This window comes from Lathyrus oleraceus, chromosome 6 (assembly GCF_024323335.1).
Source record: "Lathyrus oleraceus cultivar Zhongwan6 chromosome 6, CAAS_Psat_ZW6_1.0, whole genome shotgun sequence".
Classification (NCBI taxonomy): domain Eukaryota; kingdom Viridiplantae; phylum Streptophyta; class Magnoliopsida; order Fabales; family Fabaceae; genus Lathyrus; species Lathyrus oleraceus.
Window position 1 is genome coordinate 227635858 of NC_066584.1, and position 72089 is coordinate 227707946.

At 37.4% G+C, this 72089-nt stretch overlaps 1 non-coding gene across 1 annotated transcript; it reads left to right on the forward strand.

Moving 5' to 3' along the window:
* The first annotated feature begins 70784 nt into the window (after positions 1-70784).
* On the forward strand, positions 70785-70862 carry LOC127099485 (small nucleolar RNA snoR28). Its single transcript, XR_007793981.1, has one exon. It is a non-coding gene; the product is annotated as a small nucleolar RNA snoR28 (small nucleolar RNA).
* Positions 70863-72089: the final 1227 nt, after the last annotated feature.

Below are 72089 nucleotides of genomic sequence, written 5' to 3' on the forward strand. Positions count from 1 at the left end.
ATATTTTTCTCTTTCATATTCTGAATTAAATTTATTTTTTGGATCATTATTAATATTTTTCATGAATTAATTGATTTTTCATTTGTTTTTAATTGTTTAAAAATATTTTGAAGTGTTCAAAAATTATGAAATTTTTTATCCAAGGTCCTTTGACCTTGTTTGACCTATGATAAATCACATGGCCATTTATTTGGTGTTTTGATGTGATTTTAGGATTTTGACAAAACATATTTGAATTTAATGCATTATTTTAATATTTTTAATTGAATAAATGCCATTTTTATTGTGTTTTGACCATTTGGATTGACTTATTTGAGTTTCTCATTTGTTGTTGAGCCTTTGTCAAGGTTGATTTGACTTTGTCAAGTTAATATTACTGGATTTAGGGGATTGGTGGAATGTACATTCCATCTCCCAAAATGAATGAATAATATTAATTTGGTAAAACTCCTTCTTTGACCAATTTGTGATCTCATTCATCCCTTTCCCTCTTCATCTAATTCCCCTTCTTCATCCATTCATTTCAATTGGCCAATGACATGTCAAAGTCCTAATGCTAGTTGATTAAAAGATTAACATGAGTATGGATGAGATTAGGCCACACCTTTTGTATATTTTTGTGTGTGGTATGTTTAATGAGCATAGATCTTAATACTATGTCTCCAACATGCATTAACACCAAAAGTTTATTTCCCGACCTCAAATAGTTGTGACTTCTACATAAGTCCAATTACGATTGCTTAACATAGCGCTAAATTTGTGACACAAAAGGCATAAGCATTCTAGTTAGTGAGATTGTAAGTCTCCCCTCTTCCATGGTATTGTGTGGAAACTTGGCCTTCTTTCCTTCCTTTGGAAGATGTTTTGGTTCAAGGATCCATGCTTGTGGCAAGTGGGTTGAGTGTTCTCCAAAGAATGTCTTGAAATCAAAAAGCAAAACAAAACTAACTATTAACTTACTAACCATTAACTTTTACTTTCAAGCTTTTACTTTTAATGCAATTTACTTTTATTGTTCTATTATCATATGTCATTGTACATATCATTGTAATTGTTTATGTTTATGCAATTTTCACTTTGTCCACTAGGACCATATTGTGCGATATACTTTGTTGCTTTGTTTGTTTGATTGGTCTTTGACCATTAATGCACATAGTAATAACAAAAACCCTAAAAGAATTTGAGTGGACTGTTGGTTTGATCTTGCCCAATTGGACTTAGAATTTAGGCAATATTCCTTTGCTAATGGACTTGGCCAATGCCAATTTGTTGAAGAACCAAGATCTTGCAAGTTGAATTCATTTGATACACCATTCCAGATCTCTCCAGATTCATCTGTAACATTGATCATTGTTAAGCTGTTATGTTAAACCTGTGACTTGTGGAATTCATCTGCTACATAGGCTATTTTGAAGAAGATCATGAAGTGGAATAAGCTTGGATGAGGCCATCTTTATTTGATGCCTTTGCTCTTCAAGATTGATATAATTGTGCATTTTTGTGTTGTTTGAGCTAAAAGTCCAAGGGAATTCTGGGTTTCTATTGACATACTTGTCTATTGGATTGCTCCCATTTGGTCAGATCTTTTCAACTTTAAACTTTTAAATTTTTGTGTATAGGGTAGTCTCTTCATCTTCTCCTCATTTATTTAATTTCAAAATCTCTCCCTCCATTTTTCAAAACCTTCTTTGTGTGAACTATTTTGTTCTAAACTTTGACCACTTTTACAAAAAGGTAGAAACTTTGGCCTTATGCCATTGCATTTTCAAACTTATTTTCTTAAATTAAACTTGTAAATGAACTTAATTATACTTGACTTAATCCTTCAAAAAGCCAAAAAGAACTAACCCATTCAAACCATTTTAGGCCTTTGTGCCTTTCAAGCTTAATTTTGTTAAAACCAACATACTCACTTTAAAATTTCTAGCACAAACTACGAGGTTTTGATCCCTCATTTTTTTTGGTACATAGGCATAAGACCGAAGGTTTTGTCAAACACAAAAATATAATTAATGAATTCTTTTCTCATCCCCCCATTCTATTTGTTTGTAAACATCACTTTGTAGAAAATACATATGCACACAAAAAGGGCTCCCTAGGAGTACCTAGGACACTTTGGATGCTAACACTTTCCCTCTGTGTAACCAACCCCCTTACATGTGATCTCTGATTTTTCTTAGTTTTTATTTGAAAACTTCTTACTAATTGGGTTTTGTTTGTACGTTTTCCCTTTTCCCTTGGAAAAAATAAAAGCGCGGTGGCGACTCTTGTTAATTGATCTTTAGCTTGTCAATAGCTTAATGATCATGAATTTCCCGCTACATCTATAATCCATTCACATTCGCACTTTTCTATCCTTCTTGGGTATTGGCGCGATGTTTGCAATCCATTAGGGGTAGTTTGCTACTGCCAAAAAACCCTGTGTCAAGCTGCTTTTGAACCTCCTCCTTGGTTTTCATCGCCATGTCGGGCCGAGTTCTCCTCAATTTTTGTTTCACTAGAGGGAAATCCTCCTTGAGGGGTAGCCTATGTTCTACAATATCTGTGTCGAGTCCGAGCATGTCTTGGTATGACCAACCAAATACATCCATATATTCTTATAAGAGCTTGATTAGCTTCTCCTTTACATCATCTTCTAGGTCGGCGCCTATTCTAACTTCTTTCACATCCTTCTCTGCTCCAAGGTTGATAACTTCTATTGATTCCTGGTGTGGTTGTATGACCTTTAACTCTTGTCGCAGTAGTCGGGATAACTCCTCGGGGAGTTCACAGTCTTCTTCACAGTCTTCGTTAGCGTGATAGATAGGATTGTCAAAGTCATATGGGACCATAACAATATCATTATCGATGGAAATCTACATGATTCATGCTTTTATTTTTATGAGGGTGGAGAAAAATGAATGAAAACTTAAAATAGAATAAGAAAACATTGTCATTTTTTTATAAAATGAAAAGTAAAAACAATGAAAGACAAGGAACATAATTAGAATGCAAAATGATGATTTCGTTAATTAATATTGATTTGAAAATTTAAGGGGGGGGGGGGCTACAAGTGGTTCCCCGTGCCTTGGGTAGAGCATGGTTATTTTTTCAAAGCAATACAAACAAAGGGAAATGACTCTTAAATCATTGTAACTTCAGGCATCTCTGTTAATGTCCAATTTGCAAGCTCTTGGCCTTCCAACTTCTGATAAATAAGTCATACTTTATCAACAACAATGTCTTCTTCTTCCTCCATCATACCGATATGTCCATCCACAAGGTGTCTAACACTAATAAAGATGTCTGGTAATGGGAGCATATGTCCCTTTGCAACATTTTTCGTTGGTTTCTTCAAAGTTGATTGTTAGGAATGGTATCCTAAACCAACACGATCCTTTTTCACTGGTAATTCCAACACTCTATCCCAACCTTCGAGGTGTTCGACTTCAATCACTATCCTCGCATCCTTCCATGAGACCATAGGGAACTAATTATTTTTGGCTTCTTTTACAAGGGGAATCATCACTACACTTACTACCTTAAAAACTTGAAAGCGAGTTTTATGAATATTTACTCCAACCTCAACATAGTGAAATGACGTTAGATGACTCACCATTATGTCCTCTTCACATTCCACTAATACCAGCTTGTTGTTGATCAAAAACTTGAGCCTTTGGTGGAGAGTCGAAGTGACTGCTCCAACTGAATGAATCAAAGGTCGTCCTAGAAGACAAATGTAAGTAAGGTAGATATCCATCACATAAAAGGTGAAAAAAATTGTGTATGGTCCAATTTTAATTAGGAGGTCTACTTCTCCAATGATTTTCCTTCTAGAGCCATCGAAACACCTCACTATTAACTCACCGGGCTTCATCATCAATCCCTTAATGGTCCGTTTTGATAATGAATTATTTGGTAGAACATTCAAAGATGAACTTGTATCCACCAACACCCTTGACAAGATTGTGTCTATACACTCAATGGAGATGTGCAGAACTTTGTTATGATTTCTTCCTTCGCTTGGGAGTTCATTATCATTAAAACTGAAACTAATACTAGAGGCAATGTTGTTCATGACTCCTTCAAATTGGTAGATTGAGATCTCTTGAGGAACATGGGTTATTCTAAAAAACTCTATCAGTGCATCTCTATGAGCTTCTGAGCACATCAACAAGGACAACATCAAGATCTTTGACGGTGTTTGGTTGAGTTGTTCAACCACTTTGTAGTCACTCTTCTTGATGATGCGCGGGAATTCTTCCACTTCACTAACCGGAGTTTATTTTTTATTAGAATCTTTCCCTTGTTGATTGCCTTCAATCTATTTACCCTTGTCTTAGCTTGAGGTTACAACATTGTCATTTGTAGGAGGCACTGGCACAAATATTCTGTCGCTTCTAGTTACTCCCCATGTTCCAATTATGTTGATAGTTGGCTCTTTGGATTCCAAAGATTCATCCTCTATCTTATGTCCATGGATGTAAACTGCAGAGTCATAAATCCATGGTATTGCCTTCTTATTTTCATACGGAAAATGGTTAGGTATAATGATGGTCAGAGGGATGACTAGGTAAACAGTTATTGTCATCGGGGTCAAATCATAAGGTATTTCTAATGGATGTACTTAATCATAGGGGATTTCCAATTTTGCAACATCTTCAATAGTAGACAAATGCTATGACACTATAACCCATTGGTTCATTAGTTCTTGTACACCATCTCTCAAGACTTTCCAAGTTTGCGGATTAATCAGACAACACTCACAAGAAGCGTCATAACAGGGAGGTAACTTATTCATCAATAACTGTTTCTTAACATCAAACAGAGGAGTTTTCAAATCGTCCACCATGGAAAGCAACTTCTTTCCTTCTTCTTCTTCTTCTATAATGTTCATTGTGGGTTTGTTATGTGGAAGCATAAGATTGTTGTTCACATTCATACCATTTGGAGCGAATGTAATAGCCTTTGACTCAATTAGTTCTTGCACTTTGTACTTTAGTGCCTTGCAGTTTTCCACTGAATGTCCGGGTTCCCCAGAATGGAATTCACACCGAGCATTAGCGTCATAATCGGGAGGGAGGACTGTTGGAGGAGGTCCTAGCTCTCTCAATTACACTAAAGATCCATGTGACAAATATGGAAGTAAACGACTGTATGGAATTGGAACAGGGTCAAACCTTCTCTCTGGCCTTCTCTGCCTTTGTTGATTTTGTGGGTAGTATTGTTGTTGTTATTATTGGGGAACATATTTTTGTTGATGTGGGGTTGGTTGTTGACCATCCCGTTGATCAGTAGGAATAGCATAGGGTTGTTGATTTTGAACAGGTGGTACTGCGACCACTTGTTGATATGGTGCACGGTATGTTGGAGCCCTTCCCTCAAAAAGGAATCTTCATTGGTTTCTCCATCTCTTTTCTTCCCATAAGCCACATTAGGTTTCTTCACTACACCAGAGGTACTGGTAGCACTCTGAATCTTTCCCATTTTAATTATGTTTTCAATTCTCTCACCGGCAAGAACTAAGTCTGAAAAGCTAGAGGATGTACTCCCTACCATCCTATCTAAATATGGTCCTTGAAGGTTTCCCATGAACATATCTACAATCTCTCGCTCCAACAGAGGAGGTTGAACTCTTGAAGCCAACTCCCTCCGACATTGGGCATACTCTTTGAAGGTTTCATCAAATTTATGAGTGAGGTTTTGGAGTTGGATGCGATTTGGAGCCATGTTTGTATTTTATTAGTAGTGCTTTAGTAAAGCCTCAGCCATGTCTCTCCAAGAACGGATGTGGGTACCTTCTAACTACCACTCAAGTGAGGCTCCACTTAAACTATCTTAAAAGAAACGCATGAGTAATCTCTCATCATCTGAATAAGCAGTCATCTTTCGGCAGTAGGACCAAATATGAGTTCTTAGATCGCTTGCCCCTTTGTACTTCTCAAAGTCAGAGACTTTAATTTTGCCGGTATCCTCACTCTAGGGACTAAGCACATTTCTGCATCATCCATCCCTGTAGCATTAGAATCCTTCACCGCCTTTAGTTTTTCTTCAATGGCACGGACATTGTTCTCCATCTCAGCAATTGGTGGGTCAAAGGTATCATACACTGAAGAAGCTATAAGACTGAAGAATGTATCATGTTGGTCATCTATCTTAATAATAGGAGGATTGGCAACTGGTGGAGGGACATTGTCAGGTGTTATCTCAGGGATTTGAATAGCAGGATTGCCTTGTGGTGGTACAGGATTCTCTACAGTAGTACTAGTAGTAACAGCAGTAGCATTGGCCCTTTGTTGCATCTCTTCTTGAATTCTAGACATGACCTCTTGTCCTCTGGCTACAGACTAAATTGTCTCCATTAGTTGCCCCATTTGTGCTTGTACTTGGAACACTTCCTCTCTTTGAGCAGCCTGATTCTGTTCGAGTTGATCCATGAGTGCTCATTGGTTATTGCGGGTGTAGTATGAGTGTCAAGAAGTTAACTTTGTTGTAGCGAGTTCTATTTCAAAAAGGCCAATGGTTAGTTTTTTGGTTTTGCTTTGAAAATGCAGAGTGATGCATGAAATGCGTTTTTTTATTCTTTATTAATGCAAAGCTCTTAGTTGTCATGTTTATTTATTACGAGGAACATTTAAGCATTATATAATTGTAATTAGAAAGTAAAAGCACACACAAGGTGGATCATGAAATCCTCATTCATTCATTTTTTTTGGAACCAACAAGTACAACAGAATTGAAAATACAAACTTCTTGAATTGGAAATAACTGCAAATTACAAATTGACCCTAAAAGAGGCCCTTTGAGTCCTACGGAGTGCTTCAATATCGGTGGTGAGCTATGCCATAGTCTTCTTACAGAATTTCACGAAGTTAAAGACTTCATGAGGGGTATTTTCCGGGCACATGATCAAATCTGCCTCCTTTAGTTTCTTAGGAAAGTCTTGAAAAGGAAAGTTTGTCAACACAACCATATTTGTGTATTTGTTTTTCCATTCGGTGTGGGGAGTTTGTAGATTCTTTATAATGCCATCCATCTGAGCCATTTCAGATTCTTCCCCAAGGTATCTCTCTTCCCAATACTTGCGGTTGTTTTGAAACTTTAGGTAAACTTGACCATAGATCCCATTCTTCAGGTTCTTGATTTGTTCACAAGCTCTTCCAAGTTGGAATTGCTCATGCATGAAGCCTCGGTAGATCTTATCTTTCTCCAATTGATCATGGGTCAAATGATATTTACATTCCTTCACATTCTTCCCTAGTTCTAGGATTTGTACCTCATAGTATTCTCTAGCTGCCTTCTTCATTGCATTGGACAATTGGACAGTCTTCTCTAGATCTTTGATAGTGTGCAAAGCTTGATCCAATTTGTTGTTTAATAAGTTAAGCTCAGAGTTAACTCCTAACAGAGCACCATCAACCCGCTCTTTCTTTCCTTTCTGATCCTTCATCCTATTATTGTTGCTCTCAAACATCTCCTTGATTTGCTTAACCTCGTCTTCCAAGTCTTTGTTTCTTTGCTTGGTACGGTTGAGCTGAACTAGTAGCTGAGTGTTTTCCAATTCGAGCTCTTTGGTTTTATCGACAATCTTATCAACATCTTCTTGTAAGATGGGCTCAGGTTCTGGTATTGGAGGAAATGATTAGGACACAAATAAGAAAGGCATTTTGACAATTTGAGCTCGCTCATTTACCCATAGGATGTATGGTTCCTTGGTTATGACATTTTTCTTTCCCCGCTCTTGATCAATTTTGACTATCTTTGTCCAAGCTCTTCTCACTCTCCTTACAACTAGATTAAGTGGGTTAATATCATTAATGATGAATGGCACAATTTCTTTGTCTTCGGGAGGATTAACCATTGCATGCCCGAGTTGCCTTTTAAGTAACACAAAATTGTAATTGATGCAACCACATGTACCTATCAAAGGTACGTTAGGGAACCCTCCATATATGAGTATGATGTCTTTAGTTTCCCATTCTCTTTTATACTAGTAGACAGAACTGGAAGAGAGAGAGAGAGAGAGAGAGAGAGAGAGAGAGAGAGAGAGAGAGGAAAACCTCTGCGGCCAAGTGAGATTCCTAAAGACAAAGGGTCCTTTTTGAAGCATGTGAGTCATCATCCTTACGTGTAAGAGCAGAGCCCAACAAAGGAAAGTTTCACCTTTCTTCTCATGCCTAGTGTGAAAAGTATGGTAGAAATATGCTAACAGAAAAGGAATTGGATTGCCAGCCAAGAAAATCTCTACCGTCAAATGGTCTACGAATTTTTCAGTGTTTGGAAATAAGATAATTCCATGAACCAAAAGTGCCAAGACTGCATTACCAAACTCTCTCTTTTCCTATTTAACAAACCTTCAAGCATGGTCTTCTAAGTATTTCCTTGTGAAACCTTCGACAACACCCTTAGGTGTGCAATTGGCCACCAACTCATTCGCATTAAGTCCCAATATTGAGGGTAGTTTGGGCATTGTGAGGTCTTCTTGCATATTGGGGAAAGGATTATAGTTTTTTATAGGTCGATTCAAAATCCTCTCAAACTCTTCCAAGGTTTGAGCTACTTGAAAATCGGAGAAAGTAACGTATCACATAGGGATGTCGTAGTATTGAGCCAAGGTGGTAAATGCACCAAAGTCAACCTTCTCTGTCAAGAGGTCCAGAATGTTCCTATAGGTTGCACTGAACTTTTTGTTCTTGGTATACGTAACCCTAGAACTCAGGGTTTTTAGACTGTCAACTTGAGGTTCCTTGCATCAGAAGGAGAATGTGATTTTCCTATGAGAAGGATTCATGATTACTTTGGAAAATGTCTTATATTCTTGCAATGAACACAAGATACTAAGAGATTTATTTTTGTGTTTATGATTATGATGTATGAATGCATGTATGCATGGATGAATGGGTGAACAGGTTAACGGATGAACGAACAAACGATACTCAAGCATGGGTTCATAATCTAAGATATCTCAGATGAGGAATGGAGTGTAATACTGATTGCTTTCAAACCAAGGTTCTCACTATGTATCATCTAGGGATCTTTAGAAACAGATACCCCAAAGTCATGGATTCATCTGACTGTTTTCCACTTACGGCAAAAGCACTCCAGTTGACAACTCCATCAAATGAATCTATTCTGGATTAGGTCTGCGTACCGATCCTTACGAGAAAAGCTTCTCGGGGACCCATACTACATGCCCATTGACACTTGGTTCTAGACAAGGTTCTCAAAGTCATGGATTTCCTTGATTGTTTGCCACTTATGTCAATTTACTTGCCAGGTGTCAACTCCATCAAGGAAATTTATTCTGAGTGAGGTCTTCGTATCGATCCTCATGAGAAAAGCTTCTCGGGGACCCATACTACGGGACCATCATTCCTAGTTGGCTAAAGGTTTTAATTTTCTAAAAAGGTTCTTATAGTCAAGGGTTATAATGAAGATATTTACGCTTATGCCAAAAGCTTGACGGTCATTCACTACCCTCAAAAGAATCTACTCTAAGCGAGGTTCTCGTATCGACACTTACGAGAAAAGCTTCTCGGTGGCCCATACTACTCAACCTCTCCTATCTCAAGCTTACTCTCTAGGCTCGGGTAGAGATTCATTCCCACAATGTTTTCTTGCAATCAATAGCATCCATTTTTTTGTGTTACCTCATCCTCATAGAGTCATGTAACAGACAAGATAATATTAACAGAAATAAAGAAAGCAATTATATAACAAGACAAAATAAGATGAACCCCCACGCACGCAAAAAGACAACATAAACTAGGCTTGACTCGCTTAGGGAAACCGGGTCCTTAATAGAGTCACCAGTTGTCGCTATGTGAAAACTTACTTGATTGATGTCTACATGACACAGAGTCGCCACCAGATTTTATTTATTCTTATATGAGAGGAAAGAGGAAAGAGTCGATAAAACTCTTCTAAAAGAAAAATGACATAGGAAAATGATTGGTCTCATAACCAAATATGGGTTCGGAAGTCGATTATGCAAGGGGAACGTATTAACATCCCTCATAGCCATGGTACTCCATGGGAACCATTTATTTTATCTACGTGCACGGCTATTTATCTTAAAGTTTTCTTATTTATCGGGAAAAAAGGGGAAAGGATGAGATTGGTTTTTTATTATTGTGCTTGCCAGGGATTGGTGCCCTTGTGCCTACGTATCATCATCGGGGGATGAAGAATCAGAGCGCCGTAGTTCGGAGTAGAAAATGTTTGTGTGTTGGTTCATTTTACCTTGAAAGGGGTTTTTTGAAGTGATGCCCTAAGGCGCAAAAATAAGTTTGATGAGTTGATGTTTGTTTTATGGGTTTTGAAAAGAGATGTTTTTATTAGAATTGCACTAAAGACTATGGGAGGAGGTGAATATTTCAGACAAACAAGCCAAGCGTCTTGTGTCCAAAATACTAAGAGTAAGGGTAGGAGAACTCCATTCTTACTCATTCTCCGCCACTTAGGGCTCGTGGCACACAATTCTTATCATATTTTTATTGTATTTTGAATTTGCTTAAGAAAATTCCACTTGACGTTGGACCAAGGGTTTATTGCTTATTGATTTTGAAATGGGGATATACATGAATATTTACAAGGAAACAAATGCAAGAAATAAAGGATCACATTGTAAGGTAGCCCAAGAGAAATCCTTGTGTGTGCAAAGTGACCTATGCTAACAAGTGGATAATGGACTTAAGACCATGTCTCCCTAGGATAGTGCAATGAATGTCATTCTTACAATAAAAGATTGCAAGTTACAGATGAAAATCCAAGTTAGAGCAATGGGTCAAGAATTAGGGGCAAGGTCCAAATGCAAGGATCCTAAGGAATCCTCTAAGTCCAACAGTGGATCACAGATGAATGAATTTTTGTCTTTTGATTTTATCATGTTTTTGTTCTTTTTTTATTACGTAATGACAATAAGTAAATGACAATGAAATAAAGATGCATGAGATATATATACAATGATGATGAATATGAGCATAAAGTGCTTGGAAATAAATGAAAACAAAGTAAATTGGCAAGAAAATAAATTACAAGATAGTAAATTATGTCAACAAGTCAATGGTTAGTAATGAAAGTTAGTGGTTAGATATCAAATTGCCCAAGGTAACTACCTAGGTATTATGTATCCACAAGTCAAAGGACTCAAAATATGGCGCATCGAGGGATAACATATCGTTGATGCAAAGTATTAAAGATGATTCATGATCATCTATCAATAGATTTGGATCAAAGAAGGTTATAACAACCTCAAGTCCATATATCAATGATTTGAAGAGTGGAAGATTGTATCATCCAAATAATTACAAGTTAAAATTAAAATAAGGTACAAGTTGAATATCCAAATCCAAGTGTTAGTGGTTAATGATCAATGGATATAATGTAACACAAAGAGAATCAGAAAGTAAAAACTCAAGCAATTGAAGGTCTCATCTACACATAAGGAAGAAAAGAAATTAAAATGGAAAAGGGTGTTAATTAAAATAAGAAAGAAAATATAAAAGAAAAGGTGATAAAAAAGAATAAAGGGGGCTCCTGGATTCGAACCCTCCACCTTGGGGCTATAGGCCAAGCGCCTTGCCACTAAGCCAAGTGTGCATGGCTGGTACTTACAAACGCGCATGAATATATATATATATATATATATATATATATATATATATATATATATATATATATATATATATATATAAGATACACAAATTGTAAATAAATAAATAGACCAACCACAAACCAAGGATCTGACTACTTAAAATAAGTATGCATATTGGAAGGTCCTGATCATGGGGAAAATCACACACACGTGTTGACCAATACACATCCAAATCCAGAAAGCCACCTCAACTTAATCATCCAATATGAACACACCAAGCAATTTTTTAAAATTAAAATTGAATAGGAAACGCGGGAAGTAACAGACTCAGGTTCGTCTTCAACCTTGGAATACATGAAAATCTGTATTCTGCAACTCAAGATTTTAAATGGAATCAAGCATGGATTCCACTTCCCCCTTAGTCATTGTTTCTTCATCCATACTCATCATCCATTGATTGGCTCTGAGTATGGGGAAATTCAGACAAATACGAATGAAAGAAAAACCTAAAATAAAAATTAAATAGTGTATGTGCAGTGATTGAAACTCAAATCATGGGGTTAAGCTTCAGTGGATCATGAGGAACAAAGTGGTAACTTGTGTTAAATGAAATGGTGGTGTTTACTGCCTTGTCGGAAAAAGATTCAAGTGGTGGTTCCGACTTATTTGAGGAGCTCATGTGAAGGTGTCTCATCCATTTCTATGGATCCAGTTAGCTTCATGAAGGTTCAGGGAAGGTGATGGAGTGTTTTTGTTGTGTTGAAAATGGCTCAAAGGTTCCAACCGAATGCTCTATTTTTTAGGGAAGTGAAGTGTCATTTTTGCAGTGTTTCAATGGCTGTAAAGCTTGGTTATTTGGAGGGAGAAGGATGCTCTATATATAAGGAAGTTGAGGGACTGATTAGGGTGAGTCTTTAGGGTTGAAATCTCTGAGTTGGTTAGAACCCGAAAATGTGTCAAAATTGAAACTTGTTGGCTAAGGGTGAGTGATTTGTCATCTGTGATTCCCCTTCCACCATTATGTTCTACAAACATGATGCTTTTAGTGAGAAAATTGAGGTCCTTACACCTGTTTAAGCTCATTTGGCTTGTATCTAATTTTAAGCTTTTTGAGCTTTTTGGGATTTCGGTTTTCTTGCACCTATACCAGTTTGTTTCCTTCACTTGGGCCTGCATTTGGTGCCCTTAGTTGTTATTGCAGAGGCTTGGTTCAAATGGAAAAGTGTAGGTGCTTAATTGGCTGCATTATATGGTAAAACACTAGATGGTTACTAATGTCTTGACTGATGTCATGACATGTAGATGTGACTACATTGTAGTTACTGCAGGACTAGCTAACACAGGTTTTATTGAATGTCAAACTGGATGTCGTGACATTCATACCTGTCAACAGATACTAAGGACAGCAGGAGTTCTGTTAGAACTTAGTATTTATTTCCAGTCTGGTTATCAAGGAAAGACCAGACCTGGCATAAGGCCTACTGACTGAAAGTCAAACTGGATGGTATGACTTTCATCATTGACAGCAGCTGCGGAAGATTAGACAGAGTGGTGTTCTGCTATACTTCAGCATGTAACTTAGTTTGTTCTTCAAAAAGAATAACAGAACTAACTTAAGGCCAATTGTGTAAATGTTAAGTTGGACACTTTGACATTTATTAATGTAAGCTTTCACTGTAGTATGGTCATTTTGATCATGTACAGGTCATCAAAATTGTACAGTCTGTTTTCTGGAAAAACAGACTCAGCATATGAACCTTGATGTCAAGCTGAATGTCGTGACATTCATGCCTGACAGCATATGCTACATTGTAGGTTGTTCAGTTTTCTGTTTCAGCTTTTTCTCAGGCTATTCTTCAGGAAGTCAACAGCTTAGAGAAAAACCAGGAAATCAACAACCAATCTACATTCAATGAACCTAACAAATAGCCTATTTGTTAGTAACCTAAATGTTGAATTTATGGAAACTTGTGTGACCTTAAATTCAGGAGAATACAGGTGCAAAAGCCCAGGATACTGCAATATAAAAGGAAGGCGTTCCTTCATTCAGTTTCAGGGATTTTGAGGCGTGAAGATTAAGTGTGTCCATCATACTTCACTGCTGTATTTTTGTGAGTCTTGTATTAGACGTATCTTGTAAGCCAAGTCATTATCAAGTAGATGATAGCTTTGGCATAGGGTGTTCATTGAGTTGTAAGTGTTGTGTCACTCAAAGCTTTTAAGCGTGAGTGCTGTGTATCTTGATTAAAGCTGTGAAGCACAATCAAGAGTTGTTTGAAGTGTGACTTCAACTTGTCTTTAATATTGTTTAAAGATAGTAATCACTGAGGTGATTGAGGGGGAGTGAGTAGGAACTCTGATCTTAGGTTAAGATTGAAATTGCATTGGGTAGGGATTAAGTGATAAGTTGTAAACGGGTGAGTTTAGCTTTGAATTGATACTACTAATAGTGGATTTCCTCCCTGGCTTGGTAGCCCCCAGACGTAGGGCATGTTGGACTGAACTGGGTGAACAATTACTTGTGTTATTTACTGCACTTACTGTTAAGTTCTGCATAATCCCTGTCAGTGCAGAATTGGATGTCATAACAACCAGTGTGACATCCAAAGTCTGATAAATAGAATTTCAATTGGCATCAGAGCAGGCACCCTGCCTGTGAATTTCTGGGTGAGATCTAGGGAAGTTACTTTCTAGTACCATGGACAAGGAGTTAGGACACTCAAACAGACCACCCATGTTGGATGGCTCTAATTATGATGACTGGAAGCCTCGTATGATAGCCTTCTTAAGGTCTCTAGACAGCAAAGTCTGGAGAGCTGTCAACAAAGGATGGGAACATCCAATGAGGACAGGTGAAGATGGAGTCAGTGTGCAGATTCCTGAAGAAGAGTGGGACAAGGAGGAAGAGGCATTAGCTCTTGGAAATTCCAAGGCCTTGAATGCATTGTTCAATGGAATCAGCAAGAACATCTTCAGGCTGGTACACCACTGTGAACTAGCTAAGGAAGTTTGGGATACCCTCAAGGTAACTCATGAAGGTACTTCCAAGGTGAAGATGTCCAAACTTCAGATGCTGACCACCAAGTTTGAAAATCTGAGGATGAAAGAGGATGAGACTATTCATGAATTTCACATGAATATTCTTGAAATTGCAAACACCTCTGGTGGACTAGGTGAGAAAATGGCTGAAGAGAAACTTGTAAGAAAGATTCTCAGGTCCTTGCCTAAGAGATTTGCTATGAAGGTCACAGCCATAGAGGAGGCGCAGGACATCTGCAACATGAAGGTGGATGAACTCATTGGTTCCCTCCAAACCTTTGAAATGGGCTTGGGTGAGTATGCAGATAAGAAGAACAAAAGTATAGCTTTTGTATCTAATACTGAAGAGGAGTCAGAAGCAGGATATACTGGAGGTGATGAAAGTATATCAGAAGCCTTAGCCATGCTTGGGAGACAGTTCAACAAGTTCGTGAAGAAGATTGATCAAAGAGGTAGACCCAATGTCAAGAACATCCCGTCTGACATTAAGAAAAGATCAACTTCTGATGAGAAGTTCAATCACGGCAAGGGAATCCAGTGTCATGGCTGTGAAGGGTATGGACACGTCAGAGCTGAATGCCCTACTTACCTCAAATTGCAAAGTAAGGGGTTAGCTATCACATGGTCTGAAGGAGACTATGAAAGTGAGTCTGAAGGAGAATCTGCCAAACATGTCACTGCACTAACCAGTGTTTGTGCCTCTGAAGATGACTCAAGTGCAGATGAACTGACCTTTGATGAACTTGCTGCAGCCTATAAGAAGCTGTGTTCCACCAGTGCAGAAGTGCGTGCACAAGGAGAAAAGCAAAAGAAACTCATCAAGGAACTGGAAGATGAGAGACAGACGCAACTGTCTGTCATAGAGGGTCTAAATGATGAGATAACCCTGCTGACTTCCAAGCTGAATCAGATGACTAAATCCATCAGAATGATGAATAAGGGAACTGACACCTTAGAAGAGATTCTAAAGGTGGGACAGCAGTCTGGAACCAAATCTGGCCTTGGATTTGGGAAAAGATCCTCAACTGAACACAAACGCCCAAAGGCTAAAGTTCAGAAGTTCAAGCGGAAGTCAAAGCCAATGTCTCAACATTGGGGAACTAGGATGAATGATCATCAGAAGAGGAAATACCAGGAGTGGAGGTGTCACCACTGTGGTAGGCTTGGTCATATAAAAGCCTTCTTCTACTGGATTCAGGGTTTCCCTAACCAAGCCTCACAGGTCAGGCCTAAGCATAAAACACATAAGCGATATGTTCCCATTAAGAAGCAACAATGGTATGTTAGGATAGCACACACTGCTCTAAGGGCTTTTACCAGAGAGGACTGGTACTTTGACAGTGGATGCTCAAGACATATGACTGGTATGGAAAATCTACTGGTAGATATTCAACCTCACACTACCAGCTATGTGACCTTTGGTGATGGTGCTAAAGGAAAAATAAAAGGTGTGGGCAAACTGGACTGTTCTGGAGTGCCAAAACTGAATAATGTGCTGTTAGTAAGAGGACTAACTGCAAACCTCATCAGCATAAGCCAGCTGTGTGATCAAGGGTTTCATGTTCAGTTTACTAAGGAGCTATGCATTGTGACAAATGGTGACAATCAGGAAGTTATGAGAGGAACCAGGTCCAAAGATAACTGCTACCTGTGGGAACCTGAAGTCTCTAACTTTTCCACAACATGCTCCTCAGCCAAGGAAGAACAGGATGTGAAGTTGTGGCATAGACGCCTTGGACATCTCCACTTACGGGGAATGAAGAAGATTATATCCAAGGAAGCAGTCAGAGGAATTCCAAAGCTTCTGATTGATGAAGGAAGAGTCTGTGGAGAATGCCAGGTGGGCAAGCAAACCAAGACGTCACATCCGAAGCTGGGACATCCCACAACCTCCAGAGTTCTGGAACTGTTGCACATGGACCTAATGGGACCTATGCAGGTTGAAAGTCTTGGTGGGAAGAAATATGCATACGTGGTGGTGGATGACCATTCCAGATACACGTGGATAAGCTTCATCAGAGAGAAGTCAGATACATTTGATGTCTTCAAAGACCTGTGCATAAGACTTCAAAGGGAAAAGGACTGTTGTGTGGTCCGGATTAGAAGTGATCATGGTACGGAGTTCAAGAATTCCATGTTTGATGAGTTTTGCTCGTCTGAAGGAATAAGTCATGAGTTCTCCTCTCCTATAACTCCTCAGCAGAATGGAATAGTTGAAAGAAAAAATAGAACTATTCAAGAATCTGCCAGAGCAATGATTCATGCAAAGAAGCTCCCCATGCACTTCTGGGCTGAAGCAATGAATACCGTGTGCTATGTTCACAACAGAGTCACCTTGAGAAAAGGAACCTCCTCCACTCTATATGAAATATGGAAAGGCAGAAAACCCACTGTGAAGTACTTTCATATCTTTGGAAGTAAATGCTACATCCTCACAGATCGTGAACAGAGAAGGAAGCTAGATCCCAAAAGTGATGAAGGTATATTCCTGGGATACTCCACTAACAGCAGAGCCTACAGAGTGTTTAACTACAGGACCAATGTCCTGATGGAATCCATAAATGTTATTGTGGATGATAAAGAGGAAGGAACCGATGACATGGAGGATGTTGAAACATTCCTTGACAGTTCAACTGACAGTCCAGTCAAGTCTGAAGAAGTACAGGAACCTCCTCCTGAATGTGAAGTAGATGTAACCACCAAAGTGCCATCTATCAGAATTCAGAAAGACCACCCTAAGGATCTTATCATAGGGGATCCCACCAGTGGTGTAACTACCAGGTCAAGAGGAATAAACTCAAATTCCTGCTTTGTATCCAAGGTTGAACCAAAGAATGTGAAAGAAGCCCTGACTGATGAATACTGGATCACTGCCATGCAAGAGGAACTTGAGCAGTTCAAAAGGAATGAAGTATGGGAACTAGTTCCAAGACCTGAAGGGACCAACATCATTGGTACCAAGTGGATCTACAAAAACAAATCTGATGAGAAAGGAGTAATTACTAGAAATAAAGCAAGACTAGTAGCTCAAGGATACACTCAAGTTGAAGGGGTAGATTTTGATGAGACATTTGCTCCTGTGGCTAGGCTTGAGTCCATCAGATTGCTGTTGGGGGTAGCATGCATCCTGAAGTTTAAGCTATTCCAAATGGATGTGAAGAGTGCATTCTTGAATGGCTACCTGAATGAAGAAGTCTATGTGGAACAACCTAAAGGGTTCTGTGATCCTAACCAACCTGAGCATGTATACAAGTTGAGGAAAGCCTTGTATGGGTTGAAGCAAGCTCCTAGAGCATGGTATGAAAGGTTAACCGAATTTCTGACCTCAAATGGATACAGAAAGGGTGGCATAGATAAAACCTTGTTTGTGAAGGATGAAGAAGGCAAAATCATGATAGCTCAAATCTATGTTGATGATATAGTCTTTGGTGGAATGTCAGAACAAATGGTTCAAAAATTTGTTCACCAGATGCAGTCTGAGTTTGAAATGAGTCTAGTGGGAGAACTGACCTATTTCCTTGGAATGCAAGTAAACCAAATGGAGGACTCTATGTTTCTCTCCAAAAGCAAGTATGCCAAGAACATAGTTAAGAAGTTTGGTATGGATAATGCCAGGCACAAGAGGACTCCTGCTCCCACTCATCTGAAGTTGACCAAAGATGATGGAGGGCCTAGTGTTGATCAATGCTTGTATAGAAGCATGATAGGTAGTCTGCTGTACCTAACTGCAAGTAGACCTGACATTTCTTATGCAGTTGGAGTGTGTGCCAGATATCAGGCAGAGCCTAAGGTGAGCCACTTGAATCAAGTCAAACGGATTCTCAAGTACATCAATGGGACCTGTGACTATGGGATGCTGTATTCACATGGGTCTGAGCCTGTCCTATCTGGATACTATGATGCTGACTGGGCTGGGAGTGCTGATGACAGAAAAAGCACATCAGGTGGATGCTTCTTCTTAGGAGACAACCTCATATCTTGGTTCAGCAAGAAGTAGAATTGTGTTTCTCTGTCCACTGCAGAAGCTGAATACATAGCTGCTGGAAGCAGCTGTTCCCAACTGGTTTGGATGAAACAGATGCTCACTGAGTATAATGTCACTCAAAATGTCATGACATTGTTCTGTGATAATCTCAGTGCCATCAATATCTCCAAGAATCCCATCCAACACAGCAGGACCAAGCATATTGACATTAGGCATCACTTCATCAGAGATCTGGTGGAAGACAAGGTGATCACTTTGGAACATGTAGCCACGAATCTTCAACTGGCTGACATATTTACAAAGGCTCTGGATGCTACTCAGTTTGAAAACTTAAGGAGCAAACTGGGAATATGTCTCTCTGAGACCTTATAGCAACCATTGATGCTTGGGATAAATTGTTTAATATCTCTGCCTATTAAACAATTTGTACTAGGCTATGATTGGTCACCAGATCATAGCTATGCTACCTGCAACAAGGGTGGATACAAGAGGGTAAGGAGACACCCTACTGTGAGAAGGCCAATGTACCTGCAGGAGTTCAAGGATGTTGTTCATGCAGGAGTGGTTCTGGATGTCAAAAACAACATCATGGCATCTGATATGGTGGTACCTACTGTAAAGCAAAAGTGGGTGATTACTTGATCAAAGCTGTGAAGCAAGATCAAGTGGTTGGTAACTTGGTTGAAACTGTGAAGTAAAACCAAGTCTGTAACTCTGTCGTTATTCTCTGGTTATGTTGTTGGCTTTGGCAACATTTTTGACAAAAAGGGGGAGTAACCCCTGAACAAACAGAGTGGGTGTGTCTCTACAACAGACACTTATGGGTCTCTACAACAGACTCTCAGGACGACAGATTCCTCCCCTGTGTGTGCTGCTGTGTGAAGTTTTTTTTAACTTTTGTATGTGTGTGAGTGTGCTGCCACTCTGAGTGTATTAGCTAGTAATATTTCCTGCTAGGTGTGTGATTCCGCTGCCATGAACTCTGTTATGGGGATCAAAGTGTTTTAGCCAAAAATTTGCCAAAGGGGGAGTTTGTAGGTGCTTAATTGGCTGCATTATATGGTAAAACACTAGATGGTTACTAATGTCTTGACTGATGTCATGACATGTAGATGTGACTACATTGTAGTTACTGCAGGACTAGCTAACACAGGTTTTATTGAATGTCAAACTGGATGCTGTGACATTCATACCTGTCAACAGATACTAAGGATAGCAGGAGTTCTGTTAGAACTTAGTATTTATTTCCAGTCTGGTTATCAAGGAAAGACCAGACCTGGCATAAGGCCTACTGACTGAAAGTCAAACTGGATGGTATGACTTTCATCATTGACAGCAGCTGCGGAAGATTAGACAGAGTGGTGTTCTGCTATACTTCAGCATGTAACTTAGTTTGTTCTTCAAAAAGAATAACATAACTAACTTAAGGCCAATTGTGTAAATGTTAAGTTGGACACTTTGACATTTATTAATGTAAGCTTTCACTGTAGTATGGTCATTTTGATCATGTACAGGTCAGCAAAATTGTACAGTCTGTTTTCTGGAAAAACAGACTCAGCATATGAACCTTGATGTCAAGCTGAATGTCGTGACATTCATGCCTGACAGCATATGCTACATTGTAGGTTGTTCAGTTTTCTGTTTCAGCTTTTTCTCAGGCTATTCTTCAGGAAGTCAACAGCTTAGAGAAAAACCAGGAAATCAACAACCAATCTACATTCAATGAACCTAACAAATAGCCTATTTGTTAGTAACCTAAATGTTGAATTTATGGAAACTTGTGTGACCTTAAATTCAGGAGAATACAGGTGCAAAAGCCCAGGATACTGCAATATAAAAGGAAGGCGTTCCTTCATTCAGTTTCAGGGATTTTGAGGCGTGAAGATTAAGTGTGTCCATCATACTTCACTGCTGTATTTTTGTGAGTCTTGTATTAGACGTATCTTGTAAGCCAAGTCATTATCAAGTAGATGATAGCTTTGGCATAGGGTGTTCATTGAGTTGTAAGTGTTGTGTCACTCAAAGCTTTTAAGCGTGAGTGCTGTGTATCTTGATTAAAGCTGTGAAGCACAATCAAGAGTTGTTTGAAGTGTGACTTCAACTTGTCTTTAATATTGTTTAAAGATAGTAATCACTGAGGTGATTGAGGGGGAGTGAGTAGGAACTCTGATCTTAGGTTAAGATTGAAATTGCATTGGGTAGGGATTAAGTGATAAGTTGTAAACGGGTGAGTTTAGCTTTGAATTGATACTACTAATAGTGGATTTCCTCCCTGGCTTGGTAGCCCCCAGACGTAGGGCATGTTGGACTGAACTGGGTGAACAATTACTTGTGTTATTTACTGCACTTACTGTTAAGTTCTGCATAATCCCTGTCAGTGCAGAATTGGATGTCATAACAACCAGTGTGACATCCAAAGTCTGATAACTAGAATTTCAAAAAGAAAAACACATGAATTGGTTACTTGGTGTATGACATAGGTCAATTTGGTTGGTTTGGCCATGAAACATGCAGCATGGCAAGGCATGATTTTTGAACTTGGGCCAATTAAAATTGGCTTATGCATTTTAACCCAAAATTAGGCCAAACTATCTTTGTCATGTCCTTAAAAAAATGCAAAAATAATTAGGTCAAAAGATTAGGCAACCTGGCTTTGTTATTTGTGCAAAAAAATGCAAAATTAGGCCAAACCATCTTTGTCATTGGTGCAAAAAAGAGGTCATGACATGCTTTTAGGCCTGACTAGGCAACCTGGCTTAACTTGGCCAATCCCAATTTTGAGGTCCTTATGTGTTGAATTAGGTTTTGGGTCTTGAAACAAAGTTGGAGAGAAGTTCATTTGTGACATTTGGCTCCAAGTAGATCCTCAAAAGGATAAAAAAATTGAAAAGTTTATGGGGTTTGGACCAAATGGTAGGCCAAACTTGGCTAAACCAACATGCCCTAAGTTTCATTTTTTATGTTTCTTGAATTCCAAGGCATCATGATGATTGTTTAAAGACTAAATGAGAAAGTCTTGATAGAAAACACGCCTTGATGCTTTGTAAGATGAACATGTGTCATGCTTATGGATGAACCCATGTGATTTTAAGTAGATTATTCAAAACCAAGACTTCACTTGTATTGCAATGTATGAAAGAAATGGGTGGATATTTAATGAATGAAGATTGAAATTTGTGAAAATTAGGGTTTTGAAAAGATGTACTGACTTTGGTCAAGGTTGACCAAAAAGTCAATTGTTGACCAAAGTCAAACTTTGGCCAAAATTGTTCTCTTGTATTACTTGGATGAATAATGAATGGGATGAACTTGAGTTAAATAGACTAATGGATGATGAAGTGATTAAGTGAAATCTCCATGAAGTAGGGTTTCAAATAAAAAGGCAAAGCATAGAAGCAAAGGGGCACAACTAGGGTTTCTTTGACCAAAAGGTTCCTCAAGGGTCAAAGTCATACAAACTAGGGTTTGGGTGTGCAGGAGGTGTCTTGATGTAGTTGCACAAGGTTGATGTATAACCAATGGTTGGATATTAGGGTTCCCTTGAGGGCAAGGCCAAAACACAAACTTAAATGATGAGTTGTACAAGCCACAAAGGATCAAGGGATTGGGTTTGAGGCCTATAGATGACCAGATGAACAAGCAAAGCTTATAATCAAGTATCACCATCCAATTAGGGTTTTAGAGGTGAATGGGATGACTTGTGTAGTATCACAATGTTAAAGAGTGCTTGAAGATGTGAATTAGGGTTTGGGGTGGATTGGACACACCCTAACATGATCAATAGATCTTAGTGGTTCTCATATATGAACATCATGCCTTGAGTCTATGTAGCATTCTCTCTTGTTATGAATGTAAATGTAAATGACGTGATGAGATGATGAATGTATGTCTATGCATTAGGGTCATGAAAGTTGTATAAAAGGTAGGGTGAAATTGAGGTATGACAACGCCTTAGAGTGTGAAGCTTGGTATGTTAAAGCTTATCAGTGGTGTTTTGAAAGGGATTAGAGAAAGTCAGAGGAATGATTTGGAATTGGTATACCATTTGGCTTTAATCAATCAAGGTCGAGGTGGTGAGTTTAAGATTGATGATAATGGTGTTATAAAATTCCATGACAAAATTTGTGTCCTGATGTGCCTGTACTCGAGAAGACTGTTCTTGAAGAAGGATACCAAAGTGGTTTGAGTATTCATTTGTACACCACAAATATGTATCAGGATTTGTGAAATATGTTTTAGTGGCATGGGATGAATAAAGAGATTGTAAAGTTTGTGTATGTGTGTCTAACTTTCCAGAAGTCAAAGATTGAGTATCAAAAGTCGTTGGGTTTGATGCAATTGTTGTCTATTCTTGAGTGGAAATGGGATAGAATTTTGATGGATTTTGTGTCTGGATTACTGAGGACTGTGAAGAAATGTGATATTATCTGGGTAATTATGGATAGGTTGACGAAGTCTGCTCATTTTATTTTGATGAGACTGGATTATCCGTTGGAGAGGTTAGAGAAGTTGTATATCGAGAAGATTGTCAGTTTGCACGGTATTTTGTCCAGTATTGTATTTGATAGAGATCTGAGGTTTACATCAAGGTTCTAGGAGAGTTTGCAAATGGCTCTGGGTACGAAGGTGCATCTGAGTTCTGTTTATCATCCGCATACAGATGATCAAACTGAGAGGACTATTCAGTCGCTAGAGGACTTGTTGAGGGCTTGTGTACTTAAAAAAGGAGGTGCTTGGGATAGCTTTTTAACATTGATTGAGTTTACATACAACAATAGTTTCCATTCGAGTATTGGTATGGCACCGTTTGACACATTGTATGGTAGAAGGTGTAGGACCCCTTTGTGTTGGTATGAGTCAGGAGAGGCTGTTGTGATTGGATCTGAGACTGTCCAATAAACCACAGAGAAGATCAAAGGGATTCAGGAGAAGATGAAAGCTTCTCAGATTCACCAAAAGAGTTATCATGATAAACGAAGGAAAACACTTGAGTTCCAAGAGGGAGATCATGTGTTTCTAAAGGTTACTATAGTAACTGGTGTTGGTTGAGCTTTAAAGTCTCAAAAGCTCGTCCTTATCATATTTTGCAAAGAATAGGATAAGTGGCCTATCAGATGGCTTTGCCACCGTCGATTGCTAATCTTCATGGTGTGTTTCATGTGTCTCAGTTGAGGAGGTATATTCTGGATTTGTCTCATGTGATCCAAGTGGATGATATGCAGGTCAGAGATAACTTGATTGTTGAGGCATCACCCATGCATACAGAGGATCAAGAAGTGAAGCAGATGCGTGATAAAGAGATTACCTTGGTGAAGGTAGCTTGGGGAGGACCAGCTGATGGAAACGTAACTCGGGAGCTTGAGAGCCAGATCAGGGATTCGTATCTGAATTTGCTCACTTGAGGTAATTTTTTAGGGCAAAAATTATTTAAGTATGGGAGAGTTGTAACACCCTATTTTTCTATAAATTACTTAAATTAATTAATTATAATTTTATGTGTGTATCTAATTATTATGTGTGTGATAATTGAGATGTTTTGGGGCAAGAAGGGTAGGTGACTCTTAGGTAGAGAGTATGGAGAGTAATTAGAGGCTCATGGATTTATTTAGAATTATTTAATTGATTAAAATAATGTCTTAGTGTTATTATTTAAATGAAATAATAAAATAAAAGGAAATAATGAGCTTGGGGAGGAAAGTGTGAATTGTGGAGAATTAAAATAAATAATGTAACTTAGTCATAAGTTGGGCCTTAATGGAATATTAGAAAGATAGAAATTAGGTTTTTGATTTATGAGAAGAGAAGTGAGGTGCAACTTTTGGAATTGAAGAAAAAGAGACAAGATAAGAGAAAAGCAAGGAAAACCTAAGGAGGGCTCTAGGGAAGAGAAGTCATAGTCAAAAGCTTGAATTTTTCTGGAATTACAAGGTAAGGGTGGGAATTTGTTTCAATAATAAGGATATGAATGGAAGGGTAGAGTAATGTTTAATTCTTTTTGGATTGATGATGAATGTTGATATTTGTTGAATGAAATTTATGTTTTAAAGTGTTCATGTATGTTCATCATGATGATGTTTGAAGTTTTTAGAAATTGATATAGTATATAGATCCATAATTATATGAATATAAGTAGTGATTGATATAGATATATTTATGACTAAATTTAAAGTCATAAAATAATTTTGGTGATGATTTCATGGATGTTTTAGGGGTAAGAGAAGATGAAAATCGTGTTGGAAATTTTAGAAAAAAACAGCAACTTTTTAGTAACGCGTTGGTGCACGATTTTGATCATAACTTTAAACTCATAAATCATTTTGGGACGGGATTTGAATAGTTTGGTAGTTGAAACAGAGGATTGTAACTTTGTTTCAGAGGTAAAATATTTTTGGTGATGATTTCATGGACGTTTTTGGGGTTGGAGAAGATGAAAATCATGCTGGAAATTTCAGAAAAACAACAACTTTTTAGTAAAACATTCGTGCACGATTTTTATCATAATTTTCAACTCGTAAATCATTTTGGGATGGGGTTCAAAGAATTGGGTAGCTCAAACAGAGAGATATAACTTTGTTTCTAGGATAAAATATTTTTAATGATTTTAACAGAGGTTTGTAGTAGGTGGGAAAGAAGTGTATGATGTGAGAATATAAATGAGGTTTGTATTGATAAATTATTTGATGTGTTATGAATGATTATGACTATGTGTTTGATTATGTTGGTGGTAGTCCATAAGGGTGGATTACGTTACACGTGGTTGGAATTGCACGATCGATTGTGGATCACTAAATATTATTATAATTGTTATGTTAATTGTATTTATTACCGTACCATACATCCATTTTTTATATGTTAAAGGAGATAAGTCATAGGTATGAAGGGGGACGAAAGACTTATCTGGAACTCAGAAGGGGGAGTTTGGGATTCTTAAGGGGGAATCGGGTTCATAAGAAGAACCAAATGTTGAATTGGTATCATATACATATGAGTCATTGTCATTGTCATTGTCATGAGCCGTATAGCATGAATGAATTATATGCTTGAAATATGACTATGTGTGATGATGGTGTTGTTGTATGTGATGTTGATGATAATTTGGGCGTGAGAATGTGATATGTTATTATGCCTGATTTTGTAGATATTGTACTCTATTTTACATTCTATGTTGTTACTATTAAAATGAATTCTCACCCATTTTGTTTGAATGTTGCCTTTACATGGGCATCATGCAGATACTCAAGAGTAGAGACGCTAATGTGAGTGGAAGTTAGCACTTTGAGCTATTTATTTTAGTTTATTCGTATTAACTTTGGTTATGCTTTGATATGTAACACTGGGGAGCAAATTATTTATTTTATGTTGAAATTTCCTGAGAGATAATGCATGCTCTCATTTTTTTTTGTGTTTTGGAGTGATAGCACTTGGAGAAGACTCACGAGTCGGTGCTTTTAATTTTGTTATGAAAACTCTTATGAGATTTTAAATTGGTATTTTTTTTATTATGATTTCATTGCGAAGATATTCAGATGAGTTGAATGTCGTGTAAACATCCTAAGTGCAAATGTATGCAGTAAAATATTATATTGTATCCCGTTTTACGGAGTAGGATATGATTAATGTGAGTGACACCATAAGTGATTGTATTATTCGTTAATTAAATTCTTTGATAATTACACACGGGTTTTTAGGGTGTTACAAGGATGCGATGACAGGTGTATTAGAATGTTTTACCTTAATTGATAAGTGTTGTGGAACAAGTGTTGTTTTATGATGAGTGACATCATAAACGTGGGCATTATGATCAATACTTGAATTATTCTATAATTTGATTGTTTCGGGGTTTAAGGTGTTGCAAGACCTATGTAATCCCACTTTAAGATCGTAAAAAGAATTTTGAGGTATCTTAATGGAATCTTGTAGCACGGTCTTTGGTTTCCTAAACGTAGTGCATGTAGCTTAGTAGGTTTTTTTATTCTTATTTTGGTGGGTGCAAGTCAGATAGAAAAAGCACTAGTGGCATTTGTCACTTGTTTGGAAACCGTTTAGTTTCTTGGCACAATAAAAAGCAGCATAGTGTTACTCTTTTTACCGCCAAGGCTAAATACATAGTTGTTGGTAGTTATTATGCACAAGTCTTATGACTAAAGCTACACTTGCTAGATTACGATTTAAAACTTGGTTACATTCCGATCAAGTGTGATAACACTAATGTGATTAGACTCACTAATAATCTTGTACTTCACTCACAAACTAAACATATAGAAATTCAGCACCATTTTCTTAAAGATCATGTTGAAAAAGGGGATGTTGTTTTTGAATACATTGATACGAAAAAACAGCTTGTTGACATTTTAACAAAACCATTATCATCAGAACTTTTCACAAGATTTGTAAGGAATTGGGAATCATGGATTCCTCATGTCTTAAATAGATCATAATTTCTATTTAGTTTCGTTTGTTATTTGTATTTTTTTTATTAACAATCTCTTATAACAAATCATAGTTCTACCAACTTCATTGGTATGTCTCTATAACTCGTGTATCTGGTTATATCATTGTGTGTATGTTTGTTCTGCATATGTTTATTTGTTTTCTTATTACATTCTTTATTTGACTCATTCATCCTTAGAATGCTTATGATTATTCATTTTTGCATTTAAAGTCTTTTTAAATGTATGTTGATAATTATGTGCATTTGAGCATTCATATTCTTATTCATGCATTATTTAACCTTCCATTCATGATAATTTTTTGATCACTTAATTTAGTGTTGATATGATGTTGATGTGTTGTTGCATGTCTATTTATGTGTTTGTTGCATATAACATGTTTATCTTCGTGTTCTATATGTGATTTATGATGTTGTATATTCTTAGCATTTTAGTCATGTGTTCATCTGGAATTAATTCTCTTTGCTATTGGTTTTTAGTTGTTTTTGACTCCTAACCATCTATCTCTTTTTTATCTTGTCAAAGGGGGAAAATTTTAATGTGAATCTATAATTTTTTATGTGTTTTATTCTGTTGTGTGTGTGTGCAGTGTTTCAGGGGGAGGATAAGCGTTTATTTGCTTTGGCTCAAAGTCGACTCAATTTCAAATGAAAGCTTGTCAAGCGTTAAAAGGGGGATAAAGAAGTTGGATATCTCTAATACATTCAGGGGGGAGAACCCCAATACTTTTTTTGTTGATTATCTCTTAAGATTTCGTTTTGTTCGTTTATTATTGTCTATTGAGTCTCCTTTACAATTGCACATCTTTGAATCAAGATTTGAATCCATTCATTTTAGCATGCATAATTCAATTGATTTTATTTGAGTATAATCATTGTGTTTTAATTCAATTGCTTTTGTTAATGGAATAAGAACCATTTTTGAAGTTGGTTCATGTTATATGGGAAGTGAAATCTCAAACTATTTTGAAAAACTTGAAAAATTGAGATTTATTGTGTATGACTCGAGTCATTCACAATCTATGACTCAAATCAAATCAAACAGTGGAGAACAGAAAAACTCGGGTGTCTTTGACTCGAATCATAATTTACACACAATTAGAATCATACAATACTATGACTCGAATCACAGGTTGCACAAGATTCAAATCACATATCTTCTATTAGCCACTACCTCATTTGATTCGAATCACACTTTCTACATTACTCGAATCGCAAGATTTTGCACCTTTTCTTGTTTGGCTCTGACCAATTTGATTCGAAACAAGCCTTCGTGACTCTAATCACAAGAAATGGGCCACTTTTCTTTATGTTGATCTTGTTCCACTCTACTTGCTCGTTTGACTTAAATCATCAAATGTTCTTAACTCAAATATAACAACTATTTTTCACCTATTTTTATGCATAATCTCCAGCATATATAAATTCCTTTTGTCACCTCTTTTTCAAAAAAAAAAATCACAATTCAAAGTGACTTTGTGAAATCAACAACCTCCAAACTTTGAAAAACTCAAAATCTCTTGCAAACAAAATTTATTTCATCTTCAACCTCTAGTTTAAATTTAGATCTTGATCATGGAGGTTTGTAATTATTGAGGGAAACATGTCTTGAAACTAAAATTTCTTTAAAGTTTGGTAAAGAATTTCAGGAAACTTGCAAAATCTTGGTTGTTGTGACTAGTTGTGACAAATTCTAGTGAAAAGGTTGATTTTTTCTCTCAAGGTTGAGCTTGGTAGTGTTATGTCGAAGCCTACGGGCAATGTAGGAGTTCTTCTCAATCTTCAAATTGTTCATAGCTCAAGAAATTAGTGGGATCATGGGTGATTGGCACACACGAACACTTGGAGTAGATTGGTGAAGCTGGAAGATTCAAGAAGCGAGAATTGAGTAAAGATTTTGCAGAGAGTTCAACATTAAGTTGTATACAGGTCAAGATCCAGATAGGAAATTTATTTTTCTCTGCATTATTATGGATTATAGATTGTATGAAATCATTTAGTATTTTTCAAAACATATTGGAAGATCTACTTTTAATGAGGAACTATTGGAAAGTGGAGTAGGCTTCGCGAGGATGATAGAGTCGAACCATAGTACATCCTGGTGTACTCTCTCTCTCTCTCTCTCTCTCCCTCTCTCTCTCTCTCTCTCTCTCTCTCTCTCTCTCTCTCTCTCTCTCTCTCTCTCTCTCTCTCTCTATATATATATATATATATATATATATATATATATATATATATATATATATATATATATATATATATATATAATATATATATATATATATATATATATATATATATATATATATATATATATATATATAACACGCACGCGCATTTTAATTTTCATAGGTTATTGCATGTTTATGTAATCGTTATTTAGTGTAGGTTATCGTTAATTTCTGTTGGTAGTGACTTATTACATAAGTTTGGGTTTTGTTATTATTGGAATCTATTTGTGTTTTAGTGCTTATTAAAATATGCAGACTAGTGGTGTTAGAATCATGTAGCATTTGTTGGTTTGTAAAGAACATATCTCGTGTAATTTACGAATTGTCAATTCTTGTAGTTTGTAATTATTTGGACATAATCTCTAAACAATATGAGATATTTGTGAATTGTATATTTGCATTTGTGATTGATTCCCAATTGAAGCATAAGATCTCTATTTTACTCTTTAAGACTTCCACATTGAAAAACTTTGATATTTTATTTTGAAAATCAGTCAAATTTTGTAAATGGGTCTACTCACCCCCCCCCCCTTCTAGACTATTTCCCTACTCCATATTCCTACCTAACATTATCCATAAACCACAGATTTGAAACCACTATGACAACCTGTAAAAACAAAAGGTTCTCATAAGAAGATCAAACTAACACCAAGTGATAATTCAACGACGTGGTCTCCTTCGTATTTTGAACAGGTTGACAAAAAAGGTCCAGATTTTCCAACTTCAAAATCTCAAAATAAAAGTGCTTTCAAAGGTGCTCGAATTAGCAAACCACTGCCTTTACCAAAAATCTAATTCATCAACGAGATGCCAACTTTTATGCACAAATACATCGAATGGGTCGTCAATATTGAGGGTGACGGTAGCTGCGATTTTTGAGTGGTTTCTACTTTGCTCGCTAAAGGAGATGAGGATCATCCATTTGTATGCATTCAGCTTATCAAATATTTGAATGCCCATAAAGAATCAAACACGTGGCTATACGGGAAAAAAGAAAATTTTGATGCAATTCATGAATCTCTTGTTCCTTGCATTAGCGGACCAGCACCGAAGGAAAAATGGATGTGCTTCCCTGAAATGGGTCATCTTATGGAAAGTGCTTATGAAAGAGTGTGTAATGATCTAACAAAATACGACTTCTCGGAAACATTTCTCCATTGTGCATTATCCCACTTCAAAATCTAATTTATTGTTTATGTATATTGGATGGATTTCAAAAATGCGACACTTTGTTCAAGTTTATTTGAAATTGGGATACCCTATGCCACTGATATGACCTGAGTGGACAAATCATTCAACAAGGGAAGTTGAAACTTGGCTGGATCATTTTTTGGATAGAGTGCAAGAATTCACCAAGTTGAGCGAGATTGAAAGAGAAACAAATAAACATAAGTCAAGGGTGAAACCAGCCATACATATAGATTTAGACGGTGACACATGTTTCAGAGATGCATTTTCGGATAAACCCTATTTCGTTGTGTAAAATTTGTGAAATAATGGTGCTTCCAAAAATGTATTTCCGAAGAAACCCCTGATCATTTTTAAAAAAATATTTGGGGTGAATCTTAAAATGCATTTCTGAAACCACCCAACACAAAATCAGTTTTAGAAACATAACCTATTTTTGAATGAAAAATGGATAAATATTTTTGAAACTGAAACATATACTGAAGTTTTTTAAAACGTATATATTTGACATCATTAAAGTTAAGATAAGATTACATACAAAACATATCTAACCACATAAATACATTGTTGAATAAAAACTAAAATGAATTGAAACATGTGTCACCGTCTAGAACTTGTATAAATATCTCTCATCTCATATTTTTTCCAAAATCACATTACATCATAATGAACATAAATTTGCATGTCGCATATGTCTACTTCAATGGCGTGAAGCCATAATTAAATTTAAGTTCAATGAGTATATCCCTTTTGTAGTTCTGAAATTCATACTGCATAATCTCCTACAATACTCATACAATCGAAAAATTGTGAAGCTCGAGTATCGTTCACTCTCAATTGACAACGAAAGGAAGTTTCAATTCAGCAACATTGTGCTGAAGACATGTGAAAATTTCAGGGTTATGTGAATACATTTAACTCTTACACAACAAAATGTCTGATCGAGTTGGATGTGACGATTGAGAGATCGATCAAAGATATTATAAAGATGTTGAAACATCCATTTGAATGTTGAAATGAAATGTTCTATTTATTAATGATTATTTATGTAATGTTTCATTTTTTATGTTATAAATGTTAATTTATCTTCGTTTCAGCATATGTTTCATTTTAGCATTTATCTCTGGTTCTGTAGATTCCGAAAATGCACCTCCGTAAAGTATACAGGGATGCATATCTGAATTAAATTCAAACATATAATTGGGATGTAACTCAAAAACAAATGGTTTGTGTAAGTTTGAAGTGCGTTGGAGATGCATCTTCAGATTCTATGAGTAGTTTCACTTTACATTTGAATGTAATTCTACTAAAGTTGTAATTCTATTAAAATGTAATATTTAAAAAGGCATTGATTTATTAAAAAAATATAGATTTTATAACTATTTATTATAGATTTGATGAGTATTCATCAATTAAAATATGGGATAGATGAATTGAATAATTTTTATGATTAATGGATGGATTTGTTTAAAATTCGTTTGTAAAAATTTAGTTTATTTTGTTGTTACAATAAAGGTTATGTAAGAGCTTCGGGGCTATTAGAATCAGAATAGGTGTATTTATATATTATCCATACAAAAAGTATTTACAACAGTAGAAGTTGAACTCATAATGAGTCATTTTCTTACTAACTTAGTCGAAACTAAATTTTTTATTGATTGTTAAGAGTTAACGGAGGGTTTTGATGTATTTATTAACATTCATATTCATTCACTTTGCCAGGAATAATATTATGATATAATCTAAGTTATAGCCCAAGTCTAAATTAGTAAGGGTTAGGTTTTGCTATGTTAGTTACTTAGTATACAAATAACATAATTGTATATTTACACATAATTGTAATTTAGTTTAATAGATTTTCAATAATAATCATTTATCAATTACTTTTCATTCTCTCTCGCATTTGTAGCGGTAAATTCATGATCATTAAGCTATGAATAAGCTAGAGATCAAATAACAAGAGTTGCCACCGTGCTTTTATTGTTTCAAAGAGAAAAGGGAAAAAGTACGAACAAAACCCAAAGAGTAAGAAGTTTTCAAATCAAAACTAATAAAATGTCAGAGATTACAGGTAAGGGGGTTGGTTACACAAAGGGAAGGTGTTAGCACCCAAAGTGTCCTAGGTACTCCTAGGGAGCCCTTTTTGTGTGCATATGTATTTGGTATAAAGTGATGTTTACAAACAAACAGAAAGGGGGGATAAAAAAAGAATTCATTAATTATATTTTTGTGTTTGACAAGACCTTCGGACTTTTGACTACGTACCAACATAAAATGAGGGATCAAAACCTCGTGGTTCTTGATACAAATTTCAAAGTGGATGCATTGCTTTTAATCAAAAATTAAGTTTGAAAGGGCACAAAGGCCTAAAAATGTTTTGAATGAGTTAGTTCTTTTTTGGATTTTTGAAAGTTTAAGTCTAGTAAAGTTAAGTTTATTTACAAGTTTAATTTAAGAAAAGAAGTTTGAAAATATGATGGCATGAGGTCAAAGTTTCTATCTTTTTTGCAAAAGTGGCCAAAGTTTAGAACAAAATAAGTTCAATCAAAGAAGATTTTTGAAAAGGGAGGGAGAGATTTTGAAATTAAAGAAGTGGGGAGAAGATGAAGAGACTAACCTATGTACAAAATTAAAAGTTAAGAGTTGAAAAGATCTGACCAAATGGGTAGCAATCCAATAGACAAGAATGTCAATAGAAACCCAGAATTCCCTTGGACTTTTAGAACCAAGCAACACACAAATGCATAATTATATTATCTTGAAGAGCAAGGCATCAAATAAAGATGGCCACATCCAAGCTTATTCACTCCATGATCTTCCTCAAAGTAGCCCATAAAACAGATGAATTCCACAAGTCACAAGTTCAAAACAACAACTTCACAATGATCATGTTGTAGATGAACTTAGAGAGATCTTTAATGATGTATCAGATGAAGTTTCAAATTGCAAGCACTTGGTTTCTCAATAAGTTGGCACTGGCCAAGTCCTTTAGCATAGGAATGTTGCCTAAGTTCTAAGTCCATTTGTCCAAGATCAAGCCAACAGTCCACACAAAAGTTTTTTAGGGTTTTTTATTGTTATTATGTACATTAATGGTCAAAGACCACACCAATAAACAATTTATACACAAACAAAATATATCACACAATATGGTCCAAGTGGACAAAGTAAAAATTGCATTAACATAAACAATTAGAATGATATGAACAATGGCAAATGTATAAAAGCTAGAATTAAATGACATTAAAGTAAAGGGCTTGAAATTAAAAGTTAGTAGTTAATAGGTTAGAAGTTAGTATTGTTTTGTTTTTGCTTTTCATTCTTAGACATTCTTTGGAGAACACTTAACCCACTTATCACAAGCATGAATCCTTGAGCCAAGGCATCTTCCAAATGAAGGAAAAAAGGCCAAGTTTCCACACAATACCATGAAAGAGGGGAGACTTACAATCTCACTAACTAGAATGATATGCCTTTTATGTCACAAATTTAACGCTATGTTAAGCAATCGTAATTGGACTTATGTAGAAGTCACAACTATTTGAGGCCGATTAATAGAATTTTGGTGTTAATGCATGTTAGAGACATAGTATAATGGACTATGCTCATGAAACATACCACACACAAAAAGAATATGCAAAAGGGGTGGTAATCTCATCCATACTTATGTTAATTTTTCAATCAACCAGCCTTAGGATCTTGAGACATCATAGGCCAAATGAAATGAATGAATGAAGAAGGGGAATGAGATGAAGTGGGAGGGGAATGGATCAAAACACAAATTGGTAAAAGGAGGACTTTTACCAAATTAATATCATTTATTCATTTTGGAAGATGGAATGTACATTCCATCAATCCCCTAAATCCAATGATATTAACTAAACAAAGTCAAATCAACCTTGACCAAGGCCTAACAACAAGAGTCAAACACATACAAGTCATCACAATTGGTCAACAAAATAATTTGGCATTTATTCAAATTAAAAATACTAAAATAAGGCATTTAAACTAAATATGGTTTGTCCAATTCCTAAACCCTCATCAAAACACCAAAGAAATGGCCATGAGATTTATCATAGGTCAAACAATGTCAAAGGACCTTGGATAAAAAAATTCATAATTTTTGGACATTTAAAAGTATTTTTAACCAATTAAAAACAAATAAAAAATCAATGAAATCATAAAAAAATATTAATAATGATCCAAAAATATTTGAAAATAAAAGGAATATGAAAAATTTGAAAAATATGAAAAATCAATGAAATCAGAATATGAAAGACGAAATTATTTGAAAATTTTTGGTGAAACTCTCATATTTTTTGGATCAATATTAAAATTAATATGAATTAATGAAAATAAAAGAAATTAAAGAAAATCAGAAAATAACCAAAAAATGTGAGCCACTTGATCTCCCTCATTAATTGAGGTGGCAGATCAAGTGGCCACCAGCGTGCGTTCCATCGTGGTCTTGAGTCAATGTGCCACAGGAAAGGTAATTACAATGCACTCTCGTGATTAAAACAATTCAAAGGAGATCAATGGCTCAGAACCAAGCCAGCACATCACAGGCGTCCAAAGGTCGGTCGTCTTCTCCGACGACCTTGGTCGGTCTGGTTCACTCATCACCATCAAAAAAATGAAAAATGAGGACATGATCTGAAAGAAAAAATGGGCGTAGAGCACGAATCTGACCTCAATTCATCCTAACTCCAAGTATATTGAGAGATACATGGAGTTAAAATTTGAGGTACATGAACTGAGTTGCTTCGATTTGGCCTCAAAGCAACTCAATCTTATTTCCTACATTGGTAGGACTTCATACACCCAAAGAATCAAGAGAATTAAGCAAGATTTAGAGAGAACCGAAGAAATGAACATTTTTGAAAAATACCTTCAATGTAGGTCTGGATTCAACTGTTCTTGCCTTGGCTCGTGCTTGATCTCACTCCAAATGCTTGTAGAAGTAGAATGGAATGCACAAAAGGTCTTGGATCCCTGGAGTTTTAAATCTCAAAATAGTGAGAATTCAAACTCAATTTCAAGTGAAATTCTCATGATTATGCTTTGGAATGAGAGGGTTAGAGGTTTGGGATCAAAGCTGGCGCGAATGTGTGTGGAATTCTGAGCAGAAGGGGCTCTATTTATACCTGAGTCAATTGATATTTACACACTTGTAGTGAACTTCCAAAATTAGCAATATGTGATGCATGAGTGCATGGGCGTGTACAGGCCCATGAAATCACTCTATCTGATCCATAATTTAGTGTAAGCAAGGCTAAAGTCATGTTGGAATGCTAGGCAATTGTGCATGGATGTTTGAAGTTCAATCTTTGCCAAATGATGATACCATGTTCATGCCATGGGCAGCCCTAGTAATTGTTGTCCAAAATGGATGAACTTGGACTTTTTGAAAAGGTTAGATCAAGAGGAACAACTTTTATGTTCAACACTTTTCGATTAAGAGCTTGGAACTTGAAGAATTTTGAGGTGAAAGTTTGGAAATTTCAACATGTTAAAAAAATTTCTTAGTGTCAAGTCATATATCTCAATATTCCACCTTGCTTAACTTTTTATGTGAGCTTCAAACGAAAACAGTGTCTTCATCAAAATGTAGCTATTTCAAATACCTTAAAAATGGTCACCAATTTCATGTCATTTGGATTTGAAATGATAGAGTTGTGCATTTTTTAAGTTTGGAAAAATCACTTGTTCAATGGTATAGGTCAAAAGTGACCTATAATGTAGCCTCATATCACATGCTCATAAAAGTTGAATTAGCTCTCACTCCAAACGTAAAAGTTTAAGTATACACCTTGAGTTTGATTGTGAAACTTGGAAATATTTCATCTTATAAAAATTGAGCAAGTTATGGCCTTGCAAAGTTGACTTTCAAATTAGGGTTTAGACAAAATGACCTATAATGTTTCAACATAGAAAATGATTTTCCAAGCAAAACTAGCTCTAGGTCTCAACATGAAAGTTGTTTGGAATGTCATTTAGAGTAATGTTTCTCTTGGAATCATTTTCATATGGTTCAAATTGTAGGAGATAGGGTCTAGGGAGACCCAGTTTTGATCAGATGAATTCATCTAGCCAACCACCATCAACCAACTTGCTAACCTTCAATTCTCTTGACTTTATAGGTTCATGGTAGATCATATATGCATAAGATGATGAATTTTGAAGTGTAACTTGATAAATTTGATCAATTGGTGAGATAGCTTGTTGGAGAAGTTACTTAAGATACCCAGTCACACTAGGGTTTCTAAGGAAAATCAACCTCAAACTCTTGAAGGAAACTTGATCAATATAACATGTAGAAACCATTGAGACTCATATATGATGCTCATAACCATTCTTGTATCAATTCATGGTTGTGGTCTTTGTCATAGGGGTCTCAAACCCTAGATGTGAACTTGATAAATCAATGGGGGTCATGTCCTACCTACAAAAGAGTTAGGAAAATGCAAAGACATATTTTTGGTATTTTTGTTAGTAAAATGATAAAATAAAAGTGTGATACAATCACAAAGTGCTTGGTGATCTCTCCCAAAATAAACCCAATGAAGGAGGGGTAAGGAGGATGCCAATATATGATCCCAATGCTAATGCTTATGATGAAATTGCATGAGGGATCTTAGGGTCAAAATTAGGGTCTTACAGTTGCCCCTATTTAAGGACATTCTAATTGAGGAGGCGAAGGTTAAAATCTTCATGTCGACTCAGTAGAATGGGCTTAAATAACAACATATAGAAACAAATTTTTGTCCCTAAGAGACCTCATAATGCATATGATATGAATGCAAAAGTAAATTCTTTGTGAGGAAATATTTCCACAAAGGAAAAGAAATCAGAGAGACCGAAAGTCCACAGGAGTATAATACATTCCGTAAGGAAAACTCACTCGGAAGACAGAGACTCTAGGAGAAAAAGGAGTTATGCGCACGCTAGGCTATGACTCAAAACTACTGGGGGACTTGAAGAATTCCATACAAACATGGAAAGACTCAGCCAGGGAAACAACAACATCTGCAGGGGATACGAGTAAGTCAGGATAAAACTGAAATACTTGAACCATGCAGGGAAAAGCGATTTCACTAAGGAAATGCGCATTCAACTTAACTGGGGAGAAATAAACTTCAACATAGGAGGAGAAGAAATCTATTATCTACTATATATTACCGGGTAAGGAGATAACTAAGATCTAACAGAGAGGACATCCGTCATCGGTTAGGATGAACATATCAAGGATGACTCGCTGAGAAACAACAAAAGGGAATATTCATTACCGGTTACTGGGTAAGAATAGCCTTGCTGGGGAGAACTGCAGAAAATAGGATTTACAACTACTACTTACTGGGCAGAAGACCAAGGGTGAGAGTATCCGTCATCGGTTAGGATGAACATATCAAGGATAAACTCAACAGGGAAGAAAATTTGTCATCGGTTAGGATGAACATATCAAGGATAGACTTGCGTGGGATTGTCAAGGAGGATACCCGTCATCGGTTAAGATGAGCATATCAAGGATAAACCAACTGAACAAAAAGTAGGAATTACATCTATCGAATGCTAGATAGAATACCGTCAAAGAGAAAATCCGCCATCGGTTAAGATGAACATAACAAGGATAGACTCTTCGAGGAGATAAAATAGGAATTACATCTATCAGTTACTGGATAGAATACCAAGAGAGAGAATCCATCACTGGTTAAAGTGAACATATCAAGGATAAACTCTGCGGAGGGAACAAAAGCATGCTTTACAACTACCGGTTACTGGGTAGAAGACCGCAAAGAGAAGGAAACTCGTCATCGGTTAGGATGAACATATCAAGGATTAACTCTCTGGGAAACAAGAATAGGGATTACAACTACCTTTTTACTGGGTAGAATACCAAAAAGAGAATATCCATCATCGGTTAGGATGAACATATCAAGGATAGACTCAGGCAGGGGAGAGAAAGATATCTATCACCGATTAGGGTGAACATATCAAGGATATACTTCCTAGGGAATCAGATCCACTAGGGACTCTATTGCTGAGGATAAAAACAAGGGTACTTTTGTCGGGTATTGGGCAAGAAGTAACAAATTGAAAACTAAGAAGAATATTACCAGTTACTGGGCAATAAATTCTTAGGGGACTCAAAGCATCTATCTAGGTAGGAGCTAGAAAGGAAACAGTCAATCAAGACTCAACCCAATGAGGACATAACTCAAGGGGAGTGGTTTCATCCAGATGAACAACTGGGGAGGAAACTGAAGTAATAATCATCCACGAGGAAACAACTCAGTGGGGAAGAGGAGAAAGGTTAAAGTCTTTATGCCTAAGGGGCTGACGCTCTCCGATTAAGGGAGGACAGACACCGACATTTATATGGGGATAAAGTACCACCATACAAGGAATGAGAATCTCAAACCAACAATTAATTAGATATGCGAATATGCAAATATGAAATTATATGAATGTATATGTATATGATGATTATGCTGACAAGGATGATCATAAAGGATACAAAGGTGTCGCAAAGAAATTGAATCATCGGTACAATCCTTGGTCAATCCACAAAATATGGAGACAACTGTTGGAGAACAGAGAGATCATCAATCCAAAGAGGCTCAACCCTAACTGGGGAAGGAGGAAATCTACTGAGGAAAGAGAAATATCACCGAACCTGTGGGGAATTTTAGGTCAACACCATAAAAATGGGAGACAACCCTACAAGGAAAACAAACAGCTCAGGAACCAGGAGGAAACTCTGATTGGGGAGCAAGTTGACTGGCGATTGGCGGGGAAATCAATGTGATCTACTGGGGAAACCGATCTTAATCTGCTGGAGATTAAAACAAACATTAGCCCTGCTGAGGAATACACAAACTCCGCTGGGGAATATTCACAAAAACCGATGGGGAGGGCAGAAACTCTGTCGGGGGAAACAAGCCGCAGGGTACCTGAATCAACCAACTCAGCTAGGGAAAAGGAACGAGGCTCCACTAGGGAATCAAAAACTCCGCCGAGGGACTAAATCAATATAATCGTCTAGGGATACCTGAAGGCTTAACTTCTTGGGGAACCTCTGATGTTTTGCACTCAAAGACTTGTTATCCATCGGAATGCTGTTGATATTTCTTTTAATTGCTTTGGAAAATTCTTGCTTTTTATGTTTTTAAGAAAAAGAGATTTTGATTAAAAAATTTAAATTTTCAAAAAATGATCATAATAAAATTTTAACTATTGGCTGAAATAAATAAGAGTAGAAACAATTGGATAAAAGCTCAACTTTATTTGATAGAATGGTAGTCTGTAAATGACAAGACTCCATAGATTTTTACAAAGATGAAAATGGTCATTTACATGGAAAAGGGCTACATTGAATACAAATGATCCTTAATCCTTCTACCAACTCTTGATATCCACTGTGCTCTCGACTGCTATCGGGATGATGAATTGACGTCAACCCTTGTGCTCAATCAGGTTCTCAAAACACTGAAGATCAGCAGAATGAAGTTACTTGCCATAATCCCTAATTTTTGCATAAGTTGCCCTAGGGTGGGGTACTTAACTCATAAGGAAATTCTTTCTGTTTTATGTCTCTAATTTTTTCCTGGACCTCCCTTTCTGGTTTTCAATCCACCGAGATGCTCCTTTTTTGCCTAAGTCGCCCTTTCGGGTTTTCAACTTAGCAAGATGTTCTTTTTTTTCTTTTTAGGCGAAGTATTTCTTGAATGCATTTGCGTTCACGGGACGAGTGAACTCTTCACCATCCATAGTTGTAAGTATCAAAGCACCGCCGGAAAAGGCTCTCTTAACAACATATGGGCCTTCATAGTTAGGAGTCCATTTTCCTCTAGATTCTGGCTTGAACGTTAAAATATTCTTGAGCACAAGGTCACCTTCTCTGAACACACGAGGTCTGGCCTTCTTATCAAAAGCTTTCTTCATCATTTGCTGATATAACTGACCATGACACATGGCAGTCAATCTTTTCTCTTCAATCAAATTCAGCTGATCAAACCTGGTCTGACACCATTCAGCCTCAGTCAACTTGGCTTCCATAAGCACACGCAATGAAGGAATATCAACCTCTACGGGGAGCACTGCTTCCATACCATACACAAGAGAGAAGGGGGTGCCCCTATTGAAGTGCGGGCAGATGTACGATACCCATGCAAAGCAAACGGGAGCATCTCATGGCAATCCTTGTATGTGATAACCATCTTCTGAATAATCTTCTTAATGTTCTTGTTTGCAGCTTCCACAACCCCATTCATCTTGGGTCTGTAGGAAGAAGAATTATGATGTGCAATCTTAAACTCTTTGCAAAGAGCTTCCACCATATTGTTATTCAAGTTCGATCCATTGTCAGTAATGATCTTGCTTGGCACACCATAACGGCATATAATCTGATTCTTGATAAACCTTACAACAACTTGCTTGGTTACATTTGCATACGATGTCGCTTCAACTCATTTAGTGAAGTAGTCAATTGCCACCAAAATGAAACAATGTCCATTCGAAGCTTTGGGTTCAATCATCCCAATCATATCAATTCCCCACATGGAGAAGGGCCATGGGGACGAGATAACATTCAATAGTTTCGGAGGAACATGAATATTGTCAACATAAATTTGACACTTGTGGCACTTCTTCACAAATTTGCAACAGTCAGATTCCATTGTCAGCCAATAGTAACCTGCTCGCAACATCTTCTTCGACATTGCATGTCCATTGGAATGAGTACCAAAGGAACCTTCATGCACTTCAATCATCAACAAGTTTGCTTCGTGTCTATCCACGCATCTGAGAAAAACCATATCGAAGTTTCTTTTGTATACTACATCACCATTCAAGTAGAAATTACCGACTAATCTTCTCAAAGTCTTCTTATCTTTCAAAGATGCCCCAGGCGGGTAAATCTGACTTTGGAGGAAACATTTGATGTCGTAATACCACCGCTTCTCGTCTTTGACCTCTTCAATAACAAACACATGAGTTGCCCTATCAAGACGCATTACAGACAAATTGGGAACTTCATTCCAATAGTTTACCACAATCATTGATGCCAATGTTGCAAGAGCATCTTCCATCCGGTTCTCGTCTCGAGGGATATGATGAAACTCAACCTTTGTAAATAAATTTGAAATCCTCCTCGCATAATCTCTATATGGTATTAAACCGGGTTGATTTGTCTCCCATTCTCCTTTGATTTGATTCACAACCAAAGCCGAATCACCGAAGACATCCCAATACTTGATTCTAAGATTCATGGCCTCTTCAAGCCCCATAATGCAAGCTTCATATTCTGCCATGTTGTTTGTATACTTGAAAGTCAACCTAGCTGTAAATGGTAGATGCGTGCCTTGAGGAGTAATAATCACTGCCCCAATGCCATTTCCATATTGATTAACAACTCCATCAAATACCATGCCCCAACGGGAACCAGGTTCTGGCCCTTCTTCAAGCAATGGTTCATCACAATCTTTCATTTTCAAGTACAAAATCTCTTCATCAGGAAAGTCATACTGCACTGACTGATAATCTTCAATTGGTTGGTGAGCCAAATGGTCAGCCAAGATACTACCTTTGATCGCTTTCTGAGATCGGTATTCGATATCATACTCTGATAGCAACATCTTCCAACGGGCAATTCTCCCAGTTAAAGCAGGATTCTCAAATATATACTTGATTGGATCCATTTTGGATAGTAATCCTTAGCAGCCCAAGCCAATGCGCAATAAGTTTTCTCAAGCATAAAATACCGAGTCTTACAGTCAGTGAACTTCTTACTGAGGTAGTAAATAACATATTCTTTCTTTCCAGTCTCATCTTGCTGACCAAGAACACAACCTATACTATCATCAAGCACAGTCAAATACATGATCAACGGTCTTCCTTCAATAGGTGGAGGCAAAATCGGAGGTTCGAGCAAGTATTCCTTGATACTGTCAAAAGCTTTCTGGCAGTCTTTGGTCCAATCACAAGACTGATCTTTCCGAAGAAGCTTGAATATAGGCGCACATGTGGCAGTCATGTGTGAAATGAATCTGGAAATATAATTCAAGCGGTCGAGAAAACCTCTAACTTGCTTCTCAGTTTTGGGCGCAGGCATCTCTTGTATTGCTTTGACCTTGGCAGGATCAACTTCAATACCCTTCTCGCTGATAATAAAGCCGAACAACTTACCAGAACGAACACCAAAAGTACACTTATTGGGATTCAAGCGGAGTTTATACTTCCTCAAATGCTGGAATAGCTTCAACAAATGCTCAACATGTTTCTCTTCATTAACCGATTTAGCAATCATGTCATCGACATAAACTTCAATCTCTTTATGCATCATATCATGAAAAAGAGTAGTCATTGCTCTCTGGTAAGTCGCACCAGCATTCTTTAAACCGAGAGGCATCACTCTATAACAGAATGTTCCCCAAGGCGTAATGAAAGTGGTCTTCTCCATATCTTCGGGTGCCATCTTGATCTGATTATATCCGGAAAATCCATCCATAAACAAAAAGACTTTGAACTTAGCAGTATTGTCTACCAACATATCAATGTGTGGCAGAGGGAAATCATCTTTCGGGTTGGCTTTATTCAAATCTCTATAGTCAACACACATGCAGACTTTTCCATCTTTCATCGGCACAGGCACAATATTTGCCACCCATTGCAGATACTCAACAGTTACAAGGAAACCAACATCAATCTGCTTCTGCACTTCCTCTTTGATCTTCACAGCCATATCAGGATGCGTTCTTCTCAACTTCTACTTGACTGGCGGCCATTTTGGCTTCAACGGCAATCTATGTTCCACAATCTTAGAATCCAACCCAGACATGTCTTGATAGGACCAATCAAACACATCTAAATACTCTCGAAGAAGATCAATCAACCCCTTCTTGACATCTGGACACAGTCGAGACCCAATCTTGACTTCCTTCAGATTATCCTCGGAACCCAAATTGACTAACTCGGCCTGCTCTTCGAACGGCTGAATGGGTTTTTCATCTTTCTCAAGAAGACGAGATGATTCATCACTCACTTCTACATCACTTTCCTCCTCGGCCTCAAACACAGGGAATTCAAAATTTGGAGAAGGAGAAGGATCATTGTATTCAATGGGTTTAGGAACCAACCTCCATAATGATTTGATATTTTGATTTTAAAGAAGTGAATTTGTGACCAAATATTATGCAGATGGACAATTATATTGTTTATTTATGTTTTTGTGATTACCATTTTCAGAATAAAGCAAAAAGTAAAAACAAAACATCATAGATGTGGATGAATAGAATTAATTTTATTGATGATCAATTTTGAAATGCCCAAACAATGTTCACTTCTCCCTTAGGCATAGGAGAAGGATTTAAAAACATATAAAATCAATTACTTAGATCGATGCAAAATAACAGGAATATCAACAGCAGTCCAATTGTTGCAAGCCTTTCCATGTGTCACAAAATTGGTGTAGTCTTCGTCTTCGTCATCCTCTAGCACAGCAGCTAAGTGTTGGTCATTGCTATAAATGAACCCTCCACTACGGAAGCTAAGTTGCATATCTTCAGACCTTACAGTTGATGGACCATTCTGGAACCCCAAACCGGTTATGCCTTTGTTGTCGGAGACCTCTACCATGCGCCCCCATTGGTCGACATTACCTTCTTCCACAATCTTCTGAGCATCTTTCAATGAGGACATAGGTGCCCCAACTCTCTTTTCAACATCAATAGATAAGGCTTGGAACAGAGTTCCAACCTCATCCTTAGCTTCTACATAAGAGAAAGATGACAAATGGCTAACCAATAGCGCTTTCTCTCCACCAACAATCACTAGCTTGCCATTCTTCACAAATTTGAGCTTCTGGTGCAAAATTGAGGCAACTGCTCCTGCCTCATGGATCCATGGCCTTCCCAACAGACAACTATAGGTCGGGTGGATATCCATTACTTGAAAAGTAATTTGAGAATAAATCGGACCTATTTTGACTAGGAGGTCCACTTCACCAATAACTATTTTGCGCGAACCATCAAAGGCTTTGACAATTACACCGCTATACCTCATGGGTGCTCCTTGGTAAGATAGCTTTGACAAAGTTGACTTCGGAAGCACATTCAGTGACGAATCGGTGTCAACAAGCACATTTGACAAAGCATCCTCTTTGAAATTCTTCGAGATGTGCAAAGCCAGATTATGATTTCTTCCTTCCTCAGTGAGTTCTTCATCACAGATGCTGAGATTATTGCAAGAAGTGATGTTAGCCACAATATGATCGAATTGATCCACTATAACATCATGCTCTACAAAAGCTTGCTCTAGAACTCTCTGCAGTGCTTCTGTGTGCGCTTCAGAATTCATGAGCAGAGACAACACTGAGATCTTTGAGGGGGTTTGGAGCAGTTGCTCTACCACATTAAACTCGCTTCTCTTAATCAATCGAAGTACCTCATCATCATCATTGGGTTTCAATTTGCTGGATTCACCAGACTTATCTTTTGAACAACCAACTGGGTTTTCAACAGGCAATTCCACTTTCTTACTCACAACTGCTTTTTCTTTATCCTTTGGGAACACCGGCCCAAACACTCGACCACTGCGGGTCACCTTAGTAACATCAGCAATGCTCACCACTGAACTAGTCGTAGGTAACGGGACCTCTTGACCATCTTTCATCATTATAGCATTATACTGATATGGCACAGCTTTATCAGATGAATACGGGACTGTGCCCGCTAACCGTATTACCAACGGTGATACTGATCTTTGACTGTTGCTGTTACTGCAGTCATATTGAACCACCAACTTCTCAGGCTGCTTGAAAACAGGCACTATGATATTAACATCGTCATCTACATGACGGGATTGAACAATTTGGATCATGCCTTCATCCATCAGACGTTGGATGTCCCTTTTCACAATTTCACAACCCCTCGGGTTAACACTACAAATAGCACAAGCATCATGGTCATGCTCACATTCACTTACCAAACAAACATCCTTATGCATCTGCACTAAGGACCTCCTAATAAAACGCACATCAAAAACTTTGAATTCTCCAAGAAAACAATCCACCATATTCACAAAAGAGTTCCCATGAAAGGGCAAAGGGTTTGCTTTCACATTCGGCGCACGGTCCTCGAAGGACACCATACCACTCTTCATCAACTTTTGAACCTCATACTTAAGCGGATAACAATTTTCAATATCATGTCCGGGTGCTCCTTGATGAAAAGAACAACGGAGCTCAGGTTTATACCACCAAGGAAGTGGTTCTGGAATCTGTGGTGGGTTTCTTGGTTGGATCAGGTTCTTGAGAACCAAGGATGGATAAAGCTCTGCGTAAGACATAGGAATCGGGTCAAAAGAGACCTTCTTCCTCTTGAAGTTTTGTTGATGATGATTGTTGTTGGTATTATTATTGTTGTAGGTGTTCATTCGTTATTGCGGTTGTTGTTGTTGACATTGTTGTTGTTGAATTGGTGTTGCTTGTTGATTAGAAAATACCGAAATTACTGAGGATACTTGATAATGATGTTGACGGGATGATTGATTTCTTCTGATCTGAGGCCTCCTCTGCCTCCCACTGGAAATTGCATTCGTCTCACTATCCTTCTTCCTACCAAAATTAATGTCATACTTCTTGCTTGTTGATGCCTGATCTCTTGACAAACGACCCTCTCGGACTGCTTCCTCAAGCCTCATCCCCATGTTTACCATTTCGGTAAAGTCACTGGGGGCACTAGCAATCATTCCTTCATAATAAAATGAACTCAGAGTTTTCAAGAAGATCTTTGTCATTTCTTTTTCCTCCAAAGGAGGAGTGATCTGGGCAGCCAACTCCCTTCATCGCTGCGCATACTCTTTGAATGTCTCTTTGTCCTTCTGAGACATAGACCTCAACTGGTCTCTATCTGGCGCCATGTCCCCATTATACTTATACTGCTTGACAAAAGCCTCCCCTAGTTCATTGAAAGTGTGGATGTTGTCACTGTCCAATCCCATATACCAACGAAGCGCAGCGCCAGTCAAACTATCTTGGAAGTAGTGAATAAGCAATTGGTCATTGTCGGTCTGAGTAGACATCTTGCGAGCATACATCACAAGATGACTGAGCGGACAAGAGTGTTAGTGTAAGCCCTATAGGCCAATACTTTTGGTACTTGTATCGAATTATTTATTAATAATAAAAGGCTTTTTCTTTAATATGTTTGTCTAATAAAGTCCCTAGAATAGATAGTCTGTTTAATGTATCAAGTGTGACTTAATCATGAGATCACATTAAACATAAGAACACTATTCTTAAAGTATCCATAGTCAAGCCTTATTGTGAAGTGGGATAACATTAAAGCATTAAGACTATTATGTATATAGACTGATGATCACATCTCATGGATCATGGATAAGGAGTTATCAAGTCTTAAACATAGGTATGAATATTATGAGTAATATTTATACTGGATTGAGCCGCTATGAGAATACTACATAGAATGTTATGCAAAGTGTCATAAGTTATTATCATGGTGATAATGGTGTATACCACCCTTCGACCTGAAACCACTATGGGCCCTAGATGTAGAGTCGAGTGCCTTATTGCTGATCAAACATTGTCTGTAACTGGATGACTATAAAGATAGTTGATGGGTACTCCACGAAGCATGCTAAGGGAAATGAGTGACCTAGATGGAATTTTCCCATCCTGTGTAACAGGATAAATGTCTATGGGCCCAATATTGAACTAGACAAGGATGATACGGTCTATGCCTTGTGTTCAATATAGACATAAGGGCAAAAGGGTAATTGTATACATAAGTATTATCACAAAAGGATTTGTAAGATCACATGACATTTTCGTGTCTTGGGTAGCAGTGATGTGTTGCTAGATACCGCTCACTATTTATTAGGTTAAATATGTGATTTAATTTAATTGTCAATGCCACGAAAACCTACAGGGTCACACACAAAAGGACAGATTGATGAGAGATAGAGTAACTAAGGAATACCGTAATGTACAGTGCACTTAAGTGAATTGTAAAACAGCGTAAGGTACGGTGTACTTAAGTAGAATATGAAATATGGTAAGGTACCACGCGCTTAAGTGATTTTGGCATATTATAAGATATGGGCCACATACACTTGAGTGGGCTTTTTTTAGCCTGCAGCCCACACAAGTGGTTCTGTAAATAGAACCCTTTTATAGAAGCATTGGTGTAGTTTCAATTTCGTTCCTCTCTCTCTCACTCAAAGCCTTCATTCGTAGCAGCTAGCACTGAGATTGAAGGAATTCGTTCATGTGGACTGAGTAGAGGCGTTGTCATCGTTCAACGTTCGTGATCTCTCCGTAGATTTGCATCAAAGGTTACAATCTCCACAAGAGGTAACGATTCTATCACTGATCATGCCCATTCGTAAGGATCACTAAAGGAGAAATTTTAAATTCCCCTACATTTTGGATCGCTCTTCTCCTTTCAGTGGTGTCAGAGCCACTTACGAAACCATGCATCTGATAGCTCTTTATTTTCTGTATTTTTTGTATTAATACGATTAAAAGACAGAATGAATCAAAGAATAAATGAGTAATTAAATTTGGCATCATGTGTGTACGATTTGGATGATTGATGTTGACTATGCTTCGGAGTCCAGCATTAGTATGGTGAAGCAACGATACATCGATCGTCCATAGGTTATGCAATTGAGATCGATCAAGTTATATATATGATATAAGTAGTCCAGATGAAAAATACGGTATATATGATATATTGTTTCTGTTTCGTTCATTCAAACACTTAATGGTTGTTTTCCTTTGAGAGATCAATGGTCGTTTGCTTCTTGATCCGACATTAGTACGGTGAAGCAATGACGTGTTAATCAATCATACTGAATCAACAATCGAGGTGTGTTTGAGGGTCTGAAATTGGTGCATTAGGGTTAATGACGGCACAAGGGTTGTATTGTCAAAGAGTTATGCGATTAGGGTTGTGACTGCGCAAGAGTTATGCTTTAAAGTATCAAGTGTTGATGCGAAAAATGACGTCGATTTCAATTGAATTGTTCATTAAAAATTTCAGTCAGGGGCGCTTCCCCTACAACCCCGCAAGGGGGAACCCCCGTCCACTGACCGAGCAGCGGAACCCCCATCCGCTGACCGGGCAGCGGAACCCCCGTCCGCTGACCGGGCAGTGGACCCCCGACTAACTCTGTGTAGTGTGATCGGTCGCCGAAATTTAATTTGGTTTTAATTAATTAAAAGAAGTAAAATTAATAATAATAATGTGTTTATTATTATTGTCTTGTGGTGATCGGTTATGGCCTTAGTTTTCCTTTATTTTGTTTTGGGCTTTTAAAATACGACATGCATGTTGTGCCTCTCTTTTAATCTCTTAATGTAACTTCTTTTCTCATCTCACTCCCTCGTATGTAAAACGAGTTTCTTTTATGTAATTTAATGTTATGAAGAAAGAGAAGAATTCAATATCAAAGGAGGACAACCTTGAAGATCTTGCTTGGAGAAGCTTAGATCGTTATTAGGTTAGCTTAGGTTCTCTCATTGTCTTGGATGACCAATTGCGCTAGGGGCCATAATTGTTTCATTATGTATGTTGATGCATGTGAATGTATGTTGATGCATGTGAGAGACGATTTATATGATAAATAAGCCGGTGAGATCAGAATAATTTCAAATTCCCTCAAATTAAATATTAAGTTTAAGCTTTCCAAGTTTTAGCACTCATCAAGACAATGGGTCAAACTTATAACGAGTTTAAATATTAGGGTTTAGGGTTTAGGGTTTAGGTTTCGCCTACGCGAGGTGCATGTTCTATATTAGTAAGGTGCGATGGGATAATTGTAATATCCAATTGCTAAAACAATGGGTCAAACTTAACTAAACAAATTATAATAAGATTATATATGTTTAGAAGCAAGAGTTGGAAATGATCCATGTGATGGATTGGAATAAGGAGTTATTCACCCAACTAAAATATTCGAGAGTTGTATTAGATACAATTGGAAGGAGTTCCTACCTAAATAACCTAGTTTTGTGTAATCCACCTACGCGGACTTAAAACAAAGTGAAATGTGGATCTCAACCCACTAGAAAATATTCCAACGGGATTTTCCGAATCAAATGGTGAGGGTCATTTGTTTTGAGTAAAATAGTGGGAGCATATTTAATTAAAGGCCTAATTAAATATGTTATTGATACTTATATTTTCATTATTTTCATATAGATTACCATGACAACAAATACCTCAAACAACATTTTGCGATCAATCCTTGACAAGGAAAAATTGCCTGGGACAAATTTTTTGGATTGGCACCGAAATCTGAGGATTGTCCTCAAACATGATAGAAAGTTGTATGTCTTGGAGAAACCTGTTCCTGAAGAGGAACCTCCTAGTTTTGCATCTAAGGCAGAAAGAGATGCTTATAAGAAGCATGTCGATGATGCCAATGAAACTGCTTTGTCTCATGCTAGCTACCATGAACTCAGAGTTGCAAAAGCAACATGAGAACATGGCAGCGTTCGATATGATCGAACACCTGAAGATGCTCTATCAAGAGCAAGAAAGGCATGAAAGGTTTGAAGTTTCAAAAGACCTTTTTCAAGGCAAGTTAGCTGAGGGAGCCCCTGTAGGTCCCCATGTGCTCAAGATGATTGGGTATGTGGAGAACCTTGAGAGGTTGGGTTTTCCCCTCGGAAAGGAACTTGCGACTGATTTTATCTTGCAATCGTTGCCAGATAGATTCAGTCAATTTTTCCTAAATTTCAATATGAATGATATGGACAAATCTCTTCCTGAACTGCTAGCCATGTTAAGAACTGCTGAGCAGAATCTGAAGTCAAAAGGGAAGTCCATTCTGATGATCGGAAATGGAAAGAGACAGAACAAAAGACCCACCAAGCAGGGTGATAAAGGGAAAGGTAAGGAAGTTGTCAAACTCAAACCCACTGTTGCTGCTTTGAAGCCTAGTGGAGGCATAGCAAAGGAAGGCACCAGCTTCCATTGCGGTAAGACCGGACACTGGAAGAGAAACTGCCCAAAGTACCTGGAAGATAAGAAGAATGGAGTAGAGACTTCAACTTCAGGTATTTTTGTTATTGAAATTAATTTATCTACTTTTGCATCATGGGTATTAAATACTGGATGTAGTTCTCACATTTGTACCAATGTGCAGGGGCTAAAAAGGAGTAGAGATTTGGAAAAAGGTGAAGTTAACCTACGAGTTGGCAATGGAGCAAAGGTTGTTGCTTTAGCCGTAGGAACTTATGTATTGACTTTACCTAGTGGTTTAATAATTCAGTTAGAGAACTGTTATTATGTACCTGCAATTAGCAGGAATATTATTTTCGTTTCTTGTTTGGACAAGTTTGGTTTTTCATTTATAATAAAGAACAATTGTTGCTCAATTTATTTGAATGATATATTCTATGCTACTGCACAAATGAACAATGGACTATATGTCCTTGATCTTGAAATGCCTATTTATAACATTAATACTAAAAGGATGAAACCTAATGAGTTAAATCCAACTTACCTTTGGCATTGTCGAATAGGCCACATAAATGAGAAATGCATTTCCAAACTCCATAAAGATGGACTCTTGGACTCTTTTGATTATGAATCATATGAGACATGCACATCTTGTTTAATTGGAAAGATGACAAAGTCTCCATTCACAGGAAAAGGTGAAAGATCTAATGATCTTTTGGCCCTCATACATACTTGTAAGACCCTAATTTTGACCCTAAGATCCCTCATGGCATCATATTATTGCACTTTGCATATGCCTCAAGGATCATAGCATCTTGGCTCCTAACCTTAGGGTGGGACTTGTGAGTTGGTTTGAGACCACCAAGCATGCTTGAATTGTATATTATTGCTTTTCTTATTTTGTTTACTAACCAAAAGCACAAAAATATGTCACTAACATCTTTTGTTTTGTAGCTTGAGCAATCATAAGATCCAAGGCTCCTAGGAGACCCTGTGCTCATTGATATGGCCAGGTGAAGGTGAAAGCAAGAATGACAATGGTTCCCAAAGCTCTCATTCATCATATATTCCTCCCAAAGTTCTCAATTTGTCAATTTGATCAAAGCAAACCAAAGGGCTTGAGGATTGTTTCCCAAGGAATCCCTAATTCATATGTGCATCAACTATGCCTTGCTCATGAAGGAACCTCAACCCATGATAAAATACAATCAAGGGAAGTACTTTCACTCATCATTTAATGCATATTTGAGCTTATTTGACTGTCCTCAATCATCCATTCATCAAGATTTGAAGTTTGGACTTGAGAAGTTGATCAGTCAATTCATCTGACTATTTTGAAATCCACTGAGACCTAACTTTTGATGTTTTTGTCAAATGAAGATGACCCCAAGAGAAAACATGTTCTTAGAAACCATATGAACAACTTTCATGTTCATCAAAAATTGATTTTAAGCTTGTAAGGTCATCATTCATTTCAAAATATTATAGGTCATTTCGACTAAAACCCTAATTTTAGGTCAACTTCCCAAGGACCTAACACATTCATTTTTCATGATTTTTAGGTGGGATCAAATGAATTGGAAAGTTTAATATGTCTAATTTATTTGTTATGTTGAACAAATGTTCATAATCCTAAAAGAAACACATGTGATAATACAAAACATTATAGGTCACTTTGCACTAAAGGCATTGAAATGTGAAAAAGTCCAACTTCAAGTGCCCATAACTTTCTCATACAAAATCAAAATTATGCAAAATTTAAGTCAAAATTGATTGTCTTGAATATCTATACAACTTTGATGTTGAAGGTTTTGTCATTTGAGGCTTGCATCATTGAAACATAAGGGCTTGAAGTTGGTCCAATTTGGAAAATTTCACATGCACATGTTTTGCACCTTGAACTTTATGACCAATTTTCATTAATTTCCTAATTCCAAATGGATTTGTGTTCAATATAACAATTGTTCCTCATGTCAAGACCTTTCCAACCATTACCCATAAGGCCATGTTTCATTTTGGTAAGAGGTATTTTCAAAGAGGAGAAGATTCATGTGCATTTTTAGAAACCATGTGAAAACTTATTGCACACTCCAATTCAATTGCATTTGCACATCCAAGCCTAATTGTTATGACTTCAGCATGCCAAATCAATTGGATTTGGGCCCTCCATGCCCCTGTACAGGCCCATGCATGGAGGCCCTCACTTCATGCACACATGATTTTTCCAGGCCTTGCAACTTGCTTTGCTATAAATACAGGTGCATATCTTCATCATTTTCCAACCTTAAGGCGCCTTATATGCTGCAGAAGTGAATCCCCACACCCTACCAAAGGAATTTTGCACTTTCAATTCCTTTTTTCATATCCAATTTTCAACTTCCTTAGTTGATCATTGGACTCTAATTCCTTAGCCTTGCCATAATTCCATCTCCAGAACACACTACAATCAAGAGTTGGAAGAGATCGATCTCCATAGATCTGCATTTTAAAGGTGAATGCTCAAACTTTTTTCAATCGGAACTCACTGATTATAGCTCATTTCTTGTGTTTATTGGCTTGTCTGAAGTCCTCTCATAAGAGGCATTTGAATTGTGTTCTTAATTTCACAAATCCATTAAGTTCAGATTGAACTCCATTATCTTCCATCTCTGATTTCTCTTCCTATGAGGATCTAGAGTAAAAACCAATGGTACAGGGGTGATGTACATCACCTCAGCTTTCCAATGATATGAGGATCGGTTGTTTTGGTTAAGCTTTTCATACCTGCAACTCTGGACGGAATCTCCATGTTTGCCGGAGAAGACGGTGGTGTACACCACCGTCCCTTTTCCAGATGTGATATGGACCATTGGATTACATCTCCAGATCTAATCTCAGCTCTCCATTCTTATGACTTTTATTAATTCATTATGTTTCTCGTTTGACTTGGACCTATGATGTGCGCGCACTCCATTGCCTTCAGATCTTCCACGTCATTTAATGAAAGGAGATCCAACGCGCCTGGATTTTTTGCATTTCTGATTTTCTTTATTTTATTTTCTTAATTCCATTTTATTTCAAAAAATCATAACTCTTTCATTTTAATTCCAAAAAATATGGGACCAATTGCATTATTTCCCTTTTTAATTTTAGTTTCTGAAAATGATTTTTAATATTTTTTATTTTATCATTTGATATTTTTTGTGAATTTTCTCTTTTCTGGTTACTTTTAATTCATTTTAAATAGTTTCCAATATTCAAAAAATGCAAAAATATTTTCTTAACCTCTTTGAATGATGATGAATCTATGAAATATATTCTCATCAATTTATTAATGGATTTGAGATTTATTTGAGATTTTAATTCAATTAGGTTATTTTTTATTCATTTTTAATTGTTTAAAAATAGTTTCTGGTTTCTAAAAATGCTGAAATTTTTTGTCAAACTTTGTTTGACCTTGTTGAACTTAGGATGATCCAGTTGGACTTTTCAAAGTTGATTCGAAATGGATTTGAAGTTTGACCTTTAATTGTTTATTTTAATTCAAGTATTATTTTAATTTTAAAAAAAATACCAAAAATATTTTATTTGTTTCTTGACTTCTAAACTTCATCTTTCTTCTGTTTACAATTGTTTGACCTTGATCTCATTCATCTTTGGTCAATGTCTTTTGCTTATTTCATTTGAATTTCAATTCATGTACATTCTTATTCATCTTCTTTCTTCATCTTTTTTTCTTTTTGATCAATGAGTTAAAGATTGGTGGTTAGCCTTGATATATGGGAGGTTTAACCTTCCTTGATTCAAATCTAATTCATCTTGATCAAAGATCAAGTGAATGGCTTTGCATTAAGGATAGGTTGCTTCTTAATCAAGCAAAAAACCTAAATCAATACAAGATCATTCTTCTTTTCTTTTGGCATGGCAAGTTGTAGGAGCTTCGCTTACTAGTCAAGGTCTCTAACTTGTGTTTGTTGCCTATATTTTTACTGACCAGCCTCAGAAAGGTGTGACTACTACATTAGTCCATTTACGATTGCTTAACATAGCGCTAAATTGCCTTATGGCACACTAACACTAACTATTGACCATTAACTTTTAATTCAAGTCATTTAATTATCGCAATTTACATTAATCAATTTAATATCTTATTCATTATTCATTTGCTTTTCCCCTTTGCTCACTTGAGCTCATGTTTATGTTAATGCAATTTGCCTTTTGCTCACTTGAGCATATAATTGTGTAAATATTATTGTGCTTGTGTTGTTTTCTCTTTGTGTGAACGAAATGCAAAATGGGCAAAAGGACTTAGATCTTAGGACCCTTACCTATGAAACAATGGAGTCAAAGAGAAACTAGGCCTCATGCCTTTTAAATGCTATAAAGAAGAAAAAAATGTCAAAGAGCAACTAGGCCTCATGCCTTTAGAATGCTTAATCTTGAAGAAGACTTTGAAAGGACCAAATTTCTAAAATCACTCTTGTCCATTCTTTATTTGCATTGTGGAACTTTTTGATGTGTGTTTTCTTGTGTGCTAGGGATCCCAAACTTGCCAAATAGAGGAACCATTGTCATGAGCATCTAAAGTGAGAGATACAAAAGCCATTGGAAGATTCCTAGGAGCTTGATGTGTGTGCTTGATTGCTTGAGTTATTTGCTATTGCTTGCTATATTCCAAAGGAAAGAGAACAACTTGGATCATCACTATGATCTCAAGTAGGGAACTCAAATGTGGTTTTATTCTTCCTCCTTCATCTTTGTAGGTCTAGGACCTTAGCCATTCTTCTTCTTCCCTCCACTCTAACCCAAGCCAAAACTTTTGTGCAAACATTAACATTTGTTTTCAAAATTAGAAACCTAAGTATTATGCTTTTCATTTTCCAAACTTCTTTTCATAACACTTATTTTGAATTGAATTCTAAGTCAACATTGACCATATTTTGTAAATACTTTTCACTGGTAAGTACAACCCACTCAATTTGTTTTTGTGGTTTCAATGGCCACTTTTTACCAAAGCTTTTCATAAACATTAGCTATTAGGTTTGAGTTATCCTAGAGGTTGATATAATACTCACCTATATCTTTAGTGATTGACTATAAGTCTTCCATGCTTATTATAGGGTTAACCCCTCACTAGCATGTTGAAGCTCTCCTCACATGGTGGATTTGTGGTTTTAGGTTGAGTTTTCTCCCTTTGATAACAAAAGACCTTAAGGCTTTTGAACCAATTAATTCACCAACTTCTTTTGAGATTTTTACCCCGAACTACGAGGTTTTGATCAGAATCTTTTTTTAAGATGGTACGTAGGCAATGGGTTTATCCATTCAAACACAAAATTGTAAATAATTTGTACATTCTTCTCTCATCCCCCCAATCATGTTTGCACAAATAATTTTCACAAATACCAACCTACCTTACAACAATTGTGAAAAGGGCTCCCTAGGAGTACCTAGGATGTTTTGGGTGCTTAAAACCTTCCCATTGCATAACCAACCCCCTTACCCCGATATCTGACATTTTATTAGTTTTTGATTTGATAAAACTTCTCGGTTTTTGTTCGCTTTCTAACCTTTCCTTTGGATAAATAGAAGTGCGGTGGAGACTCGAATTGTATGATTTACTTTTGATTTAGTCAATAAATCTAAAGGTAACGAATACCCCGCTACAATACTGATGTATGTGGACCACTGAACATACCAGCCAGAGGAGGTTTTCAGTACTTCATCACATTTACTGATGATTTCAATAGATATGGTTATGTGTATTTAATGAAACACAAATCAGAGTCTTTTGAAAAGTTCAAGGAATTCAAGAATGAAGTACAAAACCAACTAGGTAAGAATATTAAAACTCTTCAATCTGATCGAGGTGGTGAGTATTTAAGCCTAGAGTTTGATAATCATCTAAAAGAGTGTGGGATACTATCCCAACTTACTCCTCCTGGAACACCCCAATGGAATGGTGTATCTGAGAGAAGAAATCGAACCCTGTTAGACATGGTCCGATCCATGATGAGTCACACCGATCTTCCAAACTCCTTTTGGGGACATGCACTATTGACAGCAACTTACACACTTAACCGTGTTCCATCCAAAAAGGTTGAGAAGACACCATATGAGATATGGAGTGGTAAGAAACCACATATGTCTTACATGAAGATTTGGGGTTGCGAAGTTTATGTGAAACGACAAATTTCAACTAAGCTTAAGCCCAAATCTGACAAATGCTTATTTGTGGGGTATCCTAGACAAACAAGAGGGTATTACTTCTACAATCCTTCTGAGGGCAAAGTGTTTGTCGCTCAAACTGGAGTTTTCCTATAAAAGGATATCATTTCCAAAGGAATCAGTGGGAGGAAAGTAGAGCTTGAAGAAATTCAAGAATCACAAAGCATCGATACACCTATGGAGGAATTAGAGCAGGAAACACAAGTACTTGTGGAAGAGCAACCTGCTCAAGTAGAACAATACTAGTGTAGGTCAAGTAGGATACGTCACCTACCTGAGAGATATGGATATCTCATAACTGATCAATATTTTGTATTACTCATGGATCAAGATGAGCTTGTGACCTACCAAGAGGCCATAACTGGTCCCGAGTCTGAGAAGTCACTAGAAGCCATGAAATCTGAAATGGATTCCATGTACACAAACCAAGTTTGGACCTTGGTAGAGCCTCCTGCAGGAGTTAACCTTATAGGATGCAAGTGGGTCTTCAAAAAAAAGACTGACATGGATGGTTTCAAAAGGATATAAACAAATTCATGGGGTTGACTATGATGAAACCTTTTCACCAGTTGCAATGCTTAAATCTGTTCGGATTTTGCTTGCTATCGCTGCATATCATGATTATGAAATATGGCAGATGGATGTCAAAACTGCTTTCCTTAATGGGAATCTTCTTGAGGATGTGTACATGACACAACATGAAGGATTTGACATACCAGAAAAAGCCCAAAAGATATGTAAGTTACAAAGATCAATCTATGGATTGAAGCAAGCTTCCAGAAGATGGAATCTTCGTTTTGATGAAACGGTAAAACAATATGGATTCATCAAGAACGAAGATAAGCCTTGTGTCTACAAGAAGGTTAGTGGGAGCATGATTGTATTCCTGGTATTGTATGTAGATGACATATTACTCATTGGAAATGATGTCCCTACCTTGCAACAAGTAAAGTCTTGGTTGGGGAAATGCTTTTATATGAAGGACCTAGGTGAAGCAGCCTATATATTAGGAATCAGAATCTATAGAGATAGATCACAAAAACTGCTTTGCTTAAGTCAGAGTACGTACATAAACAAAGTGTTGAGACGCTTTAATATGCATGATTCCAAGAAAGGATTCATACTTATGCAACATGGCATGTGTCTATTAAAAACATAATCCCCTTCAACTAAGGAAGAAAGGGATCACATGAATAAGATTGCATATGCATCTGCAATAGGATCTATCATTTATGCCATGTTATGTACTCGACCAGATCTCTCGTATGCTTTAAGTGCAACGAGTAGGAACCAATCTGATCCTGGTGATGCTCATTGGGTAGCTGTCAAGAATATCCTTAAGTATTTGAGAAGGACTAAGGACTCATTCTTGATATATGGAGGTCATAAAGAGCTGGTTGTAATTGGATACACCGTTGCTAGCTTCCAGACATATAAGGATGACTTTAGATCGCAATCTGGTTATGTGTTTTGCTTAAATGGTGGCGCTGTGAGCTAGAAAAGTTCAAAGCAAGATGCAGTTGCTGATTCTATAACCGAGGCCGAGTATATTGTTGCCTCAAGTGCGGCAAAGGAAGCTGTTTGGATCAAAAAGTTCATTAGTGAATTTGGCATAGTTCCTAGCATTGTCGATCCCATTGGTCTCTATTGTGATAACAATGGTGCTATCGCACAAGCTAAAGAGCCTAGATCTCACCAACGATCCAAACACATACTTAGGCGTTATCACCTCATTCGAGAGATAATAGATAGAGGAGATGTGAAAATATGCAGAGTACCTACACTTGACAATATTGTTGACCCACTGACAAAGCCTCTTGCGCAGCAGAAGCATGATGGCCATACTAGATCTATGGGCATTAGGGGTATGCCTGATTGGCTCTAGTGCTAGTGGGAGATTGTTGGTGTAATTCCTAGTGACCAATACTTTTGGTACTTGTATCGAATTATTTATTAATAATAAAAGGTTTTTTCTTTATTATGTTTGTTTAATAAAGTCCCTAAAATAGTTAGTCCATTTAATGTATCAAGTGTGACTTAATCATGAGATCACATTAAACATAAGGAGACTATTCTTAAAGTATCTATAGTCGAGCTTTATTGTGAAGTGGGATAACATTAAAGCATTAAGACTATTATGTATATAGACTGATGATCACATCTCATGGATCATGGATAAGGAGTTATCAAGTCTTAAACATAGGTATGAATATTAAGAGTAATATTTATACTGGATTGACCCGCTATGAGAATACTATATAGAATGTTATGCAAAGTGTCATAAGTTATTCTCATGATGATAATGGTGTATACCACCCTTCGCCCTGAAACCACTATGGACCCTAGATGTAGAGTCGAGTGCCTTATTGCTGATCAAACATTGTCCGTAACTGGATGACCATAAAGATAGTTTATGGGTACTCCACGAAGCATGCTAAGGGACATAGGTGACCTAGATGGAATTTGCCCATCCTGCGTAACAGGATAAATGTCTATGGGCCCAATATTGAACTGGACAAGGATGAAATGGTCTATGCCTTATGTTCAATATAGACATAAGGGCAAAAGGGTAATTGTACACATAAGTATTATCACAAAAGGATTTGTTAGATCACATGACATTTTCGTGTCTTGGGTAGCAGTGATGTGTTGCTAGATACCACTCACTGTTTATTATGTTAAATACGTGATTTAATATAATTACCAATGTCACGAAAACCTACAGGGTCACACACAAAAGGACGAATTGATGAGAGATAGAGTAACTAAGGAATACCGTAATGTACGGTGTCCTTAAGTGAATTGTAGAACATCGTAAGGTACGGTGTACTTAAGCAGAATACGAAATATGGTAAGGTACCACGCGCTTAAGTGATATTGGCATATTATAAGATATGGGCCACATACACTTGAGTAGGATTTTTAGCTTGCAGCCCACACAAGTGGTTCTATAAATAGAACCCTTGTGTAGAAGCATTTGTGAAGTTGCAATTTCGTTTCTCTCTCTCTCACTCAAAGTCTTCATTCGTAGCAGCTAGCACTGAGATTAAAGGAATCCGTTCGTGTGGACTGGGTAGAGGCGTTGTCATCGTTCAACGTTCGTGATCACTCCGTAGATCTGCATCAAAGGTTACAATCGCCACAAGAGGTAACAATTCTATCACTAATCATGTCCATTCGTGAGGATCACTAAAGGAGAAATTTTAAATTCCACTGCATTTTGGATCGCCCTTCTCCTTCACTATGGACCCTAGATGGAGAGTTGAGTACCTTATTGCTGATCAAACATTGTCTGTAACTGGATGACCATAAAGACAGTTGATGGATACTCCACGAAGCATGTTAAGGGACATGAGTGACCTAGATAGAATTTGCCCATCCTGCGTAACAGGATAAATGTCTATGGGCCCAATATTGAACTGGACAAGGATGATACGGTCTATGCCTTGCGTTCAATATAGACATAAGGGCAAAAGGGTAATTGTACACATAAGTATTATCACAAAAGGATTTGTCAGATCACATGACATTTTTGTGTCTTGGGTAGCAGTGATGTGTTGCTAGATACCGCTCACTGTTTATCATGTTAAATATGTGATTTAATATAATTGCCAATGCCGCGAAAACCTACAGGGTCACACACAAAAGGATAGATTGATTAGAGATAGAGTAACTAAGGAATACCGTAATGTACGGTGCACTTAAGTGAATTGTAGAACATCGTAAGGTACGGTGTACTGAAGTAGAATACGAAATATGGTAAGGTACCACGCGCTTAAGTGATTTTGGCATATTATAAGATATGGGCCACATACACTTGAGTGGGCTTTTTTTAGCCTGCAACCCACACAAGTGGTTCTATAAATAGAACCCTTGTGTAGAAGCATTTGTGAAGTTGCAATTTCGTTTCTCTCTCTCTCACTCAAAGTCTTCATTCGTAGCAGCTAGCACTGAGATTAAAGGAATCCGTTCGTGTGGACTGGGTAGAGGCGTTGTCATCGTTCAACGTTCGTGATCACTCCGTAGATCTGCATCAAAGGTTACAATCGCCACAAGAGGTAACAATTCTATCACTAATCATGTCCATTCGTGAGGATCACTAAAGGAGAAATTTTAAATTCCACTGCATTTTGGATCGCCCTTCTCCTTCACTATGGACCCTAGATGGAGAGTTGAGTACCTTATTGCTGATCAAACATTGTCTGTAACTGGATGACCATAAAGACAGTTGATGGATACTCCACGAAGCATGTTAAGGGACATGAGTGACCTAGATAGAATTTGCCCATCCTGCGTAACAGGATAAATGTCTATGGGCCCAATATTGAACTGGACAAGGATGATACGGTCTATGCCTTGCGTTCAATATAGACATAAGGGCAAAAGGGTAATTGTACACATAAGTATTATCACAAAAGGATTTGTCAGATCACATGACATTTTTGTGTCTTGGGTAGCAGTGATGTGTTGCTAGATACCGCTCACTGTTTATCATGTTAAATATGTGATTTAATATAATTGCCAATGCCGCGAAAACCTACAGGGTCACACACAAAAGGATAGATTGATTAGAGATAGAGTAACTAAGGAATACCGTAATGTACGGTGCACTTAAGTGAATTGTAGAACATCGTAAGGTACGGTGTACTGAAGTAGAATACGAAATATGGTAAGGTACCACGCGCTTAAGTGATTTTGGCATATTATAAGATATGGGCCACATACACTTGAGTGGGCTTTTTTTAGCCTGCAACCCACACAAGTGGTTCTATAAATAGAACCCTTGTGTAGAAGCATTTGTGAAGTTGCAATTTCGTTTCTCTCTCTCTCACTCAAAGTCTTCATTCGTAGCAGCTAGCACTGAGATTAAAGGAATCCGTTCGTGTGGACTGGGTAGAGGCGTTGTCATCGTTCAACGTTCGTGATCACTCCGTAGATCTGCATCAAAGGTTACAATCGCCACAAGAGGTAACAATTCTATCACTAATCATGTCCATTCGTGAGGATCACTAAAGGAGAAATTTTAAGTTCCACTGCATTTTGGATCGCCCTTCTCCTTCACTATGGACCCTAGATGGAGAGTTGAGTACCTTATTGCTGATCAAACATTGTCTGTAACTGGATGACCATAAAGACAGTTGATGGATACTCCACGAAGCATGTTAAGGGACATGAGTGACCTAGATAGAATTTGCCCATCCTGCGTAACAGGATAAATGTCTATGGGCCCAATATTGAACTGGACAAGGATGATACGGTCTATGCCTTGCGTTCAATATAGACATAAGGGCAAAAGGGTAATTGTACACATAAGTATTATCACAAAAGGATTTGTCAGATCACATGACATTTTTGTGTCTTGGGTAGCAGTGATGTGTTGCTAGATACCGCTCACTGTTTATCATGTTAAATATGTGATTTAATATAATTGCCAATGCCGCGAAAACCTACAGGGTCACACACAAAAGGATAGATTGATTAGAGATAGAGTAACTAAGGAATACCGTAATGTACGGTGCACTTAAGTGAATTGTAGAACATCGTAAGGTACGGTGTACTGAAGTAGAATATGAAATATGGTAACGTACCACGCGCTTAAGTGATTTTGGCATATTATAAGATATGGGCCACATACACTTGAGTGGGCTTTTTTTAGCCTGCAACCCACACAAGTGGTTCTATAAATAGAACCCTTGTGTAGAAGCATTGGTGCAGTTGCAATTTCGTTTCTCTCTCTCACTCAAAGTCTTCATTTGTAACAGCTAGCACTAAGATTGAAGGAATCCGTTTGTGTGAACTGAGTAAAGGCATTGTCATCGTTCAATGTTCGTGATCGCTCCGTAGATCTGCATCAAAGATTACAATCGCCACAAGAGGTAACAATTCTATCACTGATCATGCCCATTCGTAAGGATCAATAAAGGAGAAATTTTAAATTCCGCTGCGTTTTGGATCGCTTTTCTCCTTTCAAAGAGTTCCCCTTATACTTTTCAAAGTCATGCACTTTGAACTTCACCGGGATTTTGACGTTGGGCACCAAACACAACTCGGCACCACTCTTCCTAAACAGATCTTTACCCCTCAGCATCTTCAATTCCTTGCGCAACTCAAGAAACTTATCCTTCGTATCGTCCATCTTTTCATAAACATCTGTGCCCTCAGACGGCTCAGAATGATAGATGGTGTCCTCTAAGCGAGGCAAGGTGTGCACAACGGGAGGTGGCACAGACATGGCCGGGCTAGATGCTGGTATGGAAGCAAAGGTAGGCGCGAAGCCTTCTGGCACAAAGTTAGACGGAATTCCCCACGGGAATCCGGCCGGCATAGTTGGCACGAAGTGGGCGACAGCAGCAGGCATGGTAGAGGTAGCCACCTCTGAAATATTGTAGGAGGAGTTGCAGGAATTAGAGAAGATTGACTATGAGTGGCAAGAACTGACTCCATCATGGCAGTCAGGAGGGCGATCTCGTCCTTCAGGTCTCTATTCTCTTGCTCTAGATGCTCCATGATTCTCAGATGATTATCTCGGGTATTGTACCGGTGAGTCAACTTGGCTAAAGCACATAAGAAACACCAATGAGACATCTGGCGAAAGAGAAACCTGCTTATGCAAATGATACATGAAATGCAATGCTTATTTATTTATTTTCAAGGAACTTACTATATCATTTGCAAATATATATATTTAAATAGAAATTGCAACAATTTGATATGACCGAAAATCTCTTTTTATTTATATAAATATGAAGGATTACACTGAGTACAATTTCAGAAACCAAATGAAAAATACAAGAGAAAAGGAGACTAGTCATCATAAGGATCCCTAACAACAATGTCAGAAGATCTGGCTGTAGGCACGTACTTCCTTCGAATGCGACGAATCTCAGTCTCAAAAGAAGCCTTCATATGAGTATTCTCGAGGACAAGCTGGTCAACAATCTTCTTCCAAGCAACGGAAGGCTGAGGCATGCTAGATGATGAAACCTCTGCCTCTCTCTGTCTCTTCGTCACCCGGTCTTCAAGTAGATCAATAAGTGCATCTTTGTCCTTAGACTCCAACTGTAACTCTTCATACTTCTTACTCAAAGCACGGAAATGCTCTTCCCACGTATCCTTCTCTTGCTTCATCTTGACTAGCGCGTCTTCCAACTCCTCTACATCTTGGTTAGGGAGAGTTAAGGGCTCAACCACAACCTTAGACATAGGTCTTTCACAAGGATAAGGCATCTTCAACTCCAAAGCTCTCTTCTTCACAAAAAGAGTGTAAGCTTCCAAAGCTACACAATTGCACGGACCAAGCTCGGATCTTCCTTTCCTATGCACATTATGACAGGCGTGCACGATCTTCTGCTTCAAATGTTGGAATCTTTACCCTCTTGATAGAAAAGACCTTCTAATAAAGTGTTATTAGGTTTGTCTCTCAAGGGGAACCCAAGTTGACAACGAGCCAAAGCAGCGTTGTAGTTAATTCCTCCTTGTGTACCAATGAGAGGCACATTACAGAATTCACCACAACTATCAATAATCTCCAAACTGCTTAAAGACGGATCATACCAAACTATATCATCATTAGTGAGAGGCATAAGTCTCTGAGACCACCTTAGACATTGTTTGTTCTCCATAAAAGCAGGTGTCTGAGGCAAGTGCGAAATAAACCACTTGTATAGAAGAGGAATGCAACAGACAATCGTTCCACCACCTTTAGAATTCCTTAGATGCAAAGAGAAATACGTATCACCCAACAAAGTAGGCACATGATTTCCAATCAAGAACAGTCTAATGGCGTTAACATCAACAAAACCATCAATGCAAGGGAACAGAGCCAATCCATAAATGAGCAACACAAAGATAGCTTCAAACACGTCCACACTACCGGCTTGAGCAAGAGCAGTAGCTTCCTTGATGAGGAAATCAGATGGCAACCCAAATAACCCTCCTTTATTCACCCAATGAGCCTCTATCTCAGACTTCTTCAAGTGAAGAGCTTCAGCAATAATACTAGATCGGGGAATCTCCTCCAATCCATTAAAAGGCACTCTACTAGAAACAGGTATCCCCAAGAGATGAGAATACTCCTCCAATGTAGGCACAAGCTGAAAATCTAGGAAAGTGAAACAACGGTAGAGAGTATCATAAAACTGCACCAATACACTCAAGAGTCCTTCAACCATATCAGCAGACAAAATGGACAAAAGCTTCCCATGACGTTGTTTGAAGTCCAAGGGATACAATACAAAAGATGCTAGCTTCCTTAACTCTTTCAAGTTGGGACATCTGAAACTGTACTTCTTAGTGTTCCTTCGTCCACAATTCATGGTCTGAAAATATTTGCAAATAATACCTCAGTTCCTTGAAATTTTCGGATGATGCGCATGAATGCATGAATGCAACAATCACAAATAAGGGATCACACACAAGGCAAACAAAGGTCAAGGGATGAATCAATTGTCAAGATCAATCATCCGTTTTGGTGTATTATGGTTTACACCTTATCAACACACAAGTTCCATTGATATTGACAAGACTTGATTGGATCAACCAAGAATCAAGGGTTTGTTGTAAGTCACGAGCATGGAGTCTGGGTAAGAACCATCCCAAAGGAGTGAACTAAGGATAAAAACCTGTAGATCATGTTCTAAAAAGTTCTCAGAGTCTTAATTCCATCTATCGGATATTACAGGTTAAGATGACTGACTCATCGATCCATAATATTCTCAAGAGAAACTCGTCTGAGTGTAGTATCGCGTAACAATTGTTATCAAGTCTACACTTGAACAGTTTCCACACTACGTCCTAAATAGGCCAAGAGGGGGTAAATGGTCTACGGTCCTCAGCTTCTCAAACCCAAATTAGAGATAGTAATGCCTAACCACAAATACTTGTGTGACATTTCCAAATCCGAAAGAGTCTCCACTGAGCGGATGGATCTCAAGCCAACTTGCTAAGGACTACTCCATACAAGTCGAACATGACTATACCATCCTCCTATCTTAATTGCACTCAAGTTCGGGTTAGAACTTATCTCACCACTCAGAGATCACCAAGCACAACAAGCAGATTATATCACACATACATATATACAAACATCACATATATACAAATATATACACATACAAAAGTAGACTAAACCCACTGGAGACTACTCCCCAGCAAAGTTGCCATTTAATTTCTGTAGCGGTAAATTCATGATCATTAAGCTATGGATAAGCTAGAGATCAAATAACAAGAGTCGCCACCGCGTTTTTGTTGTTTCCAAGGGAAAATGGAAAAAGTACGAACAAAACCCAAAGAGTAAGAAGTTTTCAAATTAAAACTAATAAAATGTCAAAGATTACATGTAAGGGGGTTGGTTACACAAAGGGAAGGTGTTAGCACCAAAAGTGTCCTATGTACTCCTAGGGAGCCCTTTTTGTGTGCCTATGTATTAGGTATAAAGTGATGTTTACAAACAAATAGAATGGGGGGATAAGAAAAAAATTCATTAATTATATTTGTGTGTTTGACAAGACCTTCGGACTTGTGCCTACGTACCAACATAAAAATGAGGGATCAAAACCTCGTGGTTCGTGATACAAATTTCAAAGTGGATGCATTGCTTTTAATCAAAACTTAAGTTTGAAATGGCGCAAAGGCCTAAAAATGGTTTGAATGAGTTAGTTCTTTTTTGGCTTTTTGAAAGTTTAAGTCTAGTATAGTTAAGTTTATTTACAAGTTTTATATAAGAAAAGAAGTTTGAAAATGCGATGGCATAAGGCCAAAGTTTCTATCTTTTTTGCAAAAGTCGTCAAAGTTTAGAACAAAATAAGTTCAATCAAAGAAGATTTTTGAAAAGGGAGGGAGAGATTTTGAAATTAAAGAAGTTGGGAGAAGATGAAAAGACTAATCTATGTACAAAATTAAAAGTTAAGAGTTGAAAAGATCTGACCAAATGGGTAGCAATCCAATAGACAAGAATGTCAATAGAAACCCAGAATTCCCTTGGACTTTTAGAACCAAGCAACACACAAATGCACAATTATATTATCTTGAAGAGCAAGGCATCAAATAAAGATGGCCACATCCAAGCTTATCCACTCCATGATCTTCCTCAAAGTAACCCATATAACAGATGAATTCCACAAGTCACAGGTTTAAAATAACAGCTTCACAATGATCATGTTGCAGATGAACTTAGAGAGATCTTGAATGATGTATCAGATGAAGTTTCAAATTGCAAGCACTTGGTTTCCCAATAATTTGGCATTGGCCAAGTCCTTTAGCATAGGAATGTTGCCTAAGTTCTAAGTCCATTTGTCCAAGATCAAGCCAATAGTCCACATAAAATATTTTTAGGGTTTTTTGTTGTTATTATGTACATTAATGGTCAAAGACCACACCAACAAACAAAGTATACACAAACAAAATATTCACACAATATGGTCCAAGTGGACAAAGTGAAAATTGCATTAACATAAACAATTAGAATGATATGAACAATGGCAAATGTATAAAAGCTAGAATTAAATGACATTAAAGTAAAGGGCTTGAAATTAAAAGTTAGTAGTTAATAGGTTAGAAGTTAGTATTGTTTTGTTTTTGCTTTTCATTCTTAGACATTCTTTGGAGAACACTCAACCCACTTATCACAAGCATGGATCCTTGAGCCAAGACATCTTCCAAAGGAAGGAAAAAAGGCCAAGTTTCCACACAATACCATGAAAGAGGGGAGACTTAATATCTCACTAACTAGAATGATATGCCTTTTATGTCACAAATTTAGCGATATGTTAAGCAATCGTAATTGAACTTATGTAGAAGTCACAACTATTTGAGGTCGGGCAAGAGAATTTTGGTGTTAATGCATGTTAGAGACATAGTATAATGAACTATGCTCATGAAACATACCACACACGAAAAGAATATGCAAAAGGGGTGGCCTAATCTCATTCATACTTATGTTAATTTTTAAATCAACTAGCCTTAGGATCTTGAGACATCATAGGCCAAATGAAATGAATGAATGAAGAAGGGGAATGAGATGAAGTGGGGGGGAATGGATCAAAACACAAATTGGTCAAATGAGGACTTTTACCAAATTAATATCATCCATTCATTTTGGGAGATGGAATGTACATTCCATCAATCCCCTAAATTCAATGATATTAACTCAACAAAGTCAAATCAACCTTGACCAAGGCCCAACAACAAGAGTCAAACACATACAAGTCATCACAATTGGTCAACAAAATAATTTGGCATTTATTCAAATTAAAAATACTAAAATAAGGCATTTAAATTAAATATGGTTTGTCTAATTCCTAAAACCCCATCAAAACGCCAAAGAAATGGCCATGAGATTTATCATAGGTCAAACAAGGTCAAAGGACCTTGGAGAAAAAATTTCATAATTTTTGGACATTTAAAAGTATTTTTAAACAATTTAAAACAAATGAAAAATCAATTAAATCATGAAAAATATTAATAATGATCCAAAAAATATTTTTAATTCAGAATATGAAAAAGGAAATTATTTGAAATTTTTTGTTGAAACTCTCATATTTTTTGGATCAATATTATAATTAATATGAATTAATGAAAATAAAAGGAATAAAAGAAAATCAGAAAATAACCAAAAAACGTGAGTCACTTGATCTCCCTCATTAATTGAGGTGGCAGATCAAGTGGCCGCCAGCGCGCGTTCCATCGTGGTCTTGAGTCAATGCGCCACAGGAAAGGTAATTACAATGCACGCTCGTGATTAAAACAATTCAAAGGAGATTAATGGCTCAGAACCAAGCCAGCACATCACCGACGTCCAAAGGTCGATCGTCTTCTCCGGCGACCCTGGCCGGACTGGTTCACTCATTGTCAGACCCCAAAATTAACCCTATCTTTCACAAAGTTCATCTAGGTCACTATCCCCATTCATATGCATGTCTTCACATCATTCATATCATCTGCATAACCATGGTCCAGTACAAGAGGACAGGTATCTTGGATTCCTAGCTTTTGTGCTTGCATTTAGTGGAAACTAGGGTTTCCCCACAGCTAGAGGTGGCTCAATCAGCCAAACTTTAATTTGAGGTATCTCTTGAAGCCTATGTACATGCTCAAAATTGAAGATTCAATTGTTACTTCTTGATGAAGCAAAACCCTGGTTTAAGGTCCTCATTTGACCATGATATCCCCGAACCCTGATTCCTGGCCACTACTCTTTGTGTGTATCCCATAACCTTCCACTTATCCCATTCATGTTCATTTCATATAATCATTTCACCTGATCATTGTTGGCCCTTATTTGGGTCATTCATGTTGGTTTCTTGGCTTTGATTCCATGGATTACTTGCTCCCACATATGTATCTTGTGCTTGTTCATATCCATGTCCTACTATCGCCTGGTCATGGGTCATTTCATTTGTTGCCATACCCTTGTTTCATGCATGTCTTCGATCATTTGGGTCATTAATGGGGGGCCTTGGGTTCATGGTTAATGGTTCATTCATAGGTTTTTGTATGGGTTCCATTCCATTATGTGTCTTGATTCAGTCCGTTTTTAGGTCATGTCCATTACAAGTCATGTCCAAGTCATTTCCATCCATCTCATTAGCCATTTCAAAGTACAAATTCCATGTAATCGGTTTACTAGTCATGTTCATAGAAGATGCAATCCTATACAAGTACAAGATTCAATGTTCGTCAAAGTCATTCACTCGAGTCAAAATCCTCCAAATTCATTCCAAATAATCATTTACATCAAAAAATGCAAAAAATAGTTACGTTGACCACATGTTGACTTCGGTCAACAGTGGACTTTTTGGTCAACCGGTTGACCAAAGTCAACTGACCCCTTTGGATTACCTTAAGGCCCGACCTAACCCATCTTGTCTTGGTTCACCGTGCAAATCCACGATTCACTCGCTTAGGCATTGTTATATTATAATGAGTATGTTCATGGCCCTAGGTGCTTGATCGAGGTTCATGGCATGACATGATTCAGTTGGACATTTCGTTATTCAAATGGCATAGCAAAGTTCATAGTTCTATTCATGTTTCATTAACGGTTTCTTTGTTTAAGTTTCTTTTCCCATATGTCTGTTGATTCAAGTTCACACTACACTCATTGGCCATTAATTTTGGTTTCATAAATACATAAAAAAACACGATTCCAAATTGGTTGTAAGCATGGACTTGTAGAAGAAAATTGTATTTGGAAAATGATACTTAATTCATTAAGTCATAGAGAATTATCTTTCATCAAGAACATGCATTCCATTCATACATATCACAAATGCCGAACACATATAAATCCCTAATGCCTAGTCTCCACTTTCCTCTTCACGCCTTCATTTCCTTTTCAACTTCATAGCAAAACTCCTCCACTCATAAGTGACCACTTTCTTCAAATCGTACATGGCTGCCTTTCTCCAAATGTCTTAGGCTCAGGTGTCGTATCCCATCATTAACAACCGGCGTTCATGGTGACCATATTCTCTATAATACATAGCATGGGGATCATTCATGCTGCATACACATCATAAGCCACGTGATTTTTGTTCAGTTAGCAATGCGAAACATAACCAATGTCAGAATATCAATTAAAACGCATAGCCTTGCATCGTCATTCCTAGTATAAAAGTGAACCATACAAAGATGCAGCAGTTGGCATATGGAGCTTCCTTTCTTCAAGCCTGAACAAAACCATGAAGAATTTTCAGAAGAAGTAATGGAAAAATCTGAGGTTGGTGCGACACCATTTTTTGGGACAGAAAATTGTTGTTGGGTATGCGTTAACGGCTAAGGAGAAGAAAAGTTTTCTGCAACAGAATTTCATTTCTCTTGATGGGAGCAAGGGCATGCTTGGTTGATAAGCACAGACCTAGCAAATAAGCCAATGAACCCAGGTTAGAAGCTTCATTCAAGGGATTTGTGGGCTGCTCGTATTGAGAGTATATGGAAAGATGTGGACGGCAGCTATTGGTGTCGGGTACAATGGTATATGATCCAAGAGGAGACTTCTGTCGGATGACAACCGCATAACTTGAGCAGGGGGCTATATCGGACCAATGATTCTTCAAATATTGAGATGGGATATGTCCTTAGACATTTCTATATCATGACCCTTAAGGAGTATGCCAAAGCTAGCAATGACGGAGATGATGTTTTCTTGTGTGAATATGAGTACGACATCCATTGGCACAGCTTCAAACGCCTAGCTGATATTGATGATGAAAGAGAGGATTCTAATGAGAGTGACGATGATAAATATTGGAACATCAGCAAGTAATCAGACTTTGATACAGATGAAGATGTTGAAAACGAAGAGAAAAATCTTAAAATTGCACAATCTCAGCTACCGACAAGCCATCAGCTAGTTGCAAATATACACAAGATGGATGATCAGGTTGCATGAATTGTTGTTGGGATTATGTATGATGCTAACATCCTAATCTATACTTCCAGGATCCAAGCACAATGTTACTCACCAAGAGCCAATGTCGGTTGAATAGTGTGGTTCAATCTCTTTGAGACACCAAACAAGATTACGCATAATTTGGTGGTCTCCGTCCGTTTGGGGCCTCTCTCCTGTTTGAAGGATGGGATAAAAACACCGACTTGTTAGACTATGGCACGGATCTAGAAGGGGGGGTTGAATAGATCCCAATTAAAAACTTGAGTCGGCGCTACCAATTTAAAAGAAAATTGGTTTTAAAAATGTTTTAAGTGCGGAAGCAGCCGAGGAAAATTTTAGTCTAAAACGAACCGTTATTGGAAAACCGGATATGCGTTAAGCTAATGGATTAGAGATAAATTGAAGTACAAATCACTACACAATTTGCACACACAATTGATATTTTTCACTAACTAGTAAGCCTAGTTCCAATGATCCAAAATACCAAATTAAACTGAATGCAAACTTAAGACAACTTTGGCTTATGCAAATTTACAAACACTTGGTGTGCATACACTCCAAGAGATATTTGAGTTGAGTAAGTAGTTCAATTTTATCTAGTACAATAAACTATTGTACTTTGTATTCAAACAGAAGTTTTAGTTTCTTACTCAACTTATATCAAAGTTTGGTAAAATTGCTTAAACTAAAATCACTTAATTTTTAAGCTGAAAATCACTTATGCAGAAAATTAAAGAAGACAGAGATTTGATGAGGCAGTTCCCCCGCCGTCCTCGCTTCGGGGTACGTCTGCCCTCAATTCTAAAAATAGAATTGAGATGATTAATTAGATATCACCTGTGAAATTTATTCGTTTATACAAGGATTGCAAAGCATGTAAACAACAGAACTTCCAATGTGTTGAATGATGCTTCCTATCCTTGCTCCTTGATTCAAGATGAATCAAGACCTTCGATCGTTGATGCTAGACCTCCGATTCCAGCCCCTTTGTTGAAGAATCTTCCGTTCTTCAAACCCTCGGCCCGGCTGATCTCAAAC